This window comes from Pelecanus crispus, chromosome 8 (genome assembly GCF_030463565.1).
Source record: "Pelecanus crispus isolate bPelCri1 chromosome 8, bPelCri1.pri, whole genome shotgun sequence".
NCBI classification, from domain to species: domain Eukaryota; kingdom Metazoa; phylum Chordata; class Aves; order Pelecaniformes; family Pelecanidae; genus Pelecanus; species Pelecanus crispus.
In genome coordinates, this window is record NC_134650.1 from 44,874,622 (window position 1) to 44,945,970 (window position 71,349).

The 71,349-nt window shown below is 44.7% G+C and overlaps 2 protein-coding genes across 3 annotated transcripts in view; one reads left to right on the plus strand and one right to left on the minus strand.

The window, feature by feature from the left end:
* Positions 1 to 33,345: 33,345 nt before the first annotated feature.
* On the minus strand, positions 33,346 to 55,226 carry COTL1 (coactosin like F-actin binding protein 1). The gene is made up of 4 exons (XM_075715516.1): positions 55,150 to 55,226; positions 54,527 to 54,609; positions 44,269 to 44,426; positions 33,346 to 34,663 (listed from the first exon to the last, which is right to left on the minus strand). Exons 1-4 carry the CDS (start codon positions 55,224 to 55,226, stop codon positions 34,553 to 34,555), a joined length of 429 nt encoding a protein of 142 aa, XP_075571631.1. The 3' UTR covers positions 33,346 to 34,552.
* A 6,122-nt stretch (positions 55,227 to 61,348) lies between these two features.
* The window catches only part of KLHL36 (kelch like family member 36), a 15,857-nt gene continuing 5,856 nt past the window's right edge, over positions 61,349 to 71,349 (plus strand). The window contains exons 1-3 of one of the 2 annotated variants that reach the window (XM_009486534.2): positions 61,349 to 61,441; positions 65,301 to 66,374; positions 67,191 to 67,348. In XM_009486534.2, coding sequence (XP_009484809.2) covers positions 61,382 to 61,441; positions 65,301 to 66,374; positions 67,191 to 67,348 — 1,292 coding nt within the window. In that variant the 5' untranslated portion in view covers positions 61,349 to 61,381. The remainder of the gene's footprint in view (positions 61,442 to 65,300; positions 66,375 to 67,190; positions 67,349 to 71,349) is intronic. The other variant, XM_075715119.1, reaches the window with a different exon arrangement.

The following is a 71,349-nucleotide window of genomic DNA, read 5'->3' on the forward strand; positions in this document are numbered from 1 at the left end:
AGCAACCTCTATTCCCTGTCCCTCTCCAAACTAAGAAGGTGGCTTAGCATGCCTTGGGAGCAGGCTTTGAAATATGAATTTGTGTTTAAAAGGCACTTTTTAGTTGTGCTAATGAATTGTACTAATCCTTACCCAAAGTTTGTGATGCAGGCATCTGCCTGGTGATATTGCAGGCAGCTGCAGGTGCCCAGGCAGCTACAGGAGGGCTGCTCTGAATGTGTGCAGACGCCAGAGAGGGCACAAACGCTGCCCACTTGTATGTTGCTTCAGATCTACCTTTATTCAGAAAGGCTCAGGATTGCTATGGCAACCCCAATCACAAACTGTAAAGGATTCATGCTAAAGCCCAAAAAGGCTCACACTTTAAGGGCTTTTCTTTCTTCCTCTCCCTCTTTCTTATTTCTTCCATCACAGAAATCACTTCTGAGCAGATGGGTCTATAGCAGCTTTATCATGGACTCTTTGTGTACTGGGAGCCCTTTGTTCCCCGGCTTCGAGAGGCTGAGCAAACGCAGCTGCCCTTGGAGTCAGTGGGAATATCAGGTGTTTGTTTTCCAGTTACTCAGATTAACAGGATCCTTGCAATGAAATCACCCAGTCCAGTGGCTCTCTTCAGTTCCATTATATCTTGGTGGGGTCAGGTCTATAACTGCTGGTCTTGCATTGCTCTGTTTGGAAAGATTCTCCCTGACTACAGCCAGAAAAGCTTTGGTGCATTTTCTGCGTGCCAAAATTTTAGGGCCGTGGGAGATGAGCTCTGTTAAATCTTGTAGGAGTGGTGTAAGAGATTATTGCCTCATCTATTCCTTACGCCCTGCTCCGAAAGGTTACTAACTTGATTGCAGAAGCAACTACTCATTAGCTACATGCACACCTCTAGCCTTGGCTTAGAAGAGTACTGTGAGCTTCCATGGATGGGAATTTATTTGCCTACTTCTCGGACTGTGATGGTTTTGTGTCTCTAGCTGTTTGCTTGGTCCCATCTTGGATATCTGTTTACAGCTGCATAATCGCACCCTTAATGTTTCTCTCCTTATCCTACTTATGCACATAATGTGTTTACACAAAGCCCTGTCCAGCTTTGTGGTGAACAGGAGATTTGGGGAATTCCTTTGCTTGCCCATAATGTAGCAGAATAGCTCAGGGGGATCTCTCATCATATTTTATTCTCTATATGCTGAATGCACTTCAGAACCATCTTCAACTCCCAAACTGAAATGTGAAAACCAATTCTGTTCAACACACTGACCATGTCCTTGCCTGTGGTGGACAGAAGGAATTCCTACACAGCTAATATTTTCTCTGCTTCTGAGAAAAACTTCTCCTTTATTTGCTCTGACACTGGATGTTATCCCATGGTTACACAATTCACCCTTCTGCTACCTGCCTAGAATTAACCACAAGATTATCAATTGACAGAAACTGGAGGACCTTCATAGGCATGAACCTGAATTTCCCTGATTTATCTCAGCTGATTCTGACCATTTGCTGAAACAACTCCCTCTAAGTCCATCCAAGATTTTACACAAATGGATGTGGTGTGCACAACTTCTAGAACAACACATTTGCACTTGCATCCTTTGGCTGAAAGGGGAACCAGCTGTAGGAGGGGGGGCAATTTCCTGGATCATAGCAGTTGAAACAGGAAATAGGGAAAATTCAGCCAAAAAGACTTCTTCAATTCTCTAAAGAACATGCCTCGGTGAGCTTCCAGACAAATCTGGCTTTGATTGTCTCTTACTTACTTGATAAAATGAAAAGCGAGATCTCAATTTTTTGTTTTCTTTTTAAACAGAAGCAGCAGATCAGCATGGCCAAAAGTGAATAGGAATAATCTGAAGAATTGCTAAATACTAAAAGAAAGTAAAGGTGATGTGAGAGGTTATATTGTTATTGTCTGATTGAGCTTTAAAGAACAGAATGTATAGTATTTAATCATACAGTCTTATATGATTGTGTTTCATGAATATATTTGTTAAATAGTGAGGTTGGTTCAGCAGTGCCCTTGGTGCCTACTGTGGGAAGATCTCCTTCTTTTTGTTTTGATACCAGGTCTGAGCAGCTGTAGTCTCTCAAATGATATTTCTGACAATGAATAAATTGCAGTGCATATGAAATGACTGGTGCAGCGTGAAGACTCTCCCACAGAAATAGTTCACGAGTGATTACCCCCTCTCTACCTCAAGCATACAACACAGAAAATGTTTGCAGGCCAGAGCAATCTAGCAATAATTATTGTATCAATCCTATTACTTTTGAATGAAAATGCACAAGAGAACTATATGGACAAAACCCCAAAATATTTCCTGGGCATAAAGCCAAAGCAGAATAATTTAACCACATCAAAGTATTTCACATTTTGGGGACTTTTTTACATGCTAAGGCATGAAAATCAACACATTCTCGAAGAAAGCAGAGGTTTTGCAGAAACAGTCCTTTGTAGCAGCAGAATATTTTGTCATTGAATTTTGACCCATTTTCCCAAGGGGGTCTCTAGAGGCATAATGTTCTAAACTCAGGTGTATGTGCAAATTAGGGGCAAAAGTCTAATTTGCACATGTGTTTGCCATGACTACAAGAACAGAATTAAACTGAATTGGTGTTAGGGGATTAATAATACTTGGGGTCTGAACAGAAGAAAAGTGTGAGGGGGTGGGAGGTGGTTCTAATTTCATGATTCCTGCCAATGTCAACCCTGGCATATATACAATTAGCCTACTTGATTAGCGTCACGGAATAAAAATACGAATGGGGGAGCTATTCTACTCTTCCAGGCTCTAGGCTGAGGGGTGGGCAGCGAAGCCTTGTGGATATAACAGTTGGTAATGAACTTTTGCTAGCTGGAGGCTTAGCATGACTTCCTTTTCCCCTCTATATGGCAAAGCTCCAGTGACAGCCTCCTTCCTGAACTGAAGTTGCAGGCTCTCTCCAGGATACAAGGCAGCTTGTGCAGTCCTGTTCTCATTGCTCATGTTAAAAGGCATGGAGAAATGACTGCTCCGCTTCTTGACAAGCTGCGGAGTCACAGATATGTGTTCCCTGGGCCCTTGTGTTAAGTACCACAGCCCTCCAGAATAAAGAGCTGCAACAGTTCTTGCTGAATAACACAATTCACACAAAGGAGGGAGCATTAGCTGCTTTTTTTTTCTGTCCACCAGGAAAATAACCAAGGCAATCCATCCTTTCCCCAAAAAGTGGAAGTAGGAGTAAGTAGCTGTAGAATCCTACAGGGCAGATGTCCGATAACAAATCCATCCAGTTTAGCTCTCCCTCATGGAAAATAAAGGAATATAAGAACTCATTATTACCAGTGCCCCAAGCAGGAGCTTAGCAGCTAGCAGTAGCGACAGCTCAGATTATTAGTGTATTTATAATAAAGTCTTTTAAGTCTGCCACATGGAAGGATTTGTGAGTCAGCAAATATAGCAAATAGGTCTGCAAGGGACAGGCCAGCACAGAAAAGAAAATTGTCAGGAATTATTCAACCCTGAACACGCTCAAGTCTGCCTCTGTTTCCTTTAGCAATAAGTATTGTTCTGGGAATGAGAGGTTTGTTATTTTTAATTTCTTTGAAAGCTAAATGCACAGAAGGCGAAGACAAGTGTTGGTTTGTGACAGGTTATAATAAAGCAGGTCAGTCTGCCCGAGTTGGCATGAGCACAGAGACGAACTGTGCTCAAGGATGTTCTATCAAATCACCCATCGTGCAAAGACTGCTACCCAGTTTACCCTCTTAACCTACATTTAGAAATATATCGTGCTTTGCAGATGCATATTGCAGTAGGTTTGGGGGAACTGATTGACTTTCTAATAGGTTTAGAGCTGGAGATACCAATTTAGGGCTCATAGGAAGGAGAGCCCTTAATCCTGTTCAATCTGGAGGTTCCTTGCAGGACAGACCACAGACAGCCCAAAAACAAAAGGCAAAAAAGAGATGTCTAGCTGTCAGTTGTTTAGCATTTAGTGCCTTTTTTTTTTTTTTTTTTAAATAATGTGGAATACCACAAGGATATGTAATTTTTTGCATTTAAACTTTGGGTAAAAATAAATTACATTTACTGCTGTGACTAGCCAGAAAGCAGCAGCTGAATGCCGCAGCATAAAGGGGAGATTTTAATGAAACGGATGCACAACTCATACCAAAAGTTGGTTGGAATGGGATGCTTAATTCACATTAGTATCTTTAAAAGCTTTTGCTAAACACAGATCCTAATCACTCCCGCTCACTGATGGTCCCATTCTGCTTTTTTTAGCAGTAGTAATCCAGGTAAACTGGACAAACTCCAACTTGGGTAATTATGTTCTCCTGACCTAATTTCTTCTTGGTGTTTCAAATGGATGCTATTCTTGGTCTGATATCCTAAATGAGCAATTGCTGTTATGTGCACTCTTAAAGGCTTTCTGTGTTTCATCTGAGTTAGCTATGTATGACTGGACATGCCATGTGTCTCGGGTACATTATGGTATGTTTATAAACTTAAAAATCCCTTTGTAAGGATAAAGTGGGAGAGGAATTAGTAAATTTCATTTACATTTTACAACACCTACTTAATATTTTTGTTGATATGTATCAGATAAGTATTAGATTAAATCAGATATTTTAGCATACATGCATGCTCTGTGATGTGGTCATTGTAGGCACTTCAATAGGCAGTCCTAGAACTTCAGAATTTCTTGGCATTTATCACTGAGTTCAGAGAATGAATGCTCATAATTCTGCCACACACTCGGTAATGAGAATTTCAACTGAACATTTCCAGCTTGTTCTTCCCGGTTCCAGCTGGTCAGCCAGTACCTGAAACACACCAGTGGTTCCTGGAACTACATGTCCTCCAGGAAGGCTCAGCACAGACCAATACACAGAGCACCGACTAAAACATACATACAGATGAACCCTGTTTGGTTTTTTGGGGAAGTTTTGTGTTTGTTTGGTTTGGATTTTTTTAATGAAGACCCCAAAGTGAGGCAATGGCCTAAGGAAACTGCAAAAGGCTAAAGCAGATCTAGTGGATCACCCTGGGGACATCAGCTGAATCAACATTAGCTAAATTTACTAGACTTTATTCCACATCTTGATTTCAGTCTGTTCTGAGTGTGAAATATGCACTTGCTTTCACTGTTGAGCTATCCGTTTTGTGTTTCTGTGAAAAACATTTAACTAAACCTCATCCTTCAGCCGGTGCTTGGACCTTATCTGCCCTTTTTCACAGGCTGTGATTTGTTAGATCTTTCATATGACCAGAGTTCCTGGCACGTACCCCAACAGGCTCCCTTCACCAGTCAGGCAAGCACAGGAAAACAGCAAGGTGGGACCAACATTTCAGGGATAAGTACAGGAAACAAAGAAATGTGTGTAGGAAGGGATCAGAAGGGAAATTGATGTCAAAACCCCAGATTTGAAGAAGGATGGGACAGGAAGTAGGAGGGTGGCTGGAGAGGAAGAGAAAAGCTACTAAAGGACATAGCAATAGAGTATGAAAAAGCTCTGCAGCGGAAAGTGCAAAGGTGGAGTGCCAGTGGGTGAAAGAAAAGAGAGTAAAGGATGGAGCCATCAGTAGAAAGGACAAGGCCTGGGAATGGAAATAGGAAATAGCACAAAGCCACTGCCAAGAGGAAGCCGGCAAAAATCCGGTCTCATCAGCACCCCAGCCATGCTGACGTTCTCACTCTCACTCACTTCAGTGTAACACCTAAAGTGAGCTGCAGCCGTTCACAGTAAAAAATCATTGGTTTATGTCAGGTCACAACCACGAAGCCATTGCATTTTCATTACTGCAGTAAAATCCATGAATTATATATGTTTAACTACATAAGTCTTGTTCTTTGCTCGGATAGAGGCATAGTTGCTGTTTTAAACAGTCAAACAAGTTGAGATGCACAAAATGGGCCAGATCATTCCCTGATGCCTTAAACGTGGATGACCTTGACCCAAAATCTTTTAAAATCACATTTACTTCTCTACAAATGCTACAAATGATGGAGCCAGCTGAGGCCAGTGATTCCTTGAAATAAGGACATTATATACTTAAAACCACTTGCAGTAAGCACAAGAATGATTGCAGTTTATAGCTTAGTATCTTGAATAAAGCACTCCGGGATTTTGGAGAGGACTTGATAGTCACTGACACTCTGTGAGTGTCTGAACACAGAGCAGAGCCCGCTGTGATGTTTTCCAGAGACGTTACAAGAATTAAGAATAGATTATACAATAACTTTCAACTGGCTCCCAAAATGGTTTTGTTACTGGTTTCAGGATGTGAGTAAATTAAGCAGGTTAATTGTTTTTTATTTCCTTGTACTTCAATAGAATGAAAAGTAGGAAACCCCCATGCAAATTAATCTGCCTTGAACTCAGTCTGTTTCTTAGCATTATCATTTTTTGCTCCTTTTCACTTTTGTTCTTGGGCTACATTCATGCTTCAGTCTTGAGAAGCTTTACAGGGAGAAGACCTTTGGTCTCCCAGAATACATGTTGCATAAAGCCCCTTTCTCTGTGTAAGCATAGACGAAATGACACAAGCGGCTTGAGATAGGCAACAGTTTCTGAGAGGAACTGAGAAAGAAGAGAGACTTTCTTTAATGGGAAGTGCATATGAAGCATATAACAAAAACATGGTCAAGAGCCCACAGTGTTACTGTCACTGTTGACGGTGGCATAGAACAAAACTTTCACGTACCATTTTCAGAACTACATCATTATTAAGTTGTTAATGATAATAACCATTACCACAACGACAGTGTCTTTCTCCGGCCTTCTATCTTTGATGAGCTGAAAGCATGTCACACACATGTTCACTATTAAACTTCATAGCACTACCCTGGAGTAGATAACTGTATAGGGAGAGTAGTTAATGGAACTGGAGTCACTCAGCACTTACCTCAATTTACCTCACAGCAAAAATAATGGTTTTATATGGTGAGGCTTTGTTTATGCTGGTATGTGCGTTAGCCACAGCAAATTTTCTGACATTTACAGAACAAGAAAATGTCAGGATTTTAGACTGAAGAGTTCTTCCTGGTCATTTTGGAGATATCCCAGGTCATATACTTTGTCACCAAAAGTTAGACAGAGCCAAAGAGGTTCTCGTCATCCTGAGCCATTTCCTTCCTTTCATCCTTGCAGGTGTGCCCATCTGTGTCACTGTTTTTATCTATGATTTAGTTCTCACCCTCTCCTTCCCTTCTGTCACTCTGAAATGATGTGAAATACCCAACTTGGGTCAGGAAAGAGAGCTGAAGTGCTGAGGAGCTGATATATCTGCAGATTAAAAGTTTTCCCTTAGGGCCAGACGTAGAGACGGCGGAAATCCAGACAAGTCCCATGAATTTCAAAAAGATCCAGTAAAAACTCAAATATGAATGCCTGCTTCATGTTTTGTGTCTCCAGAGGAGATAGCTTTAAAGGAAAGCTGTCCTATCCACTCCCTCAAAGCTTGTCATGCGGTCCTACCACACCATGCACTCAACCCTACTGATAAGCTGCAGATAGATCTAGCAAAAGACACTCTGCCTTTGTATATTGCCAGGAAGAAATCGATGTTCAGAGAAACAAAATCTACACCTTCTTCTTACATCCATGCTTGAGAGACAGTGGACACAGGAAAGATAAATTAGACACAGCTCTGGCACAGACAAAAAAATGTCTTCTCCTGCCCACAAAGGTCAAGACTTTTTTACTGGAGGGAGTATTTCCCTCCCACTCATTGCTTTCCCATTGCTAAAAAACTGGTTAGTTAAAATAGGGGGGTTTGGGCTGTCTAGCTCCGAAACTAACATCTGAAATTAGATTATTTAATTCCATTTTTTTGCACATCTTCTGGTCTTTTGTGTGATAAAATAAAATCAATATATGTTGGACTTCATGTAGAAGATATACGTATGTTTCCTGAGCAATGCAAAAAGCAGTGAGCAAATACATGTAGTGAGTGCCCTGTCACCCAGTTACCATAGAGACAGCACATTAAAGGAACTGTTTTCCTTATTCCTTATCACTGATCTAGAATTAAAACCAACACCTTTTCTATTCTTGTTGAATTCTTTTTGCTTCTGTTTTACATAGACAAGGTGCTGAATTGCTGGTCATATCCTTGTGTTTAAAATCAATGAAAAACCCGTTTCATGCATACACCTCCGAGCTGCTGAAAACCAAGAATGCAGACAGTCCCACCATCTCTGGGGTTGAGCAGAGTTCAGATCTCAGAGCTCTCCACTTTGTTCCTTAAACCATGCTCACACAATTTCCTGTTTAGATGCAAAAAAAGGGGCTAAAAAGATCTTGGTGCTTCCTGTTCTAGGCTCAGTACAGTCGTTTCTTCCACAGCAGCAGCTGTCAGGGTATTTCTCTGAAAGGCACTTGAGTTAATTTTTCACATTGTTATCAGTTCAGATGGCTCATTTGTAAGAGCAGTTTCAAAACCTAATTTCAAGTGGCCAAAAAATAATCAGATAAAACAGGTTCTTTGGAGTGTAAAAGCATTAGCTGGGCAGACTTGGGTTTGTGTCAGAGAAGCACAAAGCACTCTGGAGACAACTCTGTAAGCTTTGTAAAGAAGGTACCAGATATCCGAATCAAAGTTCTGCAGACATTGCTGTTCCTTTGCTACATTCTCTGCACTTCTCTGAGGTTTAGAAAAGGGTCCTGATACTTGTTAGCTCCTACAACTTAAACATATGTTGGTTTACTGAGTTCGTAGGTGAAGTGATGCATTCTGGATGCTGTTGCAATGTGGATTGGGGATGAACCTTGCACTCTGGTAGCTCACAGAGATACACACTCTAGCTGCAACCTCATTGCACAGCGCTGGAAAGGTTTGCAGCTGAGGCCCTTCGGTTGTTCATTTCTCCTTGCTGTTCGGGGAAATTAAAGTGTCATGGTGACCAGGGCTCATAGATTCACTGAAAGGTAGGCAAGACAGGTTGCATATGAGCAATGAAAATCAATTCTAATTGAGGCTTCTTCCTTTTGCTGGTTGGTTTGACTGAAATCTTTCCAAGATGACAGGTGTGAAGAGAAGCTCTGGAAAAGCCAACAGGGAGACCTCTAAGAAGGAAACAAGTTTTTAAAATGTACAGGAGGTCAATATGGTTCAGGTGACTGAGGATTTGCATTACAGGAGCCCTCAAAGGCATGGCTGCAAAAACTCCTGAGTGAAGGCAAGACCCCTGCTCCAGGGTATCTTCCTTCCCCCAAGACTGATTATGCCCAGGACATAAAAGGGCATAAACCAAGTGGCATGATGGTACACCACTTTGCCACCTTCAATATTCCCTCCCCAGTTTTAACATCTACCCTGAATCTGTTTTCTGCTCTGTATTATTTTGTCCCTAATTGCACAATAATTCTTCAGTTACTGTAGAACAGGGAAATCCATCTGTCGGATGCTTTGTGTCCTTATGACTCTTCCTGACCTAAATTTGGAAAGGCTCCACCTTGCACCTCCTTTCCATTCCCTCAGGGTGTTGACTCCCAGGCACTAACAGATTAAACTGAAGTACCAAGTGCCAGCAGTCTGCCCTGTCTAGCTCCCAGCAATTAATAGTCTCGCAGAAGGGACAGATGAACTGTGTATGAAGCCGCATCCCGAATCATGCTGTAATTTGTAGGCCATGATATTCAAGTCGTGAAACCAGAGCTGTTTACTTACATATGCAAGGCCAGAAACTGGTGATGTAAAATTCCCTTTCTGCTTCAGGGAAAAGAAAGCTTTGGATCACAGAGGATGTCTTTAGGAATGAACTGAGATCCCAAATTAGATGCTGCCTCTTTTTGTCCTCATCTGGACATTCGGTGCTATTTGTGCAGCGTGATAAACAGCAGCACATACTTCAGGGTCAGAAGGTAAGGCAGGAGGTGGTGTCTGGGGTTTTTTTAAAGTATTTGTATGCTGTAACTTTATGATTCTGTTGACTTTCCAAATACAGTAATAAACACTTTCACATCTTCAAAGTGCTTACAGATACTATCTCACTTAATCTCCTAGAGAAGGAAATTAAGAAAATGATCAGTAACAGATAAGTAAAAGAACTCAAAGCTTAAGGGGAATTAAAGGCCTGATGTCAAGCTAAATCAAAGCAATGGAAATGAGCTGGAACTTGGATCTACCCAAGGTTTCTAGTAGGCAAAAGTGCATTTCACCACTCTGTGAATATGGTCTGGGTGTGGAGGCCCTTGCCCGGTGAAAGGGCAGAAGAGAGAAAGGACAGAACTATACAAAGAGCTGAGCTGAGATCCCTGGGGAACCGGGCTCATGCTTTCATTGCCAGCAGGATGGTGGGACTGGCAATAGCTGGTGCAGAGAAAACCGCTCTCCCTCCAGCCCCTTGCAGTGGCCATTTGAGTCTTCCACCAGGGCAGCGAGCTCCTGGTGCTCCTGGGTTACTGCCTACCTTGCCCTGGCCAGAGCCAGCCCTGCTGCAGCCCTTCTGTGACTTGCCATTGTCACTACGCTGGGAATAAATGTCACATGAAGGAATAAATGAGAGCTCGGAGCGCCCAAATCCCAGAGAAATGCCCAGTTTACAAGTTAACACAGTACCACTCACAAAGATCTTGGCTTATTCTGTTACATGGGATGCCAGCTGGATGAAAATATTTCTCTTTGGATGGTAGTGATAGAAGAATAGGAGGACTTGGGGTCACAGAAAGCTAAAATCTTTGCAAGAGCCAAGTGCTGGTTTGAATGCGCTCCTTTCTTTCAAGATCTTCAGCTATTCCCTGCATGCTTAGAAACACTTTCTGAAGAACCATTTTTGAAGTGGTACAGCACAAGAAAAGCATTTCTCCTTCAGAGAGCACTGAATACTAATTTACTGTTGGCAGGTTTTGGAAAAAAAAGACTCATCATGGTCCCCTTTCATGAGGATGTTTTTTTCCTGTCCTTTTTGAATTTAATAATGTGTCAAATGATGGTTAAAGTGCTGTTTCCTCTACTCTGACTTTGATGCTATACAAGACCTACCCAACACTGCTTTTCTATGGCACTGCTCAGATACAAGAATGTCCCAAAGGCATTCTGTAAAGCTGCTAATTACGCAATGTTAAGCAGTGACAAGTGAAGGCAGTATGTAAACATGGCAGGCATTATATCCACCCCGATATCCTACATACTGATGTGAGCACTGGCACCAGTTAAGACACGGTTGGTTTTATGTCTGGCTGGCCACCACATCCCAGCTAGACACCAGACTGGCTTTGAAAACCCTATTCAGTCACCAGCTCTTGGGTAAATTTTTAGTAGGTCAACTCTCGGATCTTAGACATCTGAGTACTGCTTGGGTGAGGAACCTCATTGCTTTAGGTTAGAGTCCATATATGCTGGGTATTTTGCTCTTTTTCAAAATTCCTTCAGAATAAGTTGGATCTTAGAGGGGAAAAAAAATTCTCCCACAGCTCCTCAAACTTTACCCATCTAAAGGCTCTCTCTATCCTCACGGGACATGTCAGGGTCCTTTTAAAAAGAGCCTGATGTCCCACAGTACCATTGCAACTGGGGCAAACAAAAGCCCCCTTGGACATGCATTAGTGCAGAGCACAGGCCTGCCCTTCTCAGGCAGATCTCGCCAAATTGCCTCAAGCCTGTACCTACGCATTGCCTTGCCAATATAGACACAAGGGAAGTCTAGACTCAGGTGCAAAGTGATAATAATTTCTGAGCCAAGCTAGGTTTTATGTTGTAATGGTGGTTCATTAAACTACATTATGTCTTTAGTGACATCTTTGAATCACTTTATTGTTTTCAGAGAATTAATTATGAAGACATTCCTGGTTTGTGAAGCTTAAATAGGCAAATGCATCTACAGATGTTGTCCATCACTTGGATTATAGGATTGTATATTAATCTTTTACAGCCATGAAAACATCTGGGAATTAGTGTTCAATGGTTCTCTTCGAGCTCGTCATTACAAAACACAGGACAATCCAAATGTGTACAATGCACGCACCTTAGAAAGTTTTTAAAAGTGTTGTGTCCGTGTGGTGATTAGACTATTATATACTGATTCACTGTTAAAAAAAAAAAAAGGTCTACTGCACTCCTAGACCTCATAAATCTCCAGATATTTACAGGAACAGTTTCCTTTTTTACTTATGATCAAGTAGTGGTTTAGGGCTGGCTGATAGGCAGAGAATTCAGGCATGTCCAGACCTGCCATACAGACAATAAAAGTGATGACTGAGAAGCAGGGACTTAAATCCCTTTTTATGCGAGATGCTGAAATGACTCTAAAAAGCTGTCATTACCACAGTTTGTCTGACCTAGAGCTGAAGGTATATTCAAAAATGAATCAAACTATACTGAGCTTTGGAGGAATGTCAAATGTGAGGTGGTGTTTGGTTCATATGCTATTCACTTCCCAGATATTGGATTAATGAAAGGTTGAATGAGGAAAGAACAATAAGAGACTGAAGTGCAGGTATCCAACTAGCTCACAGTATCCAATGTTTTTGATAACATAATTATAACTGTAATATTATAATTTTTTATCTTGTGCAAGCAATGTCAGGTAACACAGATGACAGCCTGGTACTCATTATGTTGATCTGAATTCATGCACAATTTTTTCAGATCCTGTATCTTTTTTTGAGGTGGATTGTACAGTGAAATTAAACAGAATGATCCTGAAAATGATTGGACTCTTTGTAAGCATGTACTGCACACATGGCTATGGAAAAGTTATCTTGCAATTTTTATCTTTTCTTCTCTGGGTGAATTTCTTTAGTGATACCATGGTTTTGGACCTGAGAGGTCAAGCCTGGGAATACTTTCCAGTTCTGAATGGTCCCATACTGGAACAAGTAGCTGTAATCTGCAGGAAGACTTATCCAGATATCTTATCAAAGAGGCTGTTGTCATACTAAAATGGCACCATAAGGTCTTGTTCTGAATTTCAGCTGCGTCTCTCCCTGGCCTTTGGCACGACACACGTATTTATATTCATGACCATGTGTAATTCATGTAATTAATTGCATCCATGATAAATTTATTTACATAATTAACATCTGCATATATAATCTGGAAGGAATGAACACAGAGCAGAATTATAGCAGTCTGGTGTTTAAAACTAGTTTTTTAAATTATATGTTCTGCGTGAAGATATTCTGAGTTGAAAGCAAGGCTCAGCCTAGTCTGTTCAGCCTGTGCCCTTGGTTTTGCCTTGCTCCCAAGCACAATTACAAGGGAGTCTGTGGTAGCTGCATAGGAATTGTTTTGGTTAGGAACTTCCTTTTCTTGGTATAAATCAGAGCCCAGCTCTGACTTAGTTGCTGCAACTGTAGCAGAAATTCCCTTAAACTAGCAGCGTATAGAGCACAATTCAGTTCTGTTGTCTTCCTTCTTGCATGTCTCAGTGTTACCACAGTGCCCCCAGACCCTTTTGAAGAACTCAGAAAAAAAACCTCATTCTCTCCTTTAGCCTTTTAATTTTGCTTAGTATGTTTTTTCTTTTTCTCCCAGTGTCATCTTGGTCTCGTTTTCTCTTTTTCTTCTTCATTTCATCTAAGCTCTGTTTCATGTTGAATAAAGTACCATCCCCTGTAACAAGCAATTTAATTTAAAAAGAGATAACACCTATTCTTTTTTTTTTCTTTTTGCAGCAGTCTCCTTCAAGTAGGCAAAGGTTTTCTGCACTGTATTCTGTAATTAACTTGTCTTTGAGTCAACCAGTACCCTCTACTAATGCAAGTCATTTTCTAGCTAAGATCATTTATTGGTTGAAAGAAAATTAATGTTTTAATCAAAGTAACATTAAAAAGTAACTCAGCTGGTTTAGTGGTTCTGAAAATTTGGCAATGGAAAATTTCCTAAGGATGTCAATATTCATAAAAGCTTTGATTGGATCTGAATGGGGATGCTTTCTGCATCCTGCAGTTATATATAAGCCACATTATATTTCCTCTTCCAAAATATTTCCATTCTGCAGTAGAATGGATCTTGGGCCTTTCAAAACGTCTAGGAAAAGAATGTGAGGGAGAGACAGGAGAAATTAATTTTATGAAGCTCAGACTACTTAGTCACTGTCTGGAAGGACACCTATGAGAGATACAGGAGGCTTAAACACCTTCTCCAAAACAAAGATCATTTTAGTGTTTCCTAGCTAATGCTTGAACCAGGGTAAATGTGGGAGCCATAGATTGCAGTAGTGGGGCAGAAATACTGCAGAGTGACACTGGGAAAGTGTTTAGGATGCTCAGGATCCCGGTGTGAGTCTGCTCCAGCCCCCTTCCCAGATGAAGGGTGGGATGGGCTCTCCATCATTCTGAGAGAATGAATATTCCTCTCCTTGGAGACTCAGGCCAGAAAGTCAAGCCACACTGAACCTGGTCCATGTGTTCCTACAGAAAGTTCATGTTTCGGCAATCAAGTGTTTTTGTCCCAAAAAAGAATACAGAGTTTTGCTGTTGACTTCAGTATGGCCAAGGTTCCACTTGTAAATTGCCTTAAAATCTTTGGCACTTGCCTGCAGCTCATTTCTCTTACAAATCCCTGAGGACATAATTCAACAATACAATAAATCCAGCTTAAGGGCTCCTTGTGTTGGATCAGAAAGGTCGTGACAAAGAATCACATCACACAGCGCACTGATCTAGAGTAAGCAAACTTGCCTATTCAAATGTATTAAAAAATAATGACAAGTTTACGTTGGACCAGAAGTCTCGCTTCTAGGTGAGGCATCTTCTGTAGCTACTTGTCCTGGTTTCGGCTGGGATAGAGTTAATTTTCTTCCTAGTAGCAGGCACAGTGCTGTATTTTGGATTTAGGATGAGAAGAATGTTGCTAACACGCTGATGTTTTTAGTTGGTGCTGAGTACTGCTTATGCCAGTCAAGGACTTTTCAGCTTCCCATGCTCTGCCAGGTGCACAAGAAACTGGGAGGGGGCACAGCCAGAATAGTTGATCCAAACTGACCAAAGGGCTATTCCATACCATATGACGTCATGCTCAGTATAGAAACTGGGGGGGGGCGGGTTGGCCGGGGAGCAGCGATCGCTGCTCGGGAACTGTCTGGGTATCGGTCAGCGGGTGGTGAGCAATTGCACTGTGCATCACTTGCTTTGTATATCATTATTATTATTATTATTATCATTATTATACTGTTACTATTAGCATTACTATTTTACTTTATTTCAATTATTAAACTGTTCTTCTCTCAACCCAGGAGTGTTTCTCACTCTTACTCCTCCGATTCTCTCCCCCATCCCATCGGGGTAGGGGAGTGAGCGAGCGGCTGCGTGGTGCTGAGTTGCTGGCTGGGGCTAAACCACGACACTACTGCTCCAACATTTTTACTCTGTCAGAAATTGTCTGCCCTCTTCTAGGCAGGGGAAAAGTAGCATAAACTCTGTGTTCTGCAATCCAGCTACTTCACCAGAAATACGATCATGTGCCGATGTCTGATCCACAATAAATGTGTACTTCTGGAAGATCAGCAGTGCAGAGGTCTGTCTGGTAATAATGATCACAGAACCAGGGCCTCAGTCCAGAAGCGTGAGAAGATGCTTGAAAAAAGAAACAGTACTTTTTCAGAGGCACTCAGAGAAGATCAGGGTAGCCATTTCTCCTGGTCCTTTCATCAGGGAAGTGAGCAAAGCTGCACAGGCAAATCATTGCAAAGAATTCTTCCTTAAGCACTGGAAAGACTTAGAGCCCAATGAGATATTGCCAAATGAGAAAGCAGCTGTGAAACATTCCAGCTGTGGCTGGAATGGAGAGCTATTCCTCGCCAGCGCGTCACATGAAGATTTCCTAAGCTGGCCCCTGCTGAACATTTGTTGGTAGTAAATGACCGAAGCGGTCAGGTCTGACATAGTTTAAATACTTTGTTACAGCAAGGAAAACCTTAGCGAATCAAGGTGATTCATTTAATAGATTCCTTTGGCTAATAGCATCTGAGTTTAAGGGAATAAATTATACTTTCACGTAAAGCAAATAGCAGTTCCAAACTGAGTTCCTATTGAGAAAAAGAATTGATCCCTGATTGTAAGTTTGCTTGAGCTTTTCTGGATTTTTTTGTGGCCCAAAGACATCCATGCGTTTGCTTTCAGTATTTCAACACGACACCTTTTCTCTATGAGACATGTTATTGCGTAATGAAGTTTTCTCACCCATTTCCATTTGGGCACTTTGACTCAAGGAGTAACTTCATTGTGTGACACAGGTGCCAGGTGAACATTTCACACTAACTGGGGACATTTCTTTGTGGTCCCTTGACCCTGCTGCTAAATCCTCCTGGTGATAGAAATAATAACTAAGACATCTGAGGTCACATTCACAATAGCCAGAACAACCCTGCAGTCTCTTCCAGAAAACAAGGAATGGCAGTAAACAAGGGAGAGGCTTTCCAGAAAGGGTCATTTCACAGTGAGCTCAGTCCATCATGAGCCACAGAGAATTGAAGCAGTTTATTGTAGTACTCCTGCAGGTCATCCCCGATGGAGAGTGAACATGGATGTTTACAGTGTTTACAAATCTGAAGGCTTTGACTGATGTATTGAGGGACAGAGTCCTTCCTGAACTGTGGTATTATTCGTCCTTCAGTACAGATGTTCTGTCTTTATAGCTGTTAAATATAATCTGCGCTGAAAGGAAGAAATGGTAATTAATTCATTAGTGATAATGCTTATTGTTTTCTTGTACAGTTTGTGTACAGAGCACACAACGTAGCGCAGCCCCAAGGCCTTACCCACTGCAACAACCCATGGAGGAGAGCTCCAGAGACGGGACTTTCCCATGTCATAACACTGATGCTCTGAACCGTGCAGGTTATTTTGTTCTGCTCCGAGGCAAAGTCCCCAGTCAGATAGTTATTATTGCTGACTCTTTTTTAAATAATTTAAAAAACCCTCTCCAAAAGCAAACAGAATGGATGTGTGTAAGGAAAGACGCTAATTCAATTTCTTGGAGTCCACAGAAATCACAGAACTCCCGGAATGGATGGCACTAAAGCAAAATCAGAGAGGCAGGAAGAAAAAAAAAAAAGAATGATACCTGGGCATGCAAAATAATCACAATCAAGATTAGTTTCTTTTTTTAAGCAAGACAAATGGATAGGATTATTATGATAGGAAAGATTACAGAAACGTTGGGGTGGTTAAGATTCTAGTCAGGAGTGAGGCTCTGTTGTGTTCAGTCTTATATAAACACCTAATAAGATGCAGCCCCTAGCCTGGAGAAATTATATTCTGAAAAGCAAGACTCAAAGAGGCTGGGGAGGGACAGAGGCACAGAGAAGGGAAGCAACATAGAATCATAGAATTGTTTAGGTTGGAAAAGACCTTTAAGATCATCCAGTCCAACCATTAACCTAACATTACCAAGTCAGGGCCCCAAGTCAGACAATAGCTTAGTGGCAGCAGCAAAAATAGAATCAGAGCCAGCGTCTTCCCACACGTGTGATGGGATCTCACTCCCTCCTTGACGGATTGTTGTGAAATAAATCATCATTTGCAGAAATGAGACACATACTACTCACATACTTAGCTGCAAATCTATTCCATGCAGAGGTTTTCAGCTATTTGTTGAGCTGTGTGTTTGCTATTAGATGTGTAGTCCCTGAATAGTGAATTCAAGCAATAAGATTGCTTTTCTTAGTAATGTTTCATGGATCCCTTAGAAGTAGTCCTTGGAATCCCAGGTGTCTGCAAATTACAATTTGAAAGCCTGAGTTTTATAAGACTCTTTATACATTCTTGGTCTTCAGTATTTTTTTGATATTTACACTAAATACTAACAGCTGCAGAAATTCTGAGCCACCCCATTTCTTGTCATCTTCTTTTGACTGAAGTAAATGGAGTAATTGAAATTTTCATGCTGAATGAAAACTGTGAAAGTGAATTAAAGTGAACTTTGAACAGTTCCTACAACTCAGGAATGTAGAATCAAAATTGCACCCAAGCTAATTCTACTTCCTTTGAAACCCAGGGCCCCCAAGGTACACATATTGCCAATACATCTGGGGGTCTCCAGATGAGTCTCTGATCAATAGCGGAAACATTTACCATTATACCCAGGAATCAATATTTTAGAAATCTCCATGGAGATAATTGCCATGGCAATTCAACAATGCCTCGTATGTGAAACACATTCATATTAATACCTCTAATTTGTCCAGAATGCCCTTCTTCCATTCTTGCAACTTGCTAGAGAAAGGAAAAGATATTGCATGTTGGATTAGATTTCCAATTACGAGCAGAATATTCAGTTGTTGACAGATATGTCTTCCTGTTGGAAATAAATGTAAACCAGAATAGGAAAGCTGAACTGATCAGACTGAGGGCTTTTTGAAGTGAAAAATAGAACAATTACTGGATGCAAGTAGATAAAAATTTTCCTATGAGACAAAAATTCCTTGGAATGTGCTGGTTTTGCAAAACTAAAACCTTCCCCAGGAATGTGTTAATTCAATTTAGCATTGAAGAAAAAAAAAAAGAAAAGTTGAACTGTTTATTTTTTTTTATTTGTTATTTATTACTTTTTGAAGAATTAACAATAAAAGAAATGTCACTGTTAAGACACAATTTCTACAGCTCTTTATACATAGACAAATGTTATACTGAAACACAAAATGGTTTGGTTGTGTCAAAAAAAAATGTTGCTTTGCTAGAAGCATCACAACTTTTTGTGTTGTTTTTTCAAGTTTGGAACAAAGCAAGTTTGAAATTACAGCCTTATAGAAAAACTGAGGTTGGAAGGGAGCTCTGGAGGCCAGATGGTCCAAGCTCGTGCTCAAAGCAGAGGTAATTTCTGAGGTAGATCAGGTTGCGGAGGACCTTGTCCTCACAAATTTTGAAATTCTGCAAGAACCGAGATTCTACAGCCTCTCTGGATCCCTGTTCCAGTGCTTCACTACTCTCTCTGTGAACATTTTTTCCCCTTAGATTTGATCAGAATTTCCTTTTTTGTAACTTGTGACTGTCTCCTCTCAAACCACAGCATAGCATCATGCCAGGAAGTTGAGTTGGAAAAGGATAAGCATGGAGGATTCTCCTGTCCAGGCATCCTGGAATTCAAAATCATGTTTATGCCCATGAGGTCAGTCAGCCATAACAGCAGGGCTGGGGAATGCAGGATGTTGTGGTGATGAGGAAGACAGTTGTGTTGATTTGCTTTTTGATTTTTTCTGTAAAGTGTCATCTGAAGAAGAAACTGGCCAATACTTATCACACCAAAAAGGCAAAAAGGCAAAAAGGCAAAAAGGCAAAAAGGCAAAAAGGCAAAAAGGCAGGGTGACGGACAGCCCAGCGCTGGCGGTGTCTCACTTGCCAAATCCATGGTTTTTAGCTGCTCTCTCGTATTCTCCCTGCGCCGGTGCTCCTTCACCATCTTTACCCTCCCTCATCATCAACATCTTTCAGGGAGTCAATCTTTATCTTGGCAGCAGTTCATCAGTGCAGATCGCTTCAGAGACGCAGAAAATGTCTCTTGGCCTCATTGTAATGTGCAGAAAACTGTAAGCCAAAATGGCTTTCTTACCCTTCTGCCAAGGCTGGATCATTTTTAAGTAAGTGGACGATGCAAAATGTTAGTTTTTTTATTTCCGGCAGATCTATAGCATTCTTTTCCCTGATTTTTTAGCACTGAATGGAACTGGAAAACTTAACAGCCAGGGAAGTGCCTAGTGTCTGAAGATAAAGACACAACTAAGATGGTTTCCTGAGCGCATGAGGAAAAGTGACTGCCTAACACAATAAAAGCTGGGGAAGGACCAAGTGCTCAGATTATTTTTCAACTGGTTGAAATGGGAGACCAGAGCCCATCATAAAAGGCGAACAACAGCTTGCAGGATTCCTTGGGGGTTTGATGCAAAATGCAGTTGCTGCAGTTGCACTCACAAGGAGAAAAATAAAAAAAAAACAAAATAGGTTGTTTGGTGTGTCCTGTGACACAACTTTCATTAAACGCTGTAAACGTATCAGCTGCAGGGTTGACAAATACAGCAGTCAGAAGTGGCTCACTTTACACCATGCAAACGTAAGGCAGTACCTCTGAGGAAGCATCTTGTAAACATTGGTGCGTTTACACTAAGCACCCTGCCTAATCAAAGGTTTCACCTTGCTGCGCACTTTGAGACACTAGTGATAATTTCACTGAACGAGTGTTTTCTGAAACCACGGCTGTGTTTAAAAACTTTCATTATTTGAAATACAGTCAAAACGAAATAGAATATACATCCTATTATCCTGTTATCTTGTGGGTGTATAGGGGAGAAAGGGGGATTAATGAATAAGCTGAAAAGACTTTCAGTTCCTGTTTTCTGGCAATTTGGGCTGTCGGACAGTGAGACCTTGCACATTTTTCACTTTGTTGATTTTCCTGCTTGTGAAGTGACAAGCAAAGCCTGAAGATTTCCTGTCTGAGACAAAAGTTGCTCATCTGACGGAGGAAAGATGCTTCTCCCTGCTTGATGTAAGCTTAAGAAAGAAGGACGGCAGAACCAAGTCTCAGGAGAGCTCAGCATGCTTGGCTTTCCACAGGCACATACGCACACAAGTGGGATGCTAATATCACTCAAGGGGCAGAAATACCTGGCCAGAAACACCTGCTGAGGGAAGGTGTCAAAATGTTTCTTCTTGACTTTTAAGAAAAGAAATTCTGAAGGCAGGAGAGAATGTGCTCAACAATTATAAGATGAAGATAGCAAATAAATAAACAACTCAACTACCAAAGTGCTGTACATGAACAAGGACAATTCTCCATAGCACAGAATAAAATGCAAACCTGTACCAGTATAGGCACTGCAAGCTGTCTGACACATGCCCAGTTCCATTGCCGGTTCAGTTCAAAGCAAGATATGGAGCCAGAAAATGCAAACAGGGTTAGTTGGATAAATCAAGCACAACTACTGTTGCCTGTGGCTGAGCAAAATTAAACCATCTGATTCTGCCAGAGCAAGCCACAGCCCTCAACCTGGGGACTTTTCAGGAACCAGCAATAAACTGAACTCTGGGGTCAGATTGGCAAATTATATTACAGTCAGGCCTACTCAAGAGATAAGTATATTTGAACACATGAGGATACACCAGTAGAGAGTATTTTCTGTTCAACTGGAGCAGACAAAGCAGGTTCCTCTGTTACTTACCCTTGCTATTATTACAATCAGGAGGTGCAGGATGGCAAACACAACAGCTGTAGCACAGGCCCCAGCTTTTGTTGTGGCACTTTAGCAACCAAAACAAGTTGAAACCACCCTCAGACAGATCTGAGTAGGTGCAAGGACATTACAGGGTCAGTGGCAATGTTGTGGAACAACATAATGAAATTCAGGAGTCTCCAGATGAGTCTCAGTGATTGCCATAATCATATATCACACACCACAGCTGCACCTCTGTCACCTGTGTTTTGGGCAGATAGTCTGCAGTCCTGTATCCTGCAGTAATGAGAAAGGGACTAGGATGATCAAAAAGGGTTTTTCCACATATAACTTCTCTGATGCTCTTTCTAAAGGACTATAGGGTATTGCATTCTTTCCACCTTTGTAGAAAAAATTTATCTTAAAAAGATTCTTATTAAATAGTCTCCTGCTGGGATTGAGTTATAGAGTTGGGTTATCTGAGCACTCCAGAGTGCTCTGAAAATAGAAGAGGGGAAAATGCATGCCTGTTCATAAATGTTAATGTGAAATTTCCTAGAGTGTTGGACATACAGAGATTTGTGGCTATTGAATTCATTTTCTCACTAAAAATATTCTAGTCAACTCCAAATAGTCTCTTCTACTCACCTGTGTTTCCAAAAGCCTTCTGAAGATTTTCTCTTTGAAACCAACCTTCCTGTCATCTTCTGCCTCATCATCCTTGGTGATGCTTTTGGGGTCAGTTATTTTTTCTGAATGCATTTCATTCCCTTGTCAGGCTGGCTCTCAGGTAACCATTGCTGTGTCTTCCATTGAAAACATGCATCAGTTGTGGCAGCATCTTGAATTCTGCTCATGAACAAGGTCTATGTGGTTTAAAGCATTGTACAGCCATAGAAAAGTAGTCCCTCCACCAAGGAATTTGTGATCTAACCCCCAATCAGCAGTACAACCCTAGACCTGCTCCACCCAGCCTAATCCTAACAATCTAGTTTACAATATAGGATGTCAGATACAAACACCTGGAGACAAATTTCTAATTATGTAGCCACAGTCTTCCTTCAGGGTGGTGTGGAAGTTTCCATTTTAAATCCAGGCTGCTGTAGATTTATGTCATACTAATGACTGAATCCTTGTCTTGGCACTTAGAAGATATTCAAGGCGAGCTGGTAGCAGTGTCTGCGTATACTGGGCAGCTGGAGTCCCAGGGCAACACTTGTCTGCTGCGGTGATGTTGAAGAGGGTGTGCCTCTAGGAGTTTGGTTTGCTGTTATGATCTGAGGGTGTACAGATGATGCTGCCATCACTCATCCGTATCGTTTTCTCGCTGGTTTTGTGTTATGAAGGGAGAGAACAGTTGAGTAAGTGGCCACCAAGGGCATCCCTGCTAATTGCTCAAAGCTAATCTGGAACTTGAGACAGGAGATAACTCAAGCCTCTGATAAAATTGTGTATTGCTTATTGCTCCTGAAGGCAATGATTGTTTCATTTTGATGAACTGTATTGAGAGCTTTGTTTTTTATATGCGTCTTCAACCGTTTAGGGAAATTAACTGATCCCCAGCCATATCAATGTCCAAACAGATTATCCCAAGCACTGAAGTCAGAGAAAAGTTAACCACTAGTTTAGAGGCTCTGATTGTGTCCTTTGAATTCAGCTACCTCTCTCCACGGATCCATGGGTGAGCTGAAGGAAATAAAAACTAGACAGGAAGGTCATCCAGTCTGTGCCACTGTTTGTCCTCCGATACACTGTGATGTCCGGGTGGGAAGGAAATACAGGAACTCTGTATGTCTTCTCCTTTATCACCAGGTAGCAAGCAAATATAGAAAATATTGCTCTTTAAAGCCTTTCTCATAGGCCTTGCAAAGATCGATGACTGAAGTACACAAAAAACATCTTATCACTTGTACGTTCTTAAGTTATCCTGAAAAATGACTTCCTCGTGTAGGATACTTTTCAAGGAACTACATCAGAGGAGGTTACAGCTACTAGAGAAATCACACCAGTGGAGATGACCCATTGTCAATATTAAGCTGCTCCTTAAGTCAATATGAAGCTGTCGCACTGAAAGGAAGGTGTAAAAATGCAACCACACTGCAGCGATGAAGCCGTCAAAGTCAGAGCACTATAATACATTCTTTTTAGTGATTGTTTCTTCCTGAGCTCATCAAGTAGAACATCTTGGCTCAGTGATCTTGCTGAGAAACACCATTTAAATTTAATAGATACCCAGCATGATGCCCCATCTCCAGCCATCTTTTCTGTAGCACTCACTGCTTGAAAACTCATTCAGGACACCTGGCCCTGTGCTCTAGATTAACCTGATCTTGTTTTTAACCAGCATAGTGGGGAAGCTCTGCAACATCGCAGATGTGTGCTTGATGCACTGTGCGATTGATTTATTATGGTGAAACCAAATGTACCTTCTGGTGTGAAAGGAGGTAGAGGAAAGATAATGTTACTTCTGAATCAAATTATCCTTCTTTTTTATAGTTAACTAAGAACACAGTCTTGCTCGAGGCTGAAAAGCTTTGGCTTCAGTTTACACAGACAATGTTGTATCTGTGTGCCTGTCCAAATTTTTTACCCTTACACAATAGAGCAAAATCTCTGGGCCTGGTCCTGTAAAAATTGATGGCAAAAAGCCTATTGATTTCAGGTGAGCAGGAGCCAGTAGATGCTGATTTTACCTGAACAGTGTTGTTTGAAAGATGTAGCTCAGTAATAATTCATGTAGTTGAAAATCCAACATAAAACTATGAATGCACAATAAAAAAATCACAGTTCTGAGTCTGTTTTTTTCCTTTCCACTTAATCAACAGAAACAGAGAGAAGGACCAGATGACATGTAACAAAAGGTCTTTGTGATTTCTTCTGTACTTCATTGCAGAAATGAACATCATCTTTCTCTCTGAGAGAGTGAGAGGGTAACACAGTACCCTATTACTATTTATTAGACATTTTCTTTGGTGATGGTTTTACCACACCACATTTGTAACTGTTGAAACATGACCTGGATCAGAAAGCCTGGTAAAGTGAAAAAGGTGGTTGTTTTGTAGAAGAGGATAGTGAGGTACCGTTTCAATTATAGGGTAACAAAAAGAGCATGTATCAGACGACACAAGGATAAGAGACATTGCTGTAACTTTAGTTATTATTTATTAGTAGTAGTTATTAGTTATTCACTGCAGCAACCTGTGGGGTATCCAGCCACAGGGAATCTGTAAGTGCATGATGAGACACATAAGAGTTCACCAGTTCTGTCCTGGAAAATACTGGAGGTTCCTGGGACAGTCTGAGTACTCTCAGGTCTTTTCAGAGCTCCATGGAGGTTTATCCTGAATCCATCTCATGCACCAGTCGATCTCGTACACCAGGCTGCCAAAGCAGGAGCTCTCTGGTCCTTTCTGAATGTTCAGTGATTTCTGAACTGGGTCTGAACATAAACTGTGAATGTGTCTTTCCCCCTTCCCTTGAAATAGAGTGGAAGGTCAAATCTGGCTGTGGATTAAAATACTGAATTTCAGGCCTATCTGTGATTTATATTGGTCTGTCATGCTTGTAACATGAAAAGTACTCTTTTTAATGAGAAAGTGGACTCTGTTTCTATTCCAGCTCCCATATCCCTGATTCAATCTAAACCACATTTCCCTCACAAAGAACCTTTCAAAAGCAAAGAATTTAAAAAATCACTATGAATGGTGCAAGAACCTACATTGTAAAGAAGTCCCCAAATGGTCTATCACCATTGCAGATTTTTTTGTTAGCTTGGATTTCTTGGTCCAGCAATGGGTCGATTTTCACACATGTACAAGATCTTTTGTTTCCCCAAGTATGTGTGAATCTTATGGAATCCTTTTAGAAAAAAGCACATCTTCAGTTTCAAAGTGTAACATGCCAGAAACAGTTGCTTTGAAAAATCCTTGCCTCTAACGTGTTTTTCATTAGGAAAATGTATTCCCAAACTGAAATTAGTACCAGTTTTCAGGAAGTACTCAAGTGTGTTCTTGCCTTGACATCTGTTGGTATAAATAATGTAGGAAAATGTGAATTCAGAAGAATTATTTGTGTATATTTGAGAAGATAACTTGTAACTGGGTAGTAATTCTGACAACCTGCTTGTAAATGCAGAGCTGTACCCAGTTCAAATACTAAACCCTGCATAAAGGAACAATATAATTATTGCTGGATTACACTTGCAGATCAGTTTTACAAGTTGCAACCAAATAAAAGAGAGAAATTGCAGACTGGCGTGGAATTGTCACCAGGGAGCAACCTTGGGAACAGTTAAGCTTGGAAAGGAAGTTTACAGTGAAAGCTGTTTTGTTGTTGTGATTTACTTTCCCAATAAAGCTGAACCCCGGGGAGAATTTTGGCCTGTGTGGGGTGTTTGCAAGCTGGTGAATGCAGAATGTGGACTTCCTCCACTAACCAGATTTTAAAACTCACCAAAAAAATATCCTCGCAGAATGAAAAGCTGTAAACTGTGCATTAATACTAGGGATAGTTGCATTAATAGGACAATAATTAATTGGCAGTTGCCCTAAGGGGACTCTTCTGACCTTACTTTAAGATCTAATCATTACCATTTTGCACAGGATTCACCATGCAAAATAACTAGTAAGCGACCTCCTCCCCTTTCCTCATATGCTGCATCAGGGCTTGGTAACATTCTTTCTGCAAACAAGGAGATTGACTTGCTGGGAGCAGTTTAAATGCTTGAATGGAAAAGACAGAAACTTGAGCATACATTTCACTGCTTTTATTTCAATTTCTGAGCATTGTGCCCTCCTGCCTTGAGTGAAGGCTCCTACTTTGTGGTATACATAGCAAGAGTATAACCAGAACCTCTCCACCTGGCTCCACTGGCACTACTTGGGGTTGCTGCTCCGTTTTGTGCCTCTGGGTTAAGTGAAGGCTTTGTGTGTTCTTGCTGTTTATCCTGTTCAGAGACTTTCAGTTTCTATTAATCTGCTGTGAGGAAAACTGTGATCTGCAGGCAGATTCAGAGGCAGTTGTCTGGGGTGGCAGCATTTGCCAGGAGGGCAGAGCAGGCGGCTGGGGGCCAGGGACCAGTTCCATACCTTGTTTTAATCTGCCCTTACGTTTCTATCGCAGCTCTTTCCCAGCACATCACTCAGACTCTTCTTTTAAATTTTGGTCCAGCATGCACTCAACCCAAACTTTCTTGGTTTCTTGCCTGGTTTGGATTTAAGAGGATGAGCTTGTGCTGGTTTAATTTAATCCCACATCAATTCTGAAATTCTTTTCCCACTGGAAGGCTTCAGCTTTTCTGGTTGTGCTGAAAGTAGCATTTGGCATAAGTCATGAACCCTACTTCAGACAACTTAATCTATTCAAAATGGTGCTGAAAGGAAAAAAGAGTACTATTGCAAACAAAGGCTTGTGTATCCTTATCTAAGGCTGAGAACCTTATGGCTATGAGAGACAAGTTTTGTCTTTGGATCCAGCTGTAACACTTTAAGACATTACTATTTCAAATATTTGCTCTGTCCCTCCTGTTTAGAGTAGAGCTGGCTCATTTATGCCTGGTGACTGCAAATGCATCCGAGTTGAGTGAAGATGCACTTTGAATCAGTTCTTGTATTATTGTACCTGAAACAGTGAAGATGCTTGGAGTTTGGGAGAGAGATGAGATCAAATCTGATCAGCTGTGCGCAGCAGACAATTGTATTCCCCCTGTTTGTTGAGCCCAATAATTGGTGTTTCATTCAAGCATCTATTCCAGAAAGAGTGCGTTCTCGCTTTGTGTAGTAGAAGAAATGGTGAACCAGTCAATTGCCTTGACTGTTTCTTCCAGAGGTTAATCACCGTCCCTTATAAAAATGCGTGCCCAGTTTGTTGTTTCAATTTGTCTGTCTTCAGCCTTTAGCCACTGCTTCTTGTTATGTTGTGCTGTGCTCAGCTACAAGATGCCCGTTCATCCCCCAGCAAAACATCATCTTCTCTCTTCACCCCCCAGCACCAGGTAGTGTGGTTCACATTTATCTAGTTTGATGTCCCATCACAGTAGGTTTTGTTAATTGAATCATTAGTTGAATCTCCTCTATGTCCCAGGTCCGCGATTCTTCTTGGAATATGCCATCCCATTCACTGCAATTAAATCACCAGCTAGGGCAAAAATGTGCTCAATTTATGACTGACTCCTCTGTGCACTCGTGTAATAATCCTCAGATAAACTGATCAGGAGATTGTACTGCTTAAAGCCAGTGTTTATCTTTCCAAGCACTTAAGGCATTAAGTATCTGTATGAGAGGAAAATGAAATGTTGGCAGAGAGTTTTCAGAAAGAAACATGAACTGAAATATTAAGAGACGTGATGCAAGGAGGGCCATCTAGCAGATTTATGGTTTCATCTGACAGGTTCTAGCTTTTAAATAAGGAAGATGAAGATAATAAATTTTGTAGTGTTTCTGATTTACAGCTCTGACATAAGATATACGGCTCTGTACAGATCATGACTGAGATTCTCTATCAAATCATTCCATAATTGCATCCATATTAACCCAGCGGCAGCGTGATTCTGGAAGCTTAAGGATTCTCCAGAAAGTTTGCCTAAGTGTGTTAGAAGGAAGATACAGCTAGATGCAAGATGCTTCCTGGAAAACAGCTTAGAAGAGAAAGGAAGTGCTTATTTCTGACTTTAAAAGGTTTTTGTCATTCTGTCTGAAATGTTTTTCGTTAACCCTGTAATTCCACCTGAACTGAAGATGTGTTTGGGGCAAAAAAAAATCAAAACATTTTCAAACAGACTATGGTATCTGACGACAGCCGACACAAGGATATTGAAAACAGCTGCTTGTCTGGGTAGTACAGTGAATACTGATACACTGATATGGATACTGAAACCCTTTCATTGCAAGCCAGGCAAGAGTCACTTTTCATCTAGAAAAGAGTACAGTGCTTCTCTCTATTCTTACTAGTTATTTTCAGATGCTTTTAATAGCCTATGGATAACAGAATAATTTGTCACTTTGTAACATGAATATAATTTTACAATAAAGAGTTATGATTCTTTTTCTGAAAAAAAAAGCCAGTAATTTTTGCATAAAACTTTAGGGGGTTTTGTAGGATTTCTGCTCTCAAGAAATGTGACAGCTTTTATTTTTATTTTGGTTTGGAACTCAGCAAAATTGAAACACTGAAATTTTAAGTTAAATACACTTTTCATGCTCTTTGGTATGATAACACACCCTTTGTTGTTACATTCTAGATGGAAGAGAGCTGAAAATTCAGACTTTGTCACCGCATACTTTTAAGTCTTTTCTGAGCCCTGTATTCTGTAGTCAGATTTCATATAAGTTTCCTCATGTGAAACTTTCCTGGTGCGTAGCAACCTAGAAAGCAAGGTGAGAAGGCAGCATTCATGCCTTCGCATAGGGGCGATCACACCGCAGCTCCTTTGCTCTCAGTGTCTCTGGCTCTGCTGAGGACATCTCTGAGACCTGTTTGATTTCTGATTTTGGCGAAACACTTCCTCCCATGAAAACTGACGTCAGAATTGACTTCAGTGGGACAAGGTTCAACTCTTATTACGTTTAAATTGTATCACTAATATCCTTATTGGAGTCTTGCCCTGGGTATAATAAAACCTAGTTTAAATTTCCGAAGGGTTCAGCTGCTGCCTTGAACAGCTGCATTGCTGTAATTTGCCAATAGGATGTATTACATCCTGATTACAGTATCTGTGGAGTGATAGGCCAAAATTACAAGGGAAAAATGTGGCTAATCATGATACAGGAGGTAAGTCTATTCATCTACTGCCTGCAGTTAATATTTGCAGAACAGATGCTGTGTGTTCCTCTTCAGCTGCATTTACATGGAAATGCGCTTTCATTCTGAAGATGTCTTAAGGTTAATGAAAAACCTTATTGGACATTTTGATGGGGGAGGGAAGCGAGAAAGGTGAAATGTCTCAGAAGGTTTCACTTTGTTTCCCAGCCCTGATAAACTTATAAAAATCAATCAGTCGTCGTAAGATGAGCAAAGTGAGCTACTCCAGGCCAGAAACAGATGTCTGTGAAAGCTGAAGGGACCATGCTTTTAGCAGATGGATTGCCAGCATAGGTGCAAATCACACTAGGTAAGACTGTACCACGCTGGGGATTACGGCCTGAGGGGGCCGTGAATGGGCTCTTGTGACACTCATTCCCACCAAGCAATATGCAGTTCATCACGCTGCAATCAAACCATCTCTTTCAGTGTTTTGCCTCATTGGGCCATAAAGCCAAGCCTGAGATGAGGACTGCATTAACACATTGCCCCATTATACACCAGAGAGGTCCCCAAAGTGTGAGATTTGGGGGCGGAGGAGGTCTCACTTCATAGCTCAGTAAGAGATATTATATCCCACTTCCACAAGCCCATGGGTCCAGCCTGGGGAAATCTGTGAGAAATCCCCCAGTTCCCTGCTTTCAGCCCCCGCCCAAGCACCACCACGACTGTAAGAGATGCAGTGCCAGGAGAAAGCGGAAGCGCGCCCGCCGGGGACGAGGCAAGAAAATGAGCTGCTGTCGTCACGCCTGGAACAGAGCTTATAGCTCATGTACTGACGGCGCTTGAACAATGTCCCTTTTTGTGCTGCGTTGTGGAGCACTGCGCTGAGCTAGACTCATACTGTAACGCACAAAATATCTTGCATCTCCCCTTCACCCCTCTCTGCAGCTCCGCCGGTGCCTCCTTGCTAAATAACTGCAACAATTCGAGCTGAAGAGATTAGATCACCCCAGGGGTCCGTGCAGCAGAGCCTACTTAACACCAGCCAGTAATCTGGCATTATGCACTCTTTGGGACAGCAGTCTATAAAAACACACGCAGAGCACGCTGGCGGTTTCCATGGGCCGGTCCGTGCAGCCAGGGTTGCCTGGTTCAGCTATTTTCTCTTCTGCAAAGGCCCACCTACTCCTCGGAGTGAGAATTTGCCGTTCACACGTTGCAGCCTGCTATGACTCAGAGCAGCGTTGCTGCCTCCCATGCTCAAACCACAACTTCGCCCCTGGGTACTGAGCCGCCTTCTCCCTGATGGCTACCGTGGCCTCCTAAATACCTCTTGGGGTGTCACCCATTCACCCCATCCCTTAACAATAATAATGACTGCACTACGTAAAAGCTTCCCAGTCTGGGCTTGCTAAAATGAAGTCATCTGCTGTGTCTGACTCTCTGTATTAATCAAGCAGATTTTGGAGGATATTTCGCTCAGCTCTGTCGCTCCCCCCTGCTAAAAGTGGATGCTGCCTTGTATCTGCTGCACTCGTACCATGGAGGAATAGAAAATCCTTCGGCGATGCCAAATATAAAGCAGCCGTTGAACCATTTCAGTCTGTTCCTTGCCAGACACAGCCCCCAGCATGCCGTCGCCACTGCTCACGCTCTCCCTCGCTTTGTCGGAGGCAGAGCAGAGTCCTCCCGGCCCCGAGCCCCGCCATACGGCAGAGCCCCCGCTGAGCTGCAGAGCGAGGGACACCGCCGGCTCCCGCAGGGCAGCCCACAAGCCTTGTGCGGCAGCAGGTCTTGAAAGCCTGACGAAAGGGCTGATAAGGCAAAACCAGGCTTTGAACAGACACGAAACAGGGCACCTGACTCTAGAAAAAATACACTAAAAATGAGAAGGAAACCCCAGCTCTCATATGGTCATTGGCATAAATGCCAGGATGGAGCGTTATCAGCATTACCCTTATATAGTGAGGAATGCATATATTAAGAGGCTGACTCGCCAGGCTGGGCTGTGGGGCCCTGTAACACATGGGCTGCTATTTCTGCTTCAATTCCATGGTAAAAGGCCCTTTCCTAAACAAGGGTATTGTGCTCCAGGAACAACAGTATGGTCTGGTTTATACTACTCTTTCTGAAACACTCTGAGACCTCCTGATGAAAAGTATTACAGAAAAAAACAGGTATTCTTAATTCCTTCTTTGTCTCCACCACTCCGGGTGCAAAATACAGTCCATAATAGAGTCCCTAATATATCTGATCAGAGCATCAGCCACTTGCAGACATACAGCTACACTAATGTGTGGCGAAGCATGATACTGAGGAGGCCTGGAGTCTTAAAATAGAGACAATTTCCAATTTATGTTGTGTTATTGTGATACGCCAAGCATGAGATCCCAAATGCACCACGAATAATTGGTCTTACGCTTTTACTCTTCATGTCCCAGTCTTTCTTCTGCACAATTTTTGTCAATTGTTTCTTGCGCTCTTAATTATTAGCAAGGAAGGATGATGCGTGCAAACACTGTGGGGTAAATACTTTTCCAGCCAAGCGACAGCAGACCCCAGAGATATGTTTTAGCCTGCAGAGCAGATTATGAGTTACAGCGGGTGCGTATAGTCCCTATGACTAGCCGAGCTGTTCCTAATACAAACGTAAGGGTTTGACATAATACCAATGAAGTCACTCTCTTGAGGAAAATGAAGACCATTCCATAATGCTGAAGTATAATCAACATTTTAAAAACAAAGCCGTTTAATGTCTAATTCAGATTACTCTTACAGGAGTGATGAGTAGAGAGGGAAGGAAGCGTTGAATTCTGGAAACACATTTTGCCCTAAACACTCCTAGGCAGGCAGCTGGGATGTACGCTCATCAGCCTGGGCTGGGGCTGGGGTCGGGGCTGGGCGTGTTTCCGAGACATTCTTTGTGACAAAGATAATCTTAGATTTGACTGAGGGTTCGACAAGCACGGACTTGATTAACTTGGCTGTTGCACTGTTGTTAGAGGAACAGGACTGTACAAACAAGAACTCCCCGCTGGGTTTTTCAGAGCTGACCCAACTGCGCTCCAGTGACACCAGAGACAGACCAGCAGCAACGCTTTTGTACATCTCATCCCCTTTTTTCCGCATAAAGGTCTTCAGAGCGTTAGCAAGAAGGCTAGGTAGCCTGCCTGAGAAGATGAAATTGATGCTGGAAACAAAACAAAAGCCCACTAATTCTCTGTTATTAGTATCCTTCATTAGGCTAGTTTTTTCCATAAGGATTTATCTTGCTGTCTTATCACAAAAGCCGTAATTCCTTCTCTTCCTCATTTTTCTCATGTGCATCCAATGTTGCTTATGCAATTGCTGTACTAGCGACTGCAAGCTTGATATTCCTGTGGTCAAAATGGGACCATGTGCGGCAGTACACCATAGAGTCCCACTTCAAACCACTGCAGAAGCCGGGAAAAAACCGAAGGAGGAACAAGCCCTGTGTCTGTGCTCCCAGCCCGTCCAGCCGCTGCTGGTGAGGCAGCCCCGGATGCACCCAGCAGCGGCTGTCAAAGAGGGCACGAAACAGACACGCCTGGAAAAGTTACCTGGAGGAGACAAATATTTAGAAAAGATTTGAAAGTCTTTAGAAGAATACTCTGTGGGAGGCACATGCTGACTAAGGACAGCAAAGCAACCAAGAGGCCAGGGTGATGCCTTCGCTTCCTCCCCCGGGAGCCAGCTCGCCAGCGCCAGCGGCAGCGCAAGCGCTCCGCTTGGTCTTGCTGAGATGCCTTCGAGCAGGTGAGAAAGCTGGTTTGCCTCTATGCAGAGCTCTTTCTTGAGCAATGCATCAAACCCCACACCACAGCTGGTGCTGATGAATTTCTTCATCTTCTGCTGCCAGGCTTCAAAACCAGACCGAGATTGTTGTCTCAGTACCCCACAAGCTGTCAAATAAAAGTTTATTGTGGTGACTGAACCAGTAAGGCAAAGCCTCAGAGCATCGCAAGCTCTCTGCAAAGCTCCTTCCCATTAGTTATGCCTGTCCCTACTGTAAAAAATAACCATTTCCCTTCTTTCAGGGCAAGTTTTAGTAAGTTGGGTCCAGAATCGTAACACCCCATGTAACCCTGTGCGGGAAGCTGCAAAACTTCACTCTGAAAGTGCTGTTCTTGCTCCCAAATCTGTTCCTGACCTCTCTACATTTATTTTATGTGGGTGTGAAATTCTCTTTGACCTAATTAAAATTCCCACTTGGCATTTTGGCGCTGGAAATTTCGATGTAGAGCTGCTGAACAGAAAGTGTGTCAGATGCACTGTGGTCACCTCTGCCTTCCAGAGCGGAGACAAGCAGACAAGGGCTGCTGGCACTGAGATAATTTTACATTTAAGGCAGTGTTTAATTCTCCTAATAACCCCAAGATTGCAAGAACTCAAAACCTTAAACCCAGGATTAAGAGACCCCCTAAATATAGGCTTGTTGTTGCAGGAAGGTAAAAGAACAACAGAGTCGCTGAGAACTGTTCTTGAAAAACATTTATTTCTGTAATGGATTTATAGCGCTGATTCCCAAGCCCCAGTACAACACAGTTTCCCCCTACACATAATTCTGGGGACAATTACCTTTGATGGAAAAAAAAAAGCCATACAAAGAAGCCCCCCAAACAGTCTGGCACCAAACAAACTGTGCCCAGGTTCTCTCTGAGCCTCTGCTCTTGGATGTTTCATCCCGACTGGGACAGAGCTGCCCTGCTCCACCCCTCGGTCACTGCTGCAGGATGGTTCACTGCCTGAAGGCCCCAAATAACTGAAGATGTTGTGTATAACTGCAAAAAACCAGGGGGACATGGGCAGAGAAGGCTGCTAGGATTCAGCGGCTGCTATTTTTGCAGACATCATTTAAAAAGAAAATCTATGCATTTCCGTTTCACCTCCTGAGCCCCAGTGTTAGGAAAGTCAAATACAAACCCAGAGACCAATGTACACAAAATAGTGAACAAGTGTCCAAACATTTCTAAGCCCCTCACTTTACTGTGCCATGATACCTCCAAAAAACAACAAAACCTCCACATTCAGATCATGTTGGATCTTATTTTTAAGAGGGAGGGGTAGAGATGCAGCACATAGTGTAGCAACTGTCAAGCAATGTTTAAGGCAAATTTATTCCCATTTATTAAGAGTTGAAGAATTCTTTTGTTTGTTCGCTTTGTTTTTTAAGCTGTTAGATAACATCTCAGCTGGACATTTAAGCTTAGACAATTTAATCAAAGTTTGACTGGTCAACTCAAGTTGATCTGAGCCTACAACAGCGAAAAATATTATTCTCAAGAATATCAGTGAGAACAAATTAAAAAAAAATTAAAATAATCCATGTTCAGAACTCCCCCAAAACTTTCTCTCCTCAGAGACCAGGTTGAACCCAACTAAGACACACAGACATGCACGCATACGAAGAAGGACACAATGGCAAGCCTCTACGAACACAATGCTGAACAGGACCAAAGCAGAGCCAAACCTAAATTCCACAGATGCGAGAACACAGACAGAGTTATGAGTAAAAAAATGGGGGGGTGGAAATGACAGAACCCCAGAGAGGGATGTTTCATGAGATGGAATGGAAAAAAAAAGTCCGCTGTACGCAAAGGAAGGGAGTTCTTAGGTGCACACACAGAAAGCTGGGGATTTCAGTTGCCTCATCTCTCAGTTGTGTTAGTTTGTTGTGCCTTTCCCCTCCCTTTGAGATCCAGGTGATGGTGCCAGGAGGTTTGTGCGTTTACTCAGTCTGTGCATCATAATTAGCCCCCCCTGCTTTCTTCAGCTCGTTCTTAATGTAATCCTCATCCAGCTCTTTGTGGTCACTGATCACAAATTCTTTGGCAAAGTTCTGCAAGAGATAAAGAAAAAGCCTGTTAGAAAAGGGGATGCTTGCCCAAGTACCTGAAAAAAGAAGCGTTATCCAGCTTCCATGGCTGTATGAGCTGTGGTAGGGATGATAAATAAAAAGCTGTGGATGAGACAGAAGACTAGTGATGGCAAAGCCCAAGACTTAACCTGGAGAAATTTTATGCTTCTACTTCTACAGTCACCAGCTCCAAGACCCAATCCTGCCCTATGCAACAACCCTTCCTAGTGATAAATGCACAGGCTAGGTTAGGTCAAGTTTCCTAAGCAGTATGCAAACTAAAAAAGCTCAAAATTGTTCACCTTCTAACTGCCACAGACCCTCAGCACAATCTCTGTCTGTGCCCTGGTCCTTTTTAGGAGCCCTTCTCCCAAAACAAGGGGAACAGCGCTACACCACAGTACACTACAGTACCGTACCCCACCAGCTGATGGGAGGATGCTTCGATTAAAGATTGAGCAACACGCAGATGGTACCAGGAGCGAGTAAGTCTACTTCAGTGGATTTACTGACTCCTCCTCTCAACTACCTAATACACATCACGGCCAAAACAAAGATACTGTACTAGACAGGCTGCTGGTGTTGTTAATATGCTCCACTGTGCTCTGTGGTCTAATGATCCTAAGTGACCTTTAAGGACACGCGTTATTAATACACTTGTGTACTGCAGGGCAGCTATCTCGCTGCTTGAATGCTCTTTGCAACTTATGAGAGCTGGGCAAGCCCCAGGCAGCATGCCGTGACATGAGGTTGTAAACAGAGAAAACCTTTCTCAGAACAGATCGCTGTGAATGGGATCCCACGGTGCCTTTAGGGCACTTGTCACGATAGTGTCACTACAGTCAGGGATTTGTTCCTTTGTGGGGGCTGTCCCTCCTGCCTCATAGCAAGGGTGGCATGCATGTGTGTGCACAGATATTTCAGCAAATGTGCACATTTGTGTCTTGCTTTAGCATTTTCCTTCCCTTCCTAACCACTGCATGCGTCTGTCCCTTCCCCCAACCCACAGAGGTTTTAGACAGCATGAAAAACACAAGCAGTCATTGCACTCTGCAGGGCCAGGGACAAACCGACGACCAAAAAAAATGAATTAAAATCCCAACAGCCCTACTACAATGTCTCAAGTTGTCTCAGGAAAGCTGCAATGCCTGGCTTCCTGTGCAGCAAGCTCCCCGAAAGGTGAGGGAGGCTGCCTGGGAGAATGAGGCGATGCTTTGAGAGAGAAGCAGTCATCTCGTCCGGGTCTCCCCAGCACTGGAACAGCCCCGGCACAACCGTGGAGGGGGATGTTCTAATTGGTTTCAGACTCTAAGCCATGGGAGAGCTCTTTATTTGGCAGCATCTCAAGGGTCTCAGTTTGGGATCAGAGTCTGGAAAAGGGAGGGGGTGGAGAAGGATTCAGCTTGAAAGAGCCTCAGCACCTCTTTCATGCGGTGGAAGAAATGGAAGGGAGAGCAAAACAGCTTCCCCCCCCGCACGCCAGTCTCCCAGGCTGCGGCTGATCCTGTTTCACACTGTAGGAAATCCTCGCTATGGAAGAGTTGCCTCGGGAGGCGAGGGGGAGCTTATAGCAGCTAGGAGAAGCCTTGTCTGCTCTGCTTTAGTTTATGAGCAGCCAGACAAAGTCCTAAGAAATAGCAAATGCTTCACAGCACCATTTTGCTGCACACTTCAATGGTCGGCTTTTCTGGTGTGAGGACAGACAGACATTACAGGCACTCATCCATGTCTTAGCAGAGTTCAGGGAAAATGGGAAGGAAATTGTTTATTTAAAGAAAAAAAAATCCTTTTTTTGAGATGGGAAATGAAGAGGCAAACTGCTCAAACATCAGATTTGGTCACGCTCACAAGTGTCCTACTTCCAGATCTCCTGTGTGAGATCTCTGCTAAGCTCAGCTCTTGCTAAGACCAAACAAGTGATTTTCAACTCTTTGATGCTCACTGAGGTATGCTGCCTACCTGATTTCTGAGCTGAGCCTTTTCAATTTCTTTTCTACATGCTAACAGGTTTAATAAATTTTGCTCAACTCAGGCAGCAGATTATCCAGGACTACCCAACTTCAGTGCTACTGTTTGCCCTGACTTTAGTGAGAACTGAGGCAGGCCTGTAAAATCATTCCTGAGAGGGATTCCATGAAAAGTGTGTGTATTTTATACATGTGGGGAGGGTTTCCTTCAGTGCCCACTCTGCAGATTCCAGCTGATTCTGAAATTAAAACTGCAAGCGCACTCATGCATGAACTAAACTAGAGGGGAACTAAATTATATGTACCACAAAGTAATTAAAATTACTCAAATGTCTTCTCAACTAAGCAGTTATCCAGATGATTCCTGGGTGATGATTTGTGGGCACCAGCCACTATTTCATGCCAGTGCCACCGAGACACCTTGCAAGGTTTGAACAATCTCGCCCTAGCAGTGGCCAGATGGGTTATGTTCCCAGCCACTCTTAAATATCCTCTTAGCTGACTGGGCCACCTCTTGTGCCAGATTTGTACCCTTGGAGTGAATCTGGGTCACTGCTATTAATAACTCTTTGCTTTATTCCTTTCTGCTGGCAGGTGCTGTCAGGGGCATCTTTGGTTCTTCGCACTGGCTCTTACCCACCACGATGTCTCGGGGAGAAGATGCTTCCAGTGAGTTTGCTGCCTGGAACCCCTGATTTCAATATCCTGCTTGACCCTTCTTCAGCCATAGCCTCCCTCATCACTCTGAATTCACTGTTCGAGCTCTTTGGGGTTGAGTTTTTGTTCAGGGTGCAAATCATAAGGTGAAGGGAGGCATATAAGTATTTCAGAGACAGCTGAAACGGCCTCCTGTGTCATCAGGGCAGGAAGACAAGTAGGACTCCGGCTCTTAGATCAGGAGATTGGGCACCCATGATTAACAGCAGCACTTTTCAGCTGAGGGCCATCTTACCCAGAGTTGACTCTTTTTTGTCCCTCCTGAAACTCCCAGAAAGTAAAACTATTCCCAACTGATTTAATTGGGTCTGATGTTAGCTAGACCAGGCAATGGTCCTTATTTGGCATGACTGTCATCTGCAATTATAAATAATCGATCATAGCAAACTGGCTCCTGCAAAGCACCAAGAAAAATCCTAGCTTCAAGCGGCTAACAGCAATGCCAACAGGCTTCCGACTTCAGCCACATTACTGCTGTGCCACCAGATTTTCTTTCTGCCCGTAAGAGACTGGGGTGGGGAAAGTCCCTGCTTTCTCTTCTCTCACGCATACCGATATCTAATGCCTTTCAAGAGAATTGCAGAAGTTACAGCCGCCTAAGGCACAGTGCATAACTCTGATGCTTGGGCCCTTGCTTTGCTGACATGCATCTTCATTTTACATCCTCCACTTCCTTTTCTCTTCTCCTCCCCCTATCCCCAAGCTTTTTACAACCACAGCAAGCCCTGCGAGTGAATTCTAGCCTTTGTATTCACCCCGGAGTCACCAGCAGCCTACAGATAACAAAAACAATGATGCCATTTATCTTTATCACTCTCAGGACACACAACAGCGACCACAGTCTCTTTGCTTTGCCTCTCAAATCATTGAACACGACGTAAAAAGTAAGGTTTACTCACGGTTCTTCAATACACCTATCTGGCACATGTTTTACTTTGTGCCTGAGTCACAGAGGGTCACAATTTTGCAATCCAATCCCGTGTGTCAACCTCCATTTGACACTACAGAGAGAAAGGGCTCCAACCATGCAGGTCAGGTTGCAAAAAGTGAGCCTGCATCTCTCCCTGGGAAGCATGAAATTTGTACAGCAAGTTCAGTCCAGCCTTTCTCTTCCAAACAACTTTATGGGGGGAGAAAAAAAGGGTGGAGTAGATTTTCTTCCTATTCCAGGCCCTGAATATTTAGCATATGGGGCCATAAAATTTCCCTAAGCTGGCCAAGGGAAAATCTGGCTGGTGCAGATACTGTACCAAAAATGTCTGCAGAGGCCCTTATAAATCCCAGCATGAGTAGGCCTGAAGCCAGAAGGAAAATCCTTGTATCGTCTACAGACACTTGGGTTCTTAGCAGCTAGGGACGGTGCCAGGTAGTTGAACAGCTTCTTGCTGTTTTTATTTACATTGGGGCTTGCAGCAGCCTCCACTGATGTTCAAAATCCTCAGTTCCACTGTGCTTAATGTCACCACTCCCATCCACTGGTCACTTTATTTTCAGTACAGATGCAGTACAGAGGAGATGACATCTCCCATGTTTCTTTTCCAGCATGGTATGAGTCCTAGACCTGGGGTCATGGGGAAGAAAGGACATGTCCTATGGCTGCAGCAGATATATGTTCTAGCAGGGCTGAGTACAAGGAGAGCTATAAAGTGACAAGCACCTATAGCAATACGGTACCACTGTCCGCCACTCTACTCTGGCTACCCCAAACCTGGTCCTGTGATCAGCTGTCAGAGTCCAAGCTATCAGTAAAAAACCCTCAAATTTACTCCTTGCCAATTTTTACACGGACCAGTTCCAGCCACTGGGAGAAGCCAGCCCAAACCTCTGGCAAACACATCTCTCAGCAATGGGAACTACATTTCAGCTGATCTGCAAATTCTTCCTATCTGTGCTGCATCCCACTGGAAAAGTCACAGGACTGTGCGTCAAATGTGGGGTGATGAGAAGCTGCTTATTCTGGCCTGAAGAAGTTACTTATAAAATTACCACCTTCTCTAGACTAGGACTAGAAATTCTTGTAAATCCATATCCATTTGGTATGGTCATTACAGTAAACCAGAATAGGAAAAACAGTCAAAAAGAACAGTTCTGTTTGCCTTCCCAGCAGGATCTCACTCACCTTCCTGAGAAAGACTGTCTCAAAGCCACCGTGACATAGCCATTACCATATGAATTTGATTTTCTGACTGTCTCTAGCAAAGCTATTAAACCATCTTCTGTTCAGGCCACTGTACTAACATGAGAAACCTAATGCATGTACGTGGAGTTATGTGTGTTGTATCTGTCCTGAGACCAGGGACAGTAACCCTGTAAGTGGGTCCTCCCTCATGAGGTACCAGCATCAGTGCAGCGAGGAATCCAGAGGCAAAGAGAAAGGTGAACAACAAAAGATCTGTCCATGAGCTCCAAAGCAGGAACTCAGTAAACTTGTTGACATCACTAAAGCCAGGCAAATTCCTCACCCAAAATAATAATGAATAAAATGCCACAAATATTTGCTTACAGAAACAGAGCTGTTTTACCCTGAATATGATTTAGGCAAATAATAGAGCGCATGACTTTGTGGGGGCAGGAGTGCTGAGGAAAACAGATAAGAGTCAAAATTCATGGAAAATAAGACAAACCGGCAAAGGTTGGGCAGTCCCTTTGCTGAGACAGCCCTGAAAGGGAATTCAGTCCCGTCAGGAAAAAGACCTCCACGCTGTATAATGAAGGGTTAAAATCTCCTGGTAGGAAATGCAGTCATGAAGGGCAACAAGTTCACAGAGAGGAAGCAACACTCAGAGGGAAACCAAGTCCTGTTTTCAGTTCTTCAGCATTTACATCAAAACCGGACCACTTCAGCACCGGTTGCCACTCCCAGCCCCGCAACCGTCGTGTCTGGGCTTGTCCTTACTCGAAGAAAAGCACCATAAATAACATCATCCCTCTGCCTCTCCTCAAAGCGAACGGGGCCCTTCACTGGAAGGCCTGATGCTCCTGTACTTAAAACCCACAGCTGCCAGGTTTCACCTTGCAGGAATTTTTATGGCTGAACTGAACCTCATGCTGGCAGCCGTTCCTAGGCATGACAAGCAGCTCATAATAGCCTTGATTTCTGGGCTTAAGCTGGCCGACCTGTTTCTCCTGGGCCTCTGGACTAAAAGAGGTCAAAACAACAGCCCTCAGAGCACAGAGAGTCTCCTGGATGGATTTGTACTAAGGCTGAATGAGCCACAGCTTGTGCGTATAGAGGAGGTAAAAGGCAGAACCAACCTTACTGCCAGGACCAAGTTTAAGACCAGCTTTGGATGATCTCCTTTTTAGCCAAGTAGCAAATATGCCCAAAGCCTTTCTGTTCCGCTGGTATCTACTGGCGGCTGGGTACAACCTTGGCATGACAACTAGTGGCACACAGCGATCAAACTGCAGCTGGGCAGAGGACACAAATGCCGTGGGGTCTGCTGCGTGTGTGGCTACTGTAAGCATCTGCCAGTTCACCCCCGTGCACAAGGTAAGGCACGCTACTGCTGATGACAAAACAGATGCAGCCTTGTAGTTTGTCATCCTGGCTTACTGTTTCATAAAGTTCCCCAGCTGTTAAGTTTAGATCATTCTAGATCTAGGTTTGGACTGTACCCCAGAAATGAACTCCCAAACATCTTAAGCAACCATCTGCAAAGCATGGGACGTTGTGTGCTACTACCCCCACCCCTAGGTCTGTCCTTGACCTAGACAGAAGCTCAGTGGAGAGAAGATGGGATACTGCATCACCTTACTCCATGCCTCCATTTACACAGGGAAGTCTCCACACATTAGTACTTAGCTATACCCTTAAGAAGATACAGATAAATGCTTGTTTCCTATCCTGGCCTTACTTCTAACCTGCTCTCAGCTGAACTACTTGGACCAGGTCACAGGCTTGATCCAAGATTTCCAGCTGAGGTAAAGAGGAAAGGGTGGAAAATAAATGGCTGTGAAAAAAAGCTACTCAATGTTCCTGAAATGCAAAATGCATTTTTCTACAATCCAAAATAAAGACAATAAATGCAAAACCCATTTGCCAACAATATTAAAGCGGTAATAAGGATAGTCCCAAATAGGCAAGAAGACCTGATTCTCAGCTAGCACAGATCAGGAGAACTATGGCTATTTGCACCAGATGAGATCAATCCCTGTAATTTTGCAGTTATTACACCTAAAAATCAATTGCCCTTTCTTCCTGAGAGATTTTCTGGCAACCTCCTCCGCTGACTATCAGCATTGCTTCCCAAGCCACCTCCCTACAGATTTCACAGCACCTGCTCCCCCTTCCAAGGGAGGAATATAAAAGCAAGGGGAACCCAGTTCCTTTCCTTGCTTTATAATATTTCATCCTTTTGTTCACAAGCCCATAATCTACTCTTCAACAGTTAATGTCCCTTACAGTTTCGTTATGGCAGGTGCTTCTAGGAGACCATTAATAATCACCCTATGTGAACACTCTTTATTCTACAGATGCAACATGGTGGACTTTGCTTATTAGGAACTATTCAAGCTGACGGTCTTTCACTTTGAGTGTCCCGGCGGAAGAACAACGTTTATTGGCGTTTGTTCAGCTTTGAGCAGAGCTCAACCATAGCTAACCAATGCATCTACGACGTAGCAGAGAATGTAAAGCAGGCCTCCCCTCACACTGGAGCTTTGGTCCTAAATAAAAAGCCACGATTAGCTCTTGCAACTATTACAAGATAGTGAGAGCCCTTTGAGTTTTACTGAGGGCTTCTCAGAGTGAAAAGCTGTTGTTCTAGAATCCCAACCAATCACTTCTATAGATCACAAAATCAAAGCCGTTATTGGCTGCACAAAAAGCCTCCTTGCGCCACACTTCCTTGGAAGGAGAGCCATGTCACACAGGGTAAGTGCACCTACGGCCATGCACGCAACTAAAACTGCAGAGAGCCAAGCTGCAGCAATAGCCTAGATTCTCTTCAGGGTTTGTAAAGAAAAATATATCCACTTTAGGGTACTACTTCTTCTAAATGATGAACCAACACTGAGTCAGATTTATAGTTTATCATTACAGCAAACAACCAACTGTATTTTTCTATAGTATTACTCACATCACAAATAATCTCTGTAAAAATCAGCAGCAGTGGGGTGACTGGGAATGTACTTGAAGGTCAAGAGTACTAGTAGAGTGAAATAGCTCTGGGATAAATTCCCTCCACTAAATTTCAGTTGGACTTTCTTGTCCTCTTTTGTTTTGACAGATTATCTGCAAGCTTACATGCATAAAAAGAAGAAAATAGTTTGGCTTTTATCCCACTCAGAGGGATTCAGTTGCACATGTAGAACTATTTGAAATAGTCAAGATAATTTCTTATGGAAAGGAGATCACCACTGACATTACATTGAGAAATGCTCTGGAGTGGGTTATAGACAATAAAAGTGTATTAAGCACAAATTGTATTGTTTTCATATTTTAGTACAGATTAATTGGAATATGAAAGCTTTTGAGTAACAGCCAAGAATGGTTAATGTTCCACCAGATTATTAACTCATACAGACTACTAATCAAAGATGAAACAAGTGAAATTGCAAATTATAGGTAACAGACCTGAGGGACAATCTTAGAACAGCATTCAGGAATGCTATTCAACTTAACAGGAATAAATTGTCTAAATGTATTTTTAAAAAAATCTTGGGCTTAGTGACTCTTATATGAATCACTCATTAGTACTCTATAATTTTATAATTTCATCTTCAGCTACAATTACACAGTTTCAGCTGCTTCACATGAAGAGAGATTTGCTTTCCTATCTCTCAGGTGTCATTACAAAAGTTTCTATTCAGAATGGACGCCTCTGCATAGTTGTCATTTTGAAAGATTTAGCACCAGTGCTTATCTTCTGGAAGATAATATATTTATTATACTCTTCATGCTTCTTATCTAAATATAATCTTCTGTATCATACAAACTACCAATGAATTCAGGAGGACTTCATTCTCATCCTTCATATCATCCTATTGGGAGACTTCTTTACACAGGCAAGAACACAATTATTGAGGGAGATTATTTCAATGGTCAGCCTGCTCTCCAAGCACATAAGAAAGACCATTTCGCAGGCACTGGAGAGCTGGCCCTAGGTTTAGCTGAAAGAGCTAATCTTGCTTTAAATAATTCTTCAGAGGGAACATGCTAAACGTTAGCATCTTCTCCATTAAAGTCAGCTTTGCGGCCTTCCACAATTCACTTCTCTCGTGGCTGTTGCTTGTTTTCACTCACTTGGACTGAGCTTGGAGCCCAACAGAGCGAGCCCAGCTCAAGGTGCCCTGGGAGGCTCAGCTGGGGCAGGCAAATTCAAGTGAAGCCCTTCCAAGGTGTGTACAAAGCACACTTCTCTTTTTCCCTGATACACCCAAAGCCAAACAGAAGACTATTGAAATCTAGTTAGCTATTGAGAGCTGTTAGTTAATTGGTACCGACAGGGACTTCAGACTTTAGTTGATTAGGTCCATGAATTCACCGTGCTGAGACAAAGGGCCTCAAGAGAAAAGTTTAAACAAGGGCGTGGGGTTTCCTGTTTAGTTTTACCTGCTCAACTTAATACTGCCTTGTTCTCTACTATTCAGTATTATGTTATTTCCATATCAAGGAAGGAGATGGGAAACACCTTAATGGTGACAAGGAGGGGAGTGCATATATTCTCTCTTCATGAAATTGTTAAGGCAGCCTTAAGCTCAAAGTGCTTCTTTATGCCTGAGTGCTCAAAGGGCAGATGTTAAGTCTTCCTAATAGGAAGACAGGCAGTAGGAAACCATCTTCTTTTTAAAGGATTAACTACTAAGTTGAAGGATGATCCAATCCTTCCCCCTCCCTTACCTCCTGCTGGTGTTTGTAGAGCTAAAAGCTGGTGGTTAGAAGCAGAAGGAAGAGGTTACCTGTACTACTTCTTTGACCAGAGTCTTGTCGGTCCCAGTTTTGGCTCTCTGCAGGCCACTGACATCCTCTCCAATCCAAGTGATGAGGGCAAACTTGACTCGCTTGCTCATGGCATCGCCGGTGGTGAATCGGACAAAGCCAAACAATCGAACATCATCTGGAGAGACAAAGCAACAAGGGTAAAGTGGTTGAAAACAGAAACATCCCTGCCTTGCGATATTCCGGGGCGAGACTATTGTTCTCAACTTAAAGACCAAGTCAAGGCACTGATCCTGTGTTATAACAGCATTGTTCTGGATTAACAGGGCAATACAGGGGCTCTGCTCACATGCCCTTCACTTGCAAGGTGCACTTTGCCAGTGTTAGGTCTGCCTCTTCCTGGGGTGCTCTGAGTTACTGGGAGGAACCTGGCTGTTCCGCCCACCCCACGCCACATTAGTGTGCTGCTACTGAGTTTGGAAATGGCTAAAATGCAGTCAACGGGCAGCTCAAGAGCACAGAGCTAACCCCAGTTACATTCAGCCAGATCATTCATCTGCAGGTCAAGAAGGGAAGAAAGTGATTTCCCAGCATCTCTTTCTTACAGGATAGCAGGAGTAGGGCCACATTTTATAACATATACCCAGACTCTGGCCATTGTGCAAATCTGATTCTTTCCTCTCCTTCCCTTTAGCAACATTTCTGGCTCACTTCTGGTATGAGTTTACAAGAAGGAGGGGAGAAGAAGGAGCAAAAGAAAAATCTGCAATTACTTCCCCATATGTGCTTTCCTACTCCTTCCAAAGGCCTTGGATTTTAAAACTGTTCTGATCTTTGTTTCACAGCTGGTTTCTGCTATATCATGCCAGACTAGAGTTATTTAGTCTGGCCTTATGTGTAAAACCCTTGTAAACTCTTTGTCTCGAAGGGTTTGTTCCTTCGTTGCAGGGTGACTCATCAGCTGAGGCAGCTGGGCACCTTCATGATCACAGGCACTTAGTAAGCGTGTGATACCATCCACTCACATCCTCAGCCTCGGTGGCATGCACGGTACTAGCGCCTTCAACCAGGATTGTGCAGGGAAGCAGAGCAGATGGACAGTTGTGCAATCGTGGAATATACCTAATCATAGCCACTTCATCTGTTACAGGTCACTCAAGACCTTTTAAATGAAATGAGATGACTCAAAATAGAAGAACAAACTTGCTGTTTGAAAAGAATCATGTTAATTCTGGTTACACTTGTTGTGACCAGTTCAACATGTTTTATAGCTATTTGCTGTCTTGACTACTGCCCGGTGAAAACGCAGGCTCCAGGTGTAGTAATATTTGCCAACACCCCCATCTTCGGACCCGTTACAGCATGCTCCATGAATGGTGAGGACAGCCCCAGGAGCTCCGGGGACAGGGGAGAAGCAGCTCCGAATTGCTCATCCTCAGAAAATAAGCTGCTATAAATCAATGCAAAAAAGTGGGATTTTCTCTGAAAGCTGTCAGTTCTCAGAGCTTCTTTTAACACTTTGTTTTGCCAAAGTGTGAGTAAAGACACCTTCCCCTTGATAAAATATAAGAAGTTTTTAAGTTCTTAAAAACTCATGCTCTCCCTATTTTGTTGTCTGTGTACTTTTTTGCCACTGACAGAGGACTACTGGGGAAAAATGGAAAATGTATGTAGGGGGGTGTGTAAGCCAGTACAGTGTTGAAAACAAACTCCTCTAATGATTTCAAATTTGAAACAAAGAGAAAGAAAGAGATCTTACTCAAAAGAAAAATCCACATGGATCTTTGGAAGGAGAATAAGAGTCATGTGTATCAACAGCACAGGCAAACAAAAATTCTCTCTCAGATACCGAAACACTGGCAAGTACAAGAAATGGACAGAGAGACTCCTGTTTCTGACAGTAAATCCTCTTCCCAAGATTGATTAGAACCATAAATGAACGGACAGCTAGGAAATACCCAAGGTGAAGAGAGACAGTAAATCCCCTAACGTTACTATTAACAGTTCTATGAAAAAACCTTGCTTTCCCAGATCTGACAGTAAAGGAGGCCATGCTCTGCTAAGAATTGTACTGTGGTTCCTATGGGAACACAGTGCTGAAGGCACTTTAATGTCATCAAGTCCTGGCCCCTACTCTACTGTAACCGTGTCACAGCCCTTCCCATGGACCCATCACTTTCCACCTTGAGTACGTCAGTTTTTCATCCCTGCCCCTTCTACCAAAGGCTGTTACAGATCCTGAAGACTGCTTTGGAATATGCCCCTTTATAATAAAGATAATGCAAAAATACAAGGAATGTGAAGAATTCCAAGTTTTTCTGCAGTGCTTTTTCAGAGCAACGTGGAAAGGAGGTTGAAGGAATTCATCTGTCAGCATGAACTTTAATTTGACGTGAACCCACAGATCACTGGCAGCAGCAGGACTTGCTTCCCAGCAGAAGAGTTTGAGTGCTTTCCCATCCTGTCTGAAAGCAGCTTGGTCAGGGGCACTGAAGAGAGCCAAACCCAGCAATTCCACATGGGCTTTTATCTATTAGATCACCTACTACTCAGTGACTATGAGCAACTCTTACTTCATCACGTTAAGTCCCAATAAGTTTAACGAGTGCTTGAGGTTAGATGTGGGGCTCTGAGTCACTATCTTGGGCAGAATTTACCTGGGGCAGGTTTACCTGTGGGGGCTTGAAAGGTTACACCCGAGCTACGTGCTTTCTCCTGCCTCCCCATGGAGCTCGTGTATCCCCACGGTAGGCAGAACAGGCTCTTCAGCTGCCAGTTTTCAGTCCAATGTATTTAATATAAACTACCAATATGCGATGCTGTAACTTGATGTGCCAGTCTGTGAATTGCAGCAGCTGAGGAGCATTTCAGCAGCTGCAGATAAAGCCAAGAGGGCACGTGAACTGGAGCCCTTAGCAATTAACATGTCTCTTTTCCTAAAAGGGCAACAGGGGCAGAAGTGGAGATTTTTAGCACTAGTTCAGCCTGGGTATGTGCCACTCTAACTGCAGGTCAAAATCCCTGAGCAGAAGTGGTTGAGTTTCACAATTAGTCTGAGGCATGTTCAGAGCGATAACGAGATCAAAGCAGAAGTTCTTTTATACTCCCAGATTTCCTCTTCCACAGTTAAGCAGTTCTACCCTACCAGATCACCTTGCTGCGCTGGAAGTCATCAATGCCATCAGTGCCAACTCCCTGAGAAATCTCAAGGCCTCAGTACCCACGCCCCCTCCTCCCCTTTCCCACAAACCCACTTGTAGTGGTTTTAGGAATTGCTGGGGGTGTGTGGGAATCTAAAAAAATCGTAGAGAGACAGTAGATTTCCTCTGAAAGAGGAAATCCTGCCTAGCTCTATGCAACCACCTTCCTAGTCACTTAGCCATGAATTTCAGGGCAGAGAGAAGCAAATTATAGATCTGCGTAGAATGGAAATAGCAGCTTTACTTGAGAAGATCTCACAAGTTACAAACACCAGAAATTAACAACGTTAATTCCTACTAATACCACTACTCCTTTAACTACAGTTGTACAGCAAGACAACAGGGCTATACAAACAATGAAGAGCACAATGAATGCCTTAACGAGCATCACTTAGTATTTTTCTCCAATCCCCCTACGTATCAGTAGGCAGGATTTTCCAAATATACTGATTAAGCTGGCCTTGGCCATCAACAAAGCTCGATGCCAAGCTGCAGAGATTTCCTTACGGTATTCCCCTCCTTTTCATCCACTCAAACCCTTTGGTTCAGCTGTACTAAAAAATTCCCCATTAGATTAAAATGCACTGACTCATCAGTAAAAGATAATAGCTGCAGGAAAGAAATACACCGTCAAAAGCTTCATGGTTCTTAGTGTTACGGCTCTGAACGGCCAAGCCAGAGACATGCCAAGATAAGGCCACCGCTCCCAGCTTCACCTGCCTGCTAAATCAAGGTCACATACAGCAAGGCAGCTGATGGAATGATCTGCAGTTGTGTTCTGTCCAACGGTGAATTACTGATAGCGCATGACAGATTTCACCAAGGATTTATTTTGTTTGTTTCAACTGGATTCATTTTAGATTAATTTGTCAATTTTCCACCTCTTCAGTCACCCCTGAAGTCACGTGGCTGGAAGCGCAGGCAGAAACCTTCCCTGCCTCTTCCTACACTGTTTTCTCCCCTCTTCAACCCTGTACTGAAGCCCCTGTATCTCATGCAATGCTGCCTTGCACCACGCAGACATGTTCATTAAGTCATCTAAGACAAATACAAAATGTTTGACCTCAGGACTGTAACCAAGGCATGCTGTGGCTGGGCCACCAACCTTACTCACGTAACCCAGGGTGGCTGACGTGCGTACGAGGGTACTCGGGACGCATGTGCATGGGGAGGATGACCCCACACTGACTTCTCCAGCTTTTCTGGTCCAGTGAGGCCACCAGCAGCATTTCATCAGAATGAGTTGCTGCTACCCCAGTGACAGTGGTCTTGTATCGGTCTCTCTCCTGACCTGGGTGCATACTGGAGTGCAGAGTGGGAGGAAACAGGGGATCCAGCTAATCTTTGCTCCCCTTTCTTGAAGGAAGAAACGGTTGCATTAGTTGGCCAGAAGTGAGGGCCAGGCAGGCCCCAAAACAAAGGGCACGCAAAAGATATATAATGCTTTTCTTTACCTGCTCTTATGCCTAGCACAGGATGATAAAATGCAGACCCACAGACATACTATTTTAATTAAGCATCACGAAACTAAACTGAATGCAAAGTTCAGTGCAGAACTTGACCTGATGAGTTACTCCCACAAAAATTAATGAGAATACTCCCTAAACCAACCTCCTGTCCATTGCAAGGGACAGTCTAAGCCACAGCTCCAGCTAGCAGCCAGGAGATCGCTGCCAACTGCATGCCATTTCAGCTGACCCTCCCAAGAGCAGGGCTTTCACAGCAAGCAGGGAGGGCACAGGGGCAGGGAAACGCTGCAAAGAGAGTGTGAAATTCCCATAGACCACCCATGGCCCCAGGTCTTCCTTTAAATAGATATTAAGGGAAAGCAGGCAAGACGAACATTAGAGAGGAAAAACAAAAGCAGTAGGAGACTGATTTACAAAGCCCATTTTAGCAACTTAAGATGTAGCCAAATACAGCTAAGCACCTATCTCATTATATGTCCTCATGGATTTTTACAATTCTTTCCTACAACCTAAGGTGCCAATGTAATCTTGGTGACCTCTCAACTCTTAGCTCCTAAATTTTATACATAGGCCAGGCTTTTTAGGACAATCATTGTAAGCCCAAAAGAGCTTGCATTTGTCTTAGGAGCTGATTCTATTTCTATTTTCTAATATTTTATGTCAACCAGAAATTATTTTATAGGGTATTTATTTCAGACCAAAGATTTTCAGTTCTTCCTCATGCTGAATGCACAGTGTGGTTTTGGTTTGATCTTTTCAGACACATGAATAACTATCCCATTTCATGCTGTCATTGCAATTATTTATCTGGATGGGGGCTTTCCAAATAAAAGGCTCATTATTTCTTTTGTCAGAGATGCATTGAAGAACAACTGTTCACATGTGGTATGGGCGGAAAGACAGTCTTCCACACCACTCCATTACTTAATGGGTGAATACACACTTTAAAAAAATTGAAGTAAACCACAGATAGCAATGTTCTGCTGCTTCGTAACACAGAAACTGAGGCAAGCTGTCCGGTGCAGTCAGGTATTACTGACACACACAAAAGTTTAAGTGGAAGTTTTTGACCAGACTTTTAGTTCAGTATCTCAGTTGTATGCCATTCTGCTCTTCTCAGCAACAGCATCACCGGCCCAGTCATGAGACGTTGAAATTAAAAACAACAACAAAAAAACCCAAGAGCCTTCACATCCTTCCGTACAATAACCTTCAACTCTTATCTGTGTTTCTGGCTTCAAATCCACCAGCTCAGCTGTTTTTTTAAAAGTGTACTGATGGCACGTACTACTAAACACCAAATTAATGCTACGTCTGGATCCATGCCATCTGCAGGGGCAAAAGCTGTCACTGTGAAGTAAAATGGATCAAAAGCCTTGAATCAAGTCCTTGTTTAATGCAGAGGTTAATCTGTGCTGTTAAGCCCAACCAAAACAGTCCTTAGCCAGAAGACACAGGGGGTGTCTACACTGTGTGTTTAATGACCTTGACACAATTAAGGTCTTCATCTTTGGTCTCCTGACTCTTTGGGTCGGACAAAGGCCAATACAGCCATTGTACGTTGGTCATTACGCAGGACTGCAAGAGGAAGTGCCACCAGCGGTCACCTCTGAATCATGTAAGGACTTTACTGTGCCAGTGGTTTAAACCAACCTCCTCGACTTTCCTTTGGGATAGGCTGGAGGAGAGGTGTTCACACATCTGGGGCTGGTCTTTGGAGGACAGAGAAGTCTACTGCCTGAGACTAAAGCAGAGTCTACTGCCTCCCAGCTGAAGTGTTCGAGTCATCTTGTGGCCTGACAGACCTTGACAGCCAACAGCATGGCAGTGACTGATAAGAAAAGTCCAGGGTTCAGGCTGTGTTTGCAGCATAATCCTAGGACCCTGAACAAAAGGGCACTGAAGAAGCTTTTCTTACCATGTGTTCTTCCTTTAAGAGTGGCAATTGCTGTCCCCAAACAGTGGGACAGGAAAAGGATGACAGTTTGATTCTGCGGTTCCTTAAACATTTCTGCTAGTACACAAAGCTTAGTAAAGAGCTTAGGAAGAAAAAAGCCTCCACCCCAGGATATATAACATGTAGGTCTGACGTGCAATGCGTATCTGAGAGTAGAGCAGCGAGAGTAACGAAACCCACACAAGGTAGACCGGGTGCAGCAGCAGTTCCTGGCTCCGGGCATGGGCCTCGCTGCCCCAGGAGCTCAGCATCTCGGTCTGTCGTGTGCTCCTTCAACGGCAGCCCACAGAGCGTTGCCGGAGGTTGGCAGAGAGCTGGTTTCTAACATGGTCTTTTTGAACCCCTACTTCCTTTAAAAGAAGCAATTTCAGTTTCTTGCTTTTCCCTTTGTCCTCAACCACTCTTGTTCCCTGAGGAGGTTTGCAGGATCAGTAATGGGTTGGGCCATGGTCTGCATGAAAAAGGTTATGTATGGGGGGAAGAAAAAGCAAAAATACAACCCTGCTACCAACAACCCCCTCCAGCCCTTCCTAGCCTCTGTTGTTGCACGAGGCAGGATATCCACCACAGGCAAATATCTTCCAAACTGGTACAAAAGACCTTCTTGGTCTCAGAGCCACATGAATTAGCACACACTGGCACCGCCGGCTCTGTAATTTAATGCCCTGGAGGGAAGCGATACGTACCGCATGCTGAAGGTGCTTTTAATAAGAATGGTTATTAAAGAAAGCAGAGGGGACAGATGTTTGCCACTCAGAACGGCACTGAAATGGATGTCGCAGAAAGTAGAACAGAGCAAGCTCTGACAGAGGGGCTCGGTGACACTGCACACTGAGGTTTTCAACTCCAGCTCCCGCTCTCACCTCCAACCACCAAATTATGCTCAGCTTCTACCAGAGGCAGCTGTAGCACTTTGTGGCTTTCAGGGCAGTGTTTTTCACAAAACAGGAATTCAAAACAAGGAAGGGAGTTTATTCTGATGCCATTTTTTAAAATCTTTTACTCACATTTTCTGAAGCTATTCCATTGGTAGTAGCTCTTCTCCCCTCCAGCAAAATGTAGAAGGAGATGGGGTGTGGACCGGGAGGGAAGAGACGTAGCAATAGGAAGGAATAGTATTTAGCAGCTCTCCCCATCCCTTCCTACTCTTTTTTACTGACTTTGTTTTAGTAGAAAAATTCCAACCAGCTCTACTTCATAGTAACATTTGGCACCTTTCTTCCAGATGGGGAGGAAAGTTCTAACTTCACTGCTGGCACGAGCCTTGTTTTCTGACTACGTCTAGTGGTCCAGGCGGAGGGTTGCTGCACAGATGGAGGCACCGCAACTTGCATCTCTAGCTTCCCCAACTGCTGCACCGTAATTCGTGGGCGGAGGAAGATCCTTTCCAGCACTTAGCCAAGCACCCTGTACCGGAATTTGCCTAGTTCTTTAAGCCTCCAGCAACTGCGCTCCAGAGGTAGGTTGGAGGATAACCTCTTGCCCACGCCAGGTGCATGCGAAGGAAGAGGGAGAGAAGGAAGAGGGAAAGGGAGCAGTTGAGTAGCTACAAAGGATTTAGCTCCACAGTAAAGGCTAACAATAGGCCACAGCCTACCCCACAGATGCCCTTTATTTAACTCTTCCCTTACCGTGCTTATCCCTAAAATATGCAAAATTTCCTTTCTGCTGTAAAAATGCTTCAGTATTGGGGCCAGCTTGGCACTTTGCTGGTATAAAACAAGTTCTCCTTAAACTCTGCCTGTTTTAATACCCTGGTTATAAATAAGGGTTTGGCACGTGCAAATAATGGCAAGAAAACAAAACTGGCCATATTCCAAAGTGCAGTATGTGCCTCCGTTAGTTGTTATATGCATCCTACCCAGCCCAACCGGTGACTGCCCTCCAAAAGCCCCTCTGCCTGCTTAGCCACTCGATAAAAGTATTCCCTTTGCTACAGAAGGGAAGATAGGAACTGTTCTTCAGAGGGTGTCACTCCAGACAAGACACTAAAAATCAGTTCAGACACATAAGAGACTCCTGGAAAACAAGGAGAGAAAATAAATGGGGAAGGTTCCTCTGCAAGCCTCAGATGTCTGGAGACGCTGGAGACACTCAGTTATCTCGGCCAGAAGAGGAGACAGAGAACATGGCACCCAGATACTGATGCCATTGACTTCCCAAGAAAACTACTAATCCTTCAGATAACATCGGCATGAACTTCAGAAGTGCTGAGCCCTGGGTTTCCTTGTACTTTTTCCTTATGTTGCGCATTAAGAAGAGTTGGGTGGGAGGGAGTTCTTGCGCTACTGGGTATCAGCTCTTCTGACATCAACTACAAGAGGCTCCTTTTCGGTTTTGAGAATTTTCCCTGCAAAGGTCTCAAGTACAGCTGGAAATGAGTAGCTGTGTTAATCCTAGTACGACCCCACTGCAAATGTCATAGCAGAGGAGTCTAAACCTTCTTGATTTAGTGGCTACTTTCCAAGGACTAAAACGTGTTTTTCTCCTGTGATATTTATTGACTGATAAATATCAGTCCAGTCCTGTCCTCATTTAAGTTACTGGAAGTTCTCCCCTCCAACTCAGTAAAATACAGCCAAGCCCTAGGACTTGACAGCCCAATTTGGACAGGCGCTAGCGTTTCAGTGGCTCTGGGACTCGTGACTACAATGCCCCTCCTGGACTCGCCCCGCCTTGAGCAGGGAGAGACTGCTCAATATGCAACTCCTTCGCTGTACAGGTACAGAATTCTAAAAATACAGGTTACCCATAGTACCTGACTGTAGAGTAACTAGGCGAGTGAGGAAGGCTTTGTCTGTAACAGTTCAGTATTAGTTACAAATGCTTCCTATCTCACGTCACTTGGTGACATTGTTAAATAGCAGCCAAGAGAGGGGGAAAAGCTACACAATTCCCCCCTTGAAGTTATTTTGAGAAACATCAAAGCCCGCCTTTGTAAAACACGTCAAAAGTTAAGATCAGATGAAGTTAACTATTCCTCAATTTATTTTCATCTTCCCCAGGCTTTGTTTCTCCTGTTAATATTCTGCAACCGACAGTTAAACAATCGACTGCCACGTTTAAACCTACAGCCGCAACTGTTGCGGTTGTGCAACACCACATATACGATTGTTTTCAGCACTGTATTGTTCGAGCCGATCTTCGGCGTAACCACTCTCTCCTCGGGTTTCATGTTCTTAAAAAATCCGAGCAAGCCTTCTAACTGCAGTTACTTTAGCGCTACGAATACGGTTTACAGAAGAATTCTGTTGCAAAATGATCTGTATGAGTGCATCTTTTCAGCTACAGAAATTGAGTCTTTTTTGCTCTTCAGCAATGCTTTGAAACCGCAGCGCTAGCAAGGAGACCATCGCTAATCAAGCGGTTTATCCTGTTTATAACTGAGAAGCAACGAAAAATTGTGTAAAGGGGCGGGGGGGGGGAAGCCCAAAGGACCTTAAGTCTAAGAGTGAGACAAAGGACCGGCTGGACTATGGACTTCAGCGAGTTGCACTGTGGCGGCTGGAAACCCGATCATGCAGGGCAGGGCAGAGACGGGGAAGCGGCAGCACTAATTCCACTTTACCCAAATTTTCTCCCATCCTTTCCCCCCTCACACCAGGCAGCAAGAAACACGGTAAGGTGCCAAAGCAATCAAGACGGCGCTTACCTGTGCACTTCCTTTTAAAGGTTTCATAGTCTACCCCTTGGTCTCCAGGGACGATTGTAGAGCCATTGTATTTAAAAGTCACCCTTTGGGAAGGGGAAAAGAGAAGGCGAATCATACATTTCAAAGTCACCCTTTGGGATGGGGGAAAGGGAAGGCGAATCATACGTTTAACAGCCTTTGGGATGGGGGAAAGGGAAGGCGAATCATACATTTCAAAGTCACCCTTTGGGATGGGGAAGGCGAATCATATGTTTAACAGCCTTTGGGATGGGGGAAAGGGAAGGCGAATCATACATTTCAAAGTCACCCTTTGGGATGGGGGAAAGGGAAGGCGAATCATACGTTTAACAGCCTTTGGGATGGGGGAAAGGGAAGGCGAATCATACATTTCAAAGTCACCCTTTGGGATGGGGGAAAGGGAAGGCGAATCACACATTTAACAGCCTTTGGGAAAGGGAAGAGGCGATGGGGCAGAACACACTGTAAAAACACAGCCCTTAGGAAGGGGGGGAAGCGGAGAGGGGGAATAAGGTCTACAAAAGCCACCCTTTCGGGAGGGGGGAGAGGAGAAGGGGAATCGCGGAGCACCGGTGCCCGTCCGGGAGCCGCCGGGGGCCACCTACCAGTTCACCTCGGTGGCGTCGTCCCTGACGAGGTTGTACGCCTCCCTGCACGCCTCCTTGTCGATTTTGGTGGCCATGGGGGCGACCGGGCGGGGACGGGGGTGGGGGTGGGGGGGGGGCAACCTCCGCCGCCGCCGCCGCTGCTGCTGCCGCCGCACCGCACCGCGCAGCACCGCACCGCACCGCACCGCGCCGCGCAGCACCGCGCAGTGCCCAGCCCGCCGCCGCCCGCCGCCCGCCCCCGCCCCGCCGCCGGCTGCCAATGGCTCCGCGGCCCTGCGCTGGGCCTGCCCCCGCCCGCCCCTCCCGGCGCCGGGCTCTGGGGGTGATGCAATAGCCCGGGACGGGGGGACCGGGCGGGGGGGGGGGGGCGGTTGTCTTGGGGACGCGGAGCCGGGCGCGGGTGTCGGGGGGGTGGCGAGGGGCCCGTCCCGGCGCGCAGGCCCCCGCCGCAGCGATGCGTTGTGCGGCCGCTGATGTTTTTCCACCCCCCGCGATGTCCTGGCCCCCGACGGGCGGGAGGAGGAAGGAGGGAGAAGCGATGCGCAAGATGGAGCAGCCGCTGCCTGCGCGGCGGGGCCGGGAGCCGGGCCGGGAGCCGGGCGGGCCGCAGGGCAGGTAGCCGGCAGCCGGCAGCCGAGCGGCAGAGCAGGTAGGCGAGGGGCAGGCGAGGGGGCGGCGAGGGCCCGGCGCGGGCCGGGGGCCGGGGGCCGGCATGCGGGCTGTGCCAGCCGGGCAGGGGCCGGGGACAGCCGCCCGCCGCTCCTGGGAGCCCCGGCGGGGGCGCGGCCCCGCACAGCCGCGGGTGGCAGCTGGGGACCGTGCCCGTCTCCATCCCTGCGGGCTGGCCCGGGCCTCTGACGGGGGCCGGGAGGGCCGCTCGGGGTCGTGACAGCTCGCTGCTGCTTCAGGTGTGTGTGCCGGTGCCTCTGTGTGTGTGCCTGTGCCTCTGTGCGTGTGCCTCTGCTTGTGCCTGTGCCTCTGCCTGTGCCTGTGCCTCTGCCCCTGTGTGTGTGCCTGTGCCCCTGCTTGTGCCTCTGTGTGCCTCTGCCTCTGCTTGTGCCTGTGCCTGTGCCTCTGCTTGTGCCTGTGCCTCTGCCCCTGTGTGTGTGCCTGTGCCCCTGCTTGTGCCTCTGTGTGTGTGCCTCTGCCTCTGCTTGTGCCTGTGCCTCTGCTTGTGCCTGTGCTCCTGCTTGTGCCTGTGCCCCTGCTTGTGCCTCTGTGTGTGTGCCTCTGCCTCTGCTTGTGCCTGTGCCTCTGCTTGTGCCTGTGCCTGTGCCTCTGCCCCTGTGTGTGTGCCTGTGCCCCTGCTTGTGCCTCTGTGTGTGTGCCTCTGCCTCTGCCTGTGCCTCTGTGCGTGTGCCTCTGCTTGTGCCTGTGCCTCTGCCTGTGCCTGTGCCTCTGCCCCTGTGTGTGTGCCTGTGCCCCTGCTTGTGCCTCTGTGTGCCTCTGCCTCTGCTTGTGCCTGTGCCTCTGCCTCTGCTTGTGCCTGTGCCTCTGCTTGTGCCTGTGCCTCTGCCCCTGTGTGTGTGCCTGTGCCCCTGCTTGTGCCTCTGTGTGTGTGCCTGTGCCTCTGCTTGTGCCTGTGCCTCTGCTTGTGCCTCTGCCCCTGTGTGTGCCTGTGCCCCTGCCCCTGCCCCTGCTTGTGCCTGTGCCTCTGCCTCTGCCTCTGCCTCTGCCTCTGCTTGTGCCTCTGCCTTTGCTTGTGCCTCTGCCTTTGCTTGTGCTTGTGCCTGTGCCTCTGCTTGTGCCTGTGCCTCTGCTTGTGCCTCTGCCTTTGCTTGTGCTTGTGCCTGTGCCTCTGCTTGTGCCTGTGCCTCTGCTTGTGCCTCTGCCTTTGCTTGTGCCTGTGCCTGTGCCTCTGCCTCTGCTTGTGCCTCTGCCTCTGCTTGTGCCTCTGCCTTTGCTTGTGCCTGTGCCTGTGCCTCTGCTTGTGCCTGTGCCTGTGCCTCTGCCCTGCCTGTACCCCTGCCCGTGCCTCTGCCTGTGTGTTTTACCCCGTTTCAGATGGAGCGATCTCCCCCTACTGGGCTGCCCTTCCAGCACCGCAAATTAAAAATAAAACCTCTAACCCAAGTCAATACGCTTGATGAGAAATGCTGGGGTTCAGGCAAAAGGATAAGGGTTGTCTGTAAGCTTGCACTTCAGTCCCCTGCCCACGGAAATAGAGAACAGGGCCTTTGCTTTGCAGAACTCAGCTTGAAATAAATGCCACCAGATGTTGTTGTGCCGACGGACCGGAGGTTTAAAAACCAGCCCTTGTTTGTGTTAGTGGGTTTCTACCGTAAACCTGGGGGGCGGATATTGCCATTTTAATAAAAACTACATTCCGTGATAAAAAGCTATCCCATTTTGTTTCTTTTAAAGTTTGCAGTGGGACGTTAATTATTTATTTCACATCCATGTGTTGTAAATGTGAAGCCTGAACAGTAAGAAACCTCGTTACCACGTACAGTTACACAGGGTGTCCAGGCATCTCGAGGAAGAAGATCGCCAGAGCATGTGTTAATCGTAAGACACATCATTTACTGCCATACAATAGGAAGCCCTAATCCTGCACGAAGCTTCTTCCAGAGAGAGTCCTGAATGACGTGAGGTTCCCTGTAGCATCAGGGCCCAAACCATGAGCGTATTGCTGCAGTGCATCGCTGTGAGTAGAGGTCACAGCGAAGAGGGAGGTGGTCCTGAAGTCATACAAGTGTAGGACACGGCATCTGGGTGACTCGCACTCAATACCTCTGTAGACCGCAGGCTCCAGATGATAATATAGTAAGACATTAATAGGGCTGAATTTCTATCGATTTTCTTTTGGAACCATCTTTAGGAACACTTTTTCTTTTTTAAAAGCCTTTGTGCTGACTATTATCTGCTCATAATATTTTTTTTTTTCTTCGTAGTCTGCATTTATCATCCTTTGGCACTACCTTGCAGTTGTTTATACCTGTAACAACTGCTGGTTGTCCTTGTCTCTTCACACTTGTTCCTCAGCTCCTGATGTTTCCTAGGGGGAGAGGTGGGTGACTGAAATGTCATTTCCCTTAGAAGGAGAAAACCTCAACCTTGAGTAGGTCTCTGTGACCCAGTGGCTGGAGTGTTTCAGTTCTACTCATTAGGAACTTCGTGCTTCACACTTTTAGGTGCCAGGCTCAAACCTCAGAAATGCATGCCTTCCTCATGGGACCAAACCTCTTCTCTTTGCTTCTCTTCCTTGTCTTTCACACATTTTCATGGATTTTTTTCTTTTAATGCGTGGAGGAATAAATATTGTGCTCAGTTTTATCAGGCTGTAACTGGAAAGGGGAAAATGCCTACTTTTCTGGCTTCGGTGAGCTCTGATTTGTGTTTCATATGGGAGTTTTGAGACCTCCACCTTCCGCACATGGGCCTTTTCTTCCTGTGCAAGACGACGTCAGTAGCCTGGCAGGAGCATCTGTCCATCTCACAGGAGCCCTCAGAGAGGAAGCACAGACAAGAGAAAGTGAAAGGACTTAAAAGAGGACTTACGGACTTCCTCAAACAAAATGTCTCCGGCAAGCATGAAGTCTTGGATATCTGGACTGACCTTCAGCTGTCGAGGCTGTAACTAATGAAGTTCTGGAAGGGTCTCAGAATAAGTGGAGGGAGCTGAGCCATGATCAGTAGGTTCTGCCCAGCCATGGTCCCCCAGGAGGCTTAGCTGTTCTCCTAAAATACACTGCTGGTGCCTTGCTCCTGTGGCTCTTTGCCATCACATCTTTTTGCTGCTTTTCTGATCTTTCTATGTGGCTGTCCCAAATCCTGCTTCTCCATCTGTGTCTTTTCTGTGCAGGAGCAGAGAAAATAATGGAGATAATAATATCCTCTGTCAGAAGGAGGCTGCTGTGAATTTATGGATGACAGCATTAGGGTTGTCAGCAAAACAGGTTTTTTACGCAGACAGTCCAGGAGTTGAGGGTCTTTATCCTGCGTCCCCATGGTCACAAGGGCTCCGAGAGAGACCAAAGCTAGCAAAAATTCTTCTCATCTTTGGGCTCGATCATCAATTAGATTAGTAGAAACCCATCATCATCCCCAGTTTCTCTGGGGTGGCTGAAGAGCAGACACAGCCGGCTGGATGCTGCTGCCCCAGCGCTGGAGCACTTACCTGCGGTGGAGGGCTGGATGGCAGCTGGGGTGGGCGAAGGTGCTAACATCCCCGGCAGCCCTGGCACACTCCCCTTGTGTCAAATGCGGCTGCTCCACGCCGTACACGTTGCCTTCTGCCAGCGACAACTGCCCCGTCACCGTGTGGGACGCGTGTCCGAGCTGGGCTGTCCACGGTGAGAGCAGATGGAGCTTGGACACGCACAATCTTGCTGGCTTCTGCTGTCCTGACGGTAACCTCTGGAAGATACCCAGGAGTCCTGGATTAACAAAGCGTTTTTTTACTTGTAGCGTTTCCGTGAAGACCATTGCACTGAAACGGGACTCGGTGGGGTCTGCATACAGAGTCTGCTTACTTCATCCCTGAAGGAGGTGTACTGTCAACACTGCTGTCCACCGAGGTGGTTTTTATTAACTTTTAAGCCTCCTGCGCCCTTGGCAGTGAGGAAAAGCCCTACAGCAGCATGCGTTGCTGAAGAGGTGCCACTTGCAGGCTCGGCATTTTTGAGGTCAGATAGTTTCACGTCCAGAGAAGCGAGATGAGATGGTGACCGGGCTTCTCGCCGTACCTTAATGCACACACACACACGCACTCTGCACAGTTTATCACCGCTTTACAAAACAACACGGCCGGGTATCTCGCGCTCGCTGCAACAAACGCCCCTGATGCAGACGGAGCCGGGGAAGGGTCTGGAGCACAAGTTTGATGGGGAGCGGCTGAGGGAACCGGGGTTCAGCCTGGAGAAGAGGAGGCTGAGGGGAGACCTGATCGCTCTACAGCTGCCTGACGGGAGGGGGCAGGGAGGCGGGTGTCGGTCTCTTCTCCTGAGTAACAAGCGGTAGGATGAGAGGAAGCGGCCTCAAGTTGCGCCAGGGGAGGCTTAGGTTGGATATTGGGAAAAACGTCTTCGCCGAACGCGTTAAGCATTGGAACTGGGGAAGTTCCAGGGAAGTGGTCGAGTCCCCATCGCTGGGGCTGTTTTTTAAAAGACGTGCGGATGTGGCACCGAGGGACATGCTTTAGTGCTGGGCATGGCAGTGCTGGCTTAGCGGCTGGGGTCGATGGTCTTAAGGGCCTTTTCCAACCTTTTCCAACCCCACTGACTCCGTGACTCTGCGATTCTCTTCCGGCCCTGGCTGCCCCCGGGCCACGCACGCCAGCCGGGCTCCGCGCTCGGGCCTTGCGCTCCTCACGCCGCCAGCACCGCCCGGGCCCGGGCTGCCGGCAGGGAAGGGCCCCGAGCCCCGCGGGCGGGGGAGCCCAGCCCGGCCCCGCGGGCCTACACCGAGGGCCCGCCCGCCATTTGCTCCCGGCGGGGCCAGCGCGGCCGCCGCGGCCCTGCCCCGCGGCACCTCCCCCGGCACCGCCCGGCCCCGGGCCGGCCCGCCGCTCGGCCCGCCCCGCCCCGCCCCGCCCCGCTGCAGCCAGCCGGCGTTGCCTGGGCCGGCCATGGCCGCGGCGGGCCCTGAGGCGAGGCCGCCCGCCGCCTGCGGGGAGGCCGCGCCGCGGTAGCTCCCCGCTCCCCGCTCCCCGCTCCCCGCTCCCCGCTCCCCGCTCCCCGCTCCCGCCGCGGGGGACGCTGCGGCCGGAGGCGCGGGCGGCTGCGAGCCGGCTGCGAGGCCCCTTCCCCCGGGGCTCCTCGTATTTGTTGTTGCCTTGCTTTTTTCCCCTCCTTTTTTTTTTTTTTTTTTTAATTTCTCCCGGCTAACTAAACGCTGTGGGAAAGCGCTGGGTGCCCGCGGGGCCGCTGGGGCCTGTGGCCCGCAGCGCGGCCGTGCGGCGATGGGCCGGCGATGATCGCGCCTCTGTCGCGGCGGAGCTGCGGGGGTAACCGCCGCCGGTGAGTGCGGGCGGGCCGCGCTTCCAGCCGGGCGCGCACCCGGCTTGCTGCCACAGCCGAGCGCTGCTGGCACGAGAAAACGCCATCGGGGAGCGGAAAAAAACTGTTTTTCAACTTAAAACATTTTCAAACTGCAGATTAGCACGTGCAGGTCTTCTGAATTGTGTTATTTATTCCGCGCGAGGTGGTTTTTGGCAGTCTGAAAGGATTGGTGTGCCGCTGACATCTTTCTTTGCTTTTGTTCCAGAAGTGCTGCGGATCAGCCTGTCATGGAGGGAACCAGGCAAACCAGGATTTGCCGTCCGCACAAGATAAGTGAATCCTCAAAGGTTTGTGCATTTTTGTCTTGCCTACCAAAAAAGCAAATTACGGAAGTAACAAGAAGGGGCTGTAAAGGCTCTCACTTGTACAGACTGTTTTGGAGGAATGTGAATATTCTGAGCTTTTAAAAAGAAGTGTGAAAACGGTGGTCTACCTGCTGAAATATTTTTGATACAAGAAGTTGCTACCTAGTGATTAAAAAAAAAAATCAAGCAGCAGCAGCAGCAAATGGGCATCTGCTCGTCATGACTCATAACTTAAAAAAGAAACCCACATCATCACAGCACAGTATTTTCTTTACACCAAAAATTCAGTCATTAAATGCAATGTGTTTATTCTGGGAATTTTTCGTCCTTATCCATCTCAAAATGCAAACTAGTTACAGGAGCAAAGCTGGGATTATTTTTTAGATTTAGTCTTTGTTTTGTACAAGATGGGAATCTTGATCCTGCAAACAGTAGTTATTCCAGTGAACTTGAGATGTTTCATAGGTTTGTGAGGTTATTTTCTTTGTATGGAATCTCTCTCTGCGCAAATACATTGATTTGAGTTGGGAATCCATGGAAGTCCATCTTAGGTAGCTCTTTATGTAGGTCATCTAAGATTTATAAGATGTTAATATCAGCTGTAATTATGTTCGCTTTGTTTCATACCAGTGAAAACTGCTTTTCTGTTCCAGTATGAGCACTAGGTTGCGGATGCTGCAGAGCAAGTACCTTGTATTACCAACAACAGCTAGAAGAGAGAAACTTCTCAGTGTCTGTCTTATCAAAGTTGAATGAGACAGATCTTGTTTTCTTTTGCATCACTGACAAGTAGTGGTACTGCATTAACAGTCTGAAAGAAATCGGATCTTTGAGTCCGAAAGAAGTTAAAATACTACTCTAATACAATTGATAAAAGATAAATAGGAATAATTTTTAAATGCGTCCCTACCAGTATAATCTTTCTCTGAGGGCTGATCCTGTCTACCATTTAAATGGTTTAGTCTGAATGTAATAATAATTCATCACATTAAAAATTAATTAACTTGACAGCATTGTTTTATTTTCTTGCTTAGACAGCAGCTGTCACTATCTGTTAAACTTAGAATTACTAGATAATGCTAAAGCTGTTCTACAGAGTATAAATAGCTTGAGAAAGATGTTCATGTTTAGTATAAAATTAGTCTTGGTTTTGAAAAGTGCAGCTATCAGCTTCTGTTACTTGCTCACTGAATGAATGAACTTGCTAAGTGGCTGAAATATGTTAATATATTCTGAGTCCATCCAATGCCATATGTAATGATTTTTTGCTTGATTCTGAAGGGGCAGCAGTTCTACATGGCAACAAGGATTTTAGGAGTACAGGTTGTCAGGCGTATTTGCGGTCAGGATTATGCTGCTAGCTAAGTAAATAGGGATCTCTGGCAAATCTTACATTCTGGTGTAATCTTGTTATGCACAATGGTGGCATTAGAGAATATTAGACAGAAATGATCAGCCAATTTACAGAGACGAAAGGGGATATGTTTTTGGTTTAATCCAATAACTGTCCCCCATGAGTCAGATTCAGAAGAGGGTGCTGTAAGGTATCAGCTATTGTCTGTTCATCCTCTGTCCTTTCTCATAGTCGCCACAAATGTGTGGTTTGTCCTTTGCCATATTTATTCTTTTTCCCGTCTCCTCCATCCCCTGGTCTCTGCTTGGGCTCCTGTATGATACCAGCTTTTCTCAACCTCAGAAAAATGAAGATAAAAAACTTCACAGTCCTTAAACCCCATATTTTCTGTTCTGTTACAGATCTCTGGCAGTTTTATTCCTCACTGGAAGTTACTTTGTTGTCTATGCCATAGATCCCTTTCTAAGTTCAGAGATATGATGAGGCAATGAGTATAAGGCAAAGTGTTTTGGCCCAGAAAACTTATAATTACTGAAGCCTCTTCACTTAGATTGGTTTAACTCTGTACACTTGCATGTACAGTTACTCCAACGAAGGCTTTTTGGCAGCTTAGTCTCCATTGTTTAGAAAAGAGCATAAGCAAAACTAAAGAGAAACCACTGGGATTATCACACTAAGGGCAGCACATTTGGTTATTAATTTGGGTCTCATCTTTGGCAGGCTGCCTGTCGCTATACCACTGCCTGCTAAAAGGCAGGCGTGGGAGGTCAGGCTCCCAAGGTTGCTATTAGCTCAGGACGATTGGCTGCCATCGTGTCTGGACAGCGGCGAGCTGCGGGCATTAATCCTGGTTATCTCATCGTAGAAAAGTAAAATTACCAAATTATGTACACAGAGTAGGTATCTAGAGTGAGGGTTGCGTGCAGGGGAAAAGACTTGGCTCTAGGACTTGAACCTTTCCCATCCAGGTGGTTAAGAGAGGTTGTCTCACCATGATTTAACCAGCCCATTAATGGCTTAGCCAGACAGCAGTAATCATGTGCTTTCTGTTTGGGAAGCTGGGAAAGCCACAGATAGTTAGGATTTCTAGGAGAAGCAACCAGTTTGGTGAAGGAAAGGCTGAACGCCTGAGAGGCTTGAAGAGACCTCAGGTCATCGGCATGACTGTTTTCAGTGTAGATACGGGCTGAGACGCCTTTTCAGGGTGTCACTTCTGGGAATGCAGTCTGAGGGTCTAGAACTGGGCAAGAGCCAGGGTCCTACAGCCAGAACCCTTCAGAGCTAACTTAGGTACGATACAAAGATGCGCTTCCTTTCCACCTCCTTTCATTTCTCTTACGTGTTCTTACAGGCTCTGCAACTCTGCTTGTTTTGGATTTGGTAATTAAAGTTATGTATTTGCATTTAACTTAACCTGGCTTTTATTAAGAGAGATCACAAGGTAACTGACTGTACCATCAAGCATTCCATTCCTCCAGAAGGATGGTCCTGAAAGCTGCGTTGCTTGACGTACTGGGGTGACCAGCCCCTTTAATACGTGTTCTGCAGGACATTCAAGGGGTAACAAAACGTTTCCATTTTGGTTCTTCTTAAGACTGGTAACACGAGTCTGTGAGAAAGAGGCGAACAGTGGTTGCCTCAAAAGCTCTGTGGCACGTACAGAGCTGGTGGGAAGAATGTCTGGACAGAGGGATTGCAGAAAGGCACTTAGCGGACATGTTCTGAGGGCACTTTCCCCTTTCTTTAAAATAAAAATCTTTAGTCATATTCATTAAAACAAAAACTACCTCAGCTTCTGGAAGCAAGTAGAAGTCTTATGGGAATAAGTTATCCACATGTGTGGCTTTGCACATAAATAAACAGCTATTATTTTTGAATGCAGTGTGTGTGCCTGGAATAATATGGTAAGAAAGAGAGGGATTTTACCCTAACGAGCTTAGAAATGCAGAGCTCCAAAAAGATTTAAGAGGGGGTAGCTGTCAAGTAAGCACTAACCCAAACAATACACGGGCTGAATGAAAATTTGGCATACTGCTGCATGTGTGTCTCCCACTGCAAATATTTAGCGAGTAGCTTAGTTGAGAAGAACTCTGTAAGGAGTTATTTGGGGGACAAGTAAGAAAGGACATGTCAGCAAGATGTCTCGAAGACAATGAGTGGAAGAGTTTCAGAAAATTGTGCCTGTATAAATCATCAGGGAGGAGGTTTGGATGCAGCGTTGTGGAGGAGGTAGGAGTAAATTACCAAAAAAAAGGGGAGTAGGAAGCAGTAAAAGTCTGCATAGGCCTTCCAAAGTGAAGGTGAGGAGCTTGGGCTCGTACTATGTTGCTTGTCAACTGTTTCAAGTCAGAATTTATTACAAATGTGCAACACAAGTGAGCTTTCTCTGTCTCGTGTATGACTACATCTAATGAGAAAACACTTTGTGCACACTGAAATTTATCTTGGTGAAGATAACATCTGCCCGGTACTCTTTCTTTATTCCAGGTGTATAGGTGGGATGACCACTCCAGTCTAGTTCTTCAGAGCCTGAATGAGCAGAGGCATCGAGGCCTCTTCTGTGACATTGTCCTCGTGGTGGATGAACAGAGAGTCCCTGCCCATCGGAACCTCCTCGCTGTTTGCAGTGACTACTTCAACTCTATGTTTACCATTGGTATGCGAGAAGCCCACCAAAAAGAGGTTGAACTTTTTGGAGCCTCTTATATTGGTCTCAAGGCCGTGGTGGATTTCCTTTATGGCAGCGAGCTGTCTTTAGATGGAGGCAATATTGACTATGTGCTCGAAACAGCTCACCTGCTGCAGATCTGGAAGGTGGTCGACTTCTGTTGCGAGTATCTGGAGAATGAAGTCAGCGAGGAGAACTATTTGTACCTGCAAGAGCTAGCCTCTATCTACAACCTGAAGCGCCTTGACTCCTACATTGATTCTTTCATCTTGCAGAACTTCGGCACGCTGTCTTTCACCCCGGACTTCCTGCAGAACATTTCCTTGCAGAAGTTGTGCCAATACCTGGACAGCAGCAACGTGCAGCAGGAGTGTGAGCACGACTTGCTGCAGGCTGCCTTGCAGTGGCTTACCCAGTACCCGGAAAGGGAGAACGAGGCTTACCAGGTTCTGGATAACATTCATTTTCCCTTGATACCTAAAAGTGATCTCCTCCATCGAGTCAAACCTGCTGTCTGCTCTCTTCTTCCCAAAGAAGCAAACTGTGAGGGGTTTATAGAGGAGGCGGTGAACTATCACAATAACGTCACGGCTCAGCCAGTGCTGCAGAACAAGCGGACGGCCCTGCGGACCTGCGAGGAAAGGCTCCTCTTTGTGGGTGGGGAGGTTTCCGAACGGTGCCTGGAACTGAGTGATGATACCTGCTTCTTGGATGTCAGAAAGGGGCAGTGGGTAGCAGAAACCCCTCTCCCAGCCAGACGAAGTCACCACTGTGTTGCCGTCTTGGGAGGCTTCATCTTCATAGCCGGAGGCAGCTTTTCAAGAGACAATGGAGGGGATGCAGCTTCAAATCTCCTATATAGGTATGATCCCCGCTGTAACCAGTGGATAAAGGTGAGACTTAAGCTGTATTATTTCTCTGTTTAAAGTCCTTAACGTTTAGAGTGTTTTCTTCTTTTTGGTGAAAGGACGGGGCTCATTAGAATAGCCAAGACAGCAACACTTGCAGGTGGAAATTCAAGTTACTTAAGTTGAAGAAACAGCTACTTGAATCCTTTGTGGGAATGCTTAAGTTACACAGCAAAAGAGTTTGGGGCAGATTTTCAACTTCACTTGGGATTTGGGCGTCTCATCTGTGACATTCCTGGTCAGCATCTACCTGCAACTCTTTAGATTATTTTTGGGAATAATGCTAGAATGGACTTAAGGAGGTGATTGCTTAGTTCATCTCTCAGCAGCAGTGGCACATACAACTAAATCAAAAATGGATCTGATGTAAAAAGAGAATGTCTCTGTGCTAAATGTCTCTTAGAACAAGCTATTCACTTTCAGTCCTGCTGTAAAATCCTGTGGCCAGTGCAGGTTCTTGTATGCACCAGTCATCCTTTGTGGTTCGGTTGTGGTTTTGAGTGGTTCCAATATATGTTTCTCGCAGAGTTTTGGAAAGAGGCCCACGTAACACAAACACTTGTAGAGTAACCTGTCTCTTAGATGCCTCCTGTTGTCCCGTTTTTTGAAAATGAATGCTATGTAACATGCTACTGCAGAAAACCAAAAGTATTTTATGAATATAATGGTCAAAACCAGTAGCTCTCCTTTCCAAACAAATGGGAAGAAGCAGCCATCCTATCCTCAGACATGAATATACCTTAAGTCAGCTTGCTTGCCAGATGTTTGAAGATGTCAGCATGTTATTTTTTTTTTTGACAGGTTGCCTCCATGAGACAACGCCGTGTAGATTTCTACCTGGGAGCTATTACCGACATGCTGGTAGCTGTTGGTGGCAGGAATGAAAACGGGGCACTTTCTTCAGTTGAGACCTACAGTCCTCAGAAGGATTCATGGTCCTATATAGCAGGCTTGCCCAGGTAATAGAGATGTTTGGAAAGTTATCCTGCGTTTGAAGAACGGTAGTAAAGGGAGCTTGTGTGACTTTAGCTGGTGAATGGCTATACCTAGAAGGGAGGCAAGGGGATGTATAACCAACGTGGTATCAGCAAGTAACAAACCGTATCAGCATTTGGTATTTGAGCAACCATCTCTTCCAGGCAGCGTGCTTCATGTCAGCTTGATTGGTTTTAATTTTTTTCCTGAGGTAGGTCTGGAGGATGAGAGGGAGAGCTCTTGTAATTTCGCTCTACTATTCTTAGAATATTTTTCCTGAGGTCGCTTGGAGTTGAATCTTTTCAGAGGCACTGTTTAGATCTTGATCAAAGGCTTTTATAATTTATTTGGCCTTACTTTGTCACCTTGGAGTGATTGTTTTCTTTGTAAGGTGTTTCTCTCTGTTTGGCTGCTCAGGTTGGCTGTTGCAGATAAATGACGTTTACCTGTATTACAAATAGATAATCCCAGCAAATGTGACCTCTCTTTCTCTCCGAGTTAAAATTTAGCTGCTCTGCTTTTGAGACGCTTTAGTACTGCAGCTCTTCTTGTAACAGCAGCACAGGGCATTGCTAGTATTTTGAATCGACGTTTGAGTGGTGACTTTGTAAGAATGGTACGATAGCATTTCATTTGCAAACATCTATTCAGGTTTAGTAATATTTCACATTCTTAGAAATTACAGGAGTATTGGCTACACAGATGGTATTTTCATTATGTCTGAAACGTGCAACTTTGGCAGCGGTGCTTGCTTTCTTGGTGGCATCATGAACAATGTACTTGCAATTGGATTTCAGAATTCGGGCTTTTTTCCCTTATTCCCTTAGCTGCAGAGCTGCAGAGCCATAGGCAGCCAGTGAAGGCACAGACGCCTGTTGCCGAATTCTATTTTGGGTAGGTGCTGCAATGTGAGTCTGATCCAGGCTAGCAGCTGGGCTCGAGTGCTCTTCAGAAGCAGGATGCTTTTTTCCATTTTATTTCTGCTCGCACAGGCAGACCTAGCAGTTGAGGCTAAACAGCACAGTCTTTCCTGGGAAGCTGTGTATGAGAGTGTCTTCAGTTCCTAAGCCTTGCTGTTAATTGGGGTGAGCTGTGAGGCCCCAGTAACACCTGGGAAAAGCACAGCTTTTCTTTTTTTTTTATAAACATTTTTCAGAGAAATGCAGATGTGACCTGACTGCCTTGTATGTTGTTAGAAAAACACTCGCCTTAGAACAGGTATGGATATTTTTTTCCCAGCATATAAGCGGTCCTGGGGAAGCTTGCGGACTGTAAGCTGTCTGAAAAGGGGCAGTTTTTCTGCGTGTTCCTACTGCTACCTGTGTGTTGGCTTTGGGAATTTTGCAGCTGCAGCATTTAAAAAAGTGAACTTTGACGTGAGGAGTGTTAATTTGTTATTAGATTGCCTAGCTGATCTGCTTGGACTAGGCAAAAGTCCCCCTTAGGGGACAGACCCCACTTACACTGACTTAGCTGGCTGCTAAACTGCGGGGTTAGGCTGTGGTACAGTGACCATTTGAAGTTATGGCTGCATCCCAGAAAAATAGTTCTGCCTTCTCTCTTCCTGCCTGCTCTGTCCTTGTCCCATGCTAACTGTCCCTTGTGCCAGCTCAGGTGTTTGTGCAGCTGCATAGTGAACTAGATAGCTTCCCACTTTTCCATGTAGCGGCTCTCTTGCACATTAATATGTCTTTAGTTAGATCTTAACAGACACTTAGTACCTTCAGATTTCCTGTCTTTTCAGCCCTCTTTCTCCTTTTGGAGAACTCTTGTGTTGGGCAGTATATTGTTTGCGGCAACCGTTTTTCTGCACAGAAGGAATAAAGTTCAAAGAACTTCATGCAGGTTGCAAAAGGCGCAAATCAGCGCAGAGGTGGACGACAGAAACCTCTGAAAGCAGGGGCAAGCGAATGCTGCTTGAGCTCAGAGACGTGGCTCTGGCAGGTCTGGGTGGCTGCTGAAAGGGATCTGGGCAGTCCTTTCCTGAGGTACTTCAGGTGGTTTTGCTGACAGCAGAGGAAGGATGAGAGAGAATTTTGTGATCTGTTCAAGACTAGAAGGCGGCATGCTAGCTGCAGTTCCTTCTGTGTACTCCTGTCTTCCCTTCAACACACTCTTGATCTGATCTCTGTTTTCCTCCCCACCACATGCTTTTGTTCCTCAAACTGATTTTAGTTACTGTTTTTACCCAAATAACATCTTCCCCAGCCCTATTCTAGAAGCAAGTCTTTTCTCCTCATGTAAAGGAAATCAGAAGCTCCAGTCCTCTGCTTCCTGATTATTGCTTGACCGGGCAACGTGTCCCAACGTAGCTGCCTTGTTTCCTGCACTTTTCTGTCTTCTTCCCTCTGAAGAGAAAATGTGCAGGTTTTTTGTCCTCTTGGGTGCATGGCCACCAGAAGCAGGCTCCCTGCCCGCAGCCCTGGTGTTGTTTCTGACTGCTCTAAGCCAGCAGCTGCCTGGAAGACTATTCCCTGGAGTGATAAGCACATGTTGAGGTCATGCTGGGGTGTAGGCTTGCGTAGTTCAAGTTGAGCTGTGTGGGGTTGGACACTCAGAAGTTGTATTTGTTAAAGCTTCTCCTCTGAACATGCAGCAAATGGTTTCATTTTTTTTCTTCCCAAGGGTTATAGCTTGCCCTGTGTGTGGAGATTTTCAGGGGAAAGGCAATGGCTGCGTCCTTGAATACACGACTCCTGTCCGCTGCCAGATCCTGTGTCCATGTTGCTGTACACAGGCACAGTCATGCTCCTCTAAAGGAAGAGCTTTGCAAGCTCTTTTTTATCGCTTCGTTCCCCCACCCCCTTCCCATCCCAACGTGGTCAAAACAACACGTTGTTTTCCCTAACCACTTTCTTGGAAGGAGCAGAGCTGTTTTGGCTGAAATAATGCTGTCTTACTGAAGAAGAAAACACAGCCTCTTGAGGCAGATGCTTAACGTGGAAAACTTCAGCCAAGCTATCTAAAGGGTGGACCTGGTCCAAGTTTGCTACAAATGAATTGAATTTTGCCTGACTCTCATTAGGGTCCTTGCTTGTGGGATACCTTTCCCATTCTTCAGAGAGGTCCTGTATTTTTTTTCACCATTTTCCCAGGCTCTTTGGGAGCAGTTGCTGCCATAGTTTCTAGCCCAGAAGGGAGCAGCGGTGGCTGACAAGTTTGGCAGAGCAGAAGTTGGTGCAATGTGTTCTCATCTTGAATAGACCATGAAAAAGTCTGCTGCAGACATCAGTGAAATTAACTGAGTGGCCCTAGGTTCTTTAACCTTTTGGCAGAACAACTGACAGCAGTTGTATGAGGAAATGTGTTGGAACAGGTTAACGAATGATGGTATCTGCTCTGCTAGTTGTGTCATGAATAATCTCGCAGCGTTGCAACAGGTGGACACCGAGATTCAGAGCAACCGCAGCTCGCCTGGACTTTGGTTGGAGTAGGGGATTCCCAAAGTTTTATCGAGTTAGACCAAGTGTTCTTCTGTTCAAGAAAATAAATGGTAGATTTTCTAGCATTTACTGAATGGTGTTACTGTGTCAGAAACTGTAATTTTTGCAGCATTGTATCTAGGTAAGTCATTCAAAATCGGCAGCTGGCTCTAGCAAATACTCTGAATTGAAACTCCTTTCTCCTTAATGCCTCTATCTTTTTCTGGCCACTCTTACAGGTAACGCTGCCAAAATGCTTGATGCTTTCTGTTGGAGGATGTCTGGACCCACTGTATTGAAGTGTCCTGTTCTGTTGCATGTTTACAAATGCTCCTGTTTAAACCACAGGGCTTGCAGAAAGGATTCTTATTGATGGCTTTCCATTTGTGCATTATATTTCATGCAGTTTTCTATTAATGTGAAGCCGGGTATGTGCAATTTTGGATGAGCTTTTCAGAAGTCAGGCAAAGTGAAACACCTCTAGCATATTTCAACGGGTAATCTCCCTGTATTGGAAAATAACAAACTGGTGGTCAATTTGCCGCTTCAAATGTGATTGCCTC

What these genes read in the sequence shown, in the direction of transcription:
- COTL1 (XM_075715516.1), bottom strand. Translation starts at nt 55,226, where the DNA reads ATGGCCACCAAAATCGACAAGGAGGCGTGCAGGGAGGCGTACAACCTC. An exon ending in GACGCCACCGAGGTGAACTG is followed by an intron (nt 54,610 to 55,149) that starts GTAGGTGGCCCC and finishes CCCTTCCCAAAG; the next exon opens with GGTGACTTTTAAATACAATG. An exon ending in TGGTCAAAGAAGTAGTACAG is followed by an intron (nt 34,664 to 44,268) that starts GTAACCTCTTCC and finishes TATCTCTTGCAG; the next exon opens with AACTTTGCCAAAGAATTTGT.